Source organism: Chenopodium album, chromosome 8 (assembly GCF_948465745.1).
Source record: "Chenopodium album chromosome 8, dcCheAlbu1.1, whole genome shotgun sequence".
NCBI classification, from domain to species: Eukaryota; Viridiplantae; Streptophyta; class Magnoliopsida; order Caryophyllales; family Amaranthaceae; genus Chenopodium; species Chenopodium album.
The window spans coordinates 432,328-496,363 of NC_137841.1; the positions used below are offsets into that span (position 1 = coordinate 432,328).

The 64,036-nt window shown below is 33.9% G+C and overlaps 6 protein-coding genes across 6 annotated transcripts; 1 reads left to right on the forward strand and 5 right to left on the reverse strand.

Moving 5' to 3' along the window:
- The first annotated feature begins 8,408 nt into the window (after positions 1-8,408).
- LOC145555560 (B3 domain-containing protein REM10-like) lies at positions 8,409-10,432 on the forward strand. Its single transcript, XM_081617297.1, has 5 exons — positions 8,409-8,518; positions 8,698-8,989; positions 9,252-9,394; positions 9,534-9,771; positions 10,156-10,432. The coding sequence occupies exons 1-5, from the start codon at positions 8,456-8,458 to the stop codon at positions 10,194-10,196; spliced, it is 777 nt and encodes a 258-aa protein (XP_081473423.1). The 5' UTR covers positions 8,409-8,455; the 3' UTR covers positions 10,197-10,432.
- A 101-nt stretch (positions 10,433-10,533) lies between these two features.
- LOC145555559 (pentatricopeptide repeat-containing protein At5g08305-like) lies at positions 10,534-12,813 on the reverse strand. Its single transcript, XM_081617296.1, has one exon. It carries the CDS (start codon positions 12,750-12,752, stop codon positions 11,148-11,150), a length of 1,605 nt encoding a protein of 534 aa, XP_081473422.1. The 5' UTR covers positions 12,753-12,813; the 3' UTR covers positions 10,534-11,147.
- Positions 12,814-13,226: 413 nt separating this feature from the next.
- LOC145641493 (ubiquitin carboxyl-terminal hydrolase 18-like) lies at positions 13,227-25,786 on the reverse strand. Its single transcript, XM_081692308.1, has 11 exons — positions 25,069-25,786; positions 23,225-23,372; positions 23,024-23,112; positions 22,625-22,710; positions 22,388-22,550; positions 21,905-22,028; positions 21,309-21,466; positions 17,505-17,589; positions 17,183-17,395; positions 16,752-16,813; positions 13,227-14,632 (listed from the first exon to the last, which is right to left on the reverse strand). The coding sequence occupies exons 1-11, from the start codon at positions 25,374-25,376 to the stop codon at positions 13,759-13,761; spliced, it is 2,310 nt and encodes a 769-aa protein (XP_081548434.1). The 5' UTR covers positions 25,377-25,786; the 3' UTR covers positions 13,227-13,758.
- Positions 25,787-27,773: 1,987 nt separating this feature from the next.
- LOC145642524 (mitochondrial import inner membrane translocase subunit TIM17-3-like) lies at positions 27,774-28,247 on the reverse strand. The gene has a single exon (XM_081693729.1). It carries the CDS (start codon positions 28,245-28,247, stop codon positions 27,774-27,776), a length of 474 nt encoding a protein of 157 aa, XP_081549855.1.
- Positions 28,248-32,525: 4,278 nt separating this feature from the next.
- On the reverse strand, positions 32,526-33,080 carry LOC145642525 (mitochondrial import inner membrane translocase subunit TIM17-1-like). Its single transcript, XM_081693730.1, has one exon. The coding sequence runs from the start codon at positions 33,078-33,080 to the stop codon at positions 32,526-32,528; it is 555 nt and encodes a 184-aa protein (XP_081549856.1).
- An 8,571-nt stretch (positions 33,081-41,651) lies between these two features.
- Positions 41,652-42,158, reverse strand: LOC145642526 (uncharacterized). The gene has a single exon (XM_081693732.1). The coding sequence runs from the start codon at positions 42,156-42,158 to the stop codon at positions 41,652-41,654; it is 507 nt and encodes a 168-aa protein (XP_081549858.1).
- Between the last annotated feature and the right edge of the window lie 21,878 nt (positions 42,159-64,036).

The following is a 64,036-nucleotide window of genomic DNA, read 5'->3' on the forward strand; positions in this document are numbered from 1 at the left end:
AATTACATGAACTTGGCTGTGTTTTCTGTTATTTTCAGCAGCCATCGAGTCTTGAATTGGTGAGTTACAACGTTGAAGGCTTGAAGCAGTTCAGTGCTTACTGCTTAGCATTCAATATCCGAATTGGCACAAGACCATACTAATTTAATTGACAATACTACCAAGAGTTGGATTAATATCCTAAGTTTTATGTAGCTAGCACTAATAGCAACACCTTCAATAACATGTAAACTACATCCTACATAGAGCCAAAGGCCCAAAAAAAAAAAAAAAAAAAAAAACCAAGTGTAAGAATATAAAAAAACAATCAAATAACATGAAAAAGTAATCTAGCACCAAGTTCCCCCTCTGTGTTTTAATAAGTGTTATAATTTGACCAAACACGCATGACGAAATACTAATTTGACCATTAATTTATCTAAATACTAGTGAGTAGCTGTTACTAACGTAGACGTGCAATAGCCAATAGGTAATTTTTTAAAAAGGTTTTTCAAAATTGAAATTGTCATTATTAAACCACAAAAATTGAGTTATTCTTAGAGTTTATTTTTTTTTTGAACCTTGTGGTTTGCACACGTTGCACATATATAATTTTCTTTACATTTTAATAACATAGTTGCTATTTGTCTTAGATGGTTAAACAGCCAATTTAGTTATAAGAGGTTGAGGGTTCAATTCTCCTTAACCATATGGAGCAATATTGGTTTCTAGAGTGATGTGGCGTATTGACTAATATTATTTGAGTGATGATGTGACATCTTGAAATGCTAGAAAGATGACATGATGAAATATAAAAAGGGATTACGTGGCACATCGACGTTATTAGAAACGCCTTATGGTTTAGAATACCTATTTTGTTTTTTTTTTTTTTTTTTTTTTTTATATATATATATATATATATTTTAGTTTTAGTGCTGAAATATTTTCATGGTATATTCTAGTGAAGAACCTTAACCCATCACAAAAAAAAAAAAAAAAAAATTAAAAAACTTCCTTCGTTTTTAAATACATGCTCCATTTCTCTATGCGCAGAGTTTTAAAAGATATTGGGTAAAGTAATAGGGGACGTGAGCTGGGTTTAGACTGTCGTGAGACAGATTAGTTTTACCCTACGGATGACAGTCTTACAATGGTAATTCAACCTAGTACGAGAGGAACCGTTGACTCACAAAATAAGTTATCACGCTTGGTTGGCACATCGACGTTATTAGAAACGCCTTATGGTTTAGAATACCTAGTTTTGTTTTTTTGTGTTTTTTTTTTTATATATATATTTTAGTTTTAGTGCTGAAATATTTTCATGGTATATTCTAGTGAAGAACCTTAACCCATCACAAAAAAAAAAAAAAAAAAAAAAAAAAATACTTCCTTCGTTTTTAAATACATGCTCCATTTCTCTATGCGCAGAGTTTTAAAAGATATTGGGTAAAGTAATAGGGGACGTGAGCTGGGTTTAGACTGTCGTGAGACAGATTAGTTTTACCCTACGGATGACAGTCTCACAATGGTAATTCAACCTAGTACGAGAGGAACCGTTGACTCACAAAATAAGTTATCACGCTTGGTTAAAAAGCTAGTGGCGCGAAGCTTCCGTGTGCTGGATTATGACCGAACACCTCTAAGTCGAATTCGGACAAGAAGCGACGCATGCGCTTGTCGCCTGATTGTCGTCCTATAATAGGGGCTTCGGTCCCCAAGGGCACGTGTCGACGTGTCGTAGGCAAAGCTTAAGCGGCGGATCGGATGCGTCGTGAGAGCCGTCTAGAAGTACAATTCCTATCGAGCGGCGGGTTGAATCCTTTGCAGATGACTTAAATATGCGACAGAGTATTGTAAGTGGCATAGTGGCCTTATTGCCACGGTCCATTAAGATTTATCCCTATGTCGCTTCGATTCCCCCCTCCCCACCCTATTCCCTAAATACATTTATATTTTAAAAAACGAGGTTAACAGTGCTTCTTCTATGCTAAAATTGCTAAGTACGAGATTAAGACAAATCACAAAGCCTAAATGTTGGGATGTTAGATGGTGCTGGGGGTGTGTGGCATGTGCACAAGACATGTGCACTTAAGGACAAGGCATACAAACAAATATTTTTGTCATTAGAGGGTACGTGGACTTTGCCTAAAACATGATGATTAAGGATGAATAAGATGGTTCCGAACACTATATATGAATCCCACCGCCCTTTAGGAACCCATGGAAGTACATGGATGCATAATTTTGTCGAGTGAAAAAATGATATACGGAAGCCAAATTTGAAGGCTATAATACACGAAAAAGGAGCAATTTAGTAGCTGTATGGACCCGGTGTAAGAAATTCACGGAATTTTAAGGGATGCATCCTGAAGTCATATGATGTTGTTTGGACCCATACACAACCATAAGTTGCCTACATTAAGTCCCTGTGGAAGCCTATAGCAAATACAAGAGGCGTGTACGAAAACTAGTAAATTAGATGCTTAAAGACAAACTGGATGGTACCACCCAACGAATTGGACTCCCGGAGAGTATTAGGGTTTATAGGAAGCTTCTCGGCAATTTTTGTTTCTAGGCCAAAAAAAGTCAAAAATTGGGAAAATTGAAGGCTATAATACACGTTTTTTTGGCCAATTTCGGAGGTTTCAGGACCCGGTATCGAAAAGTCTCGAGATAAAAGGGGATACATCCATGGTCATATAATGTCGTTTGGAACCATATATGATCATTATATGTTTCCATAAATGTCCGTGATAAACTCTAGTTTATGAAATCGGTGCAAATTATAAACGGGTAAATTGACAGTTTGAAGGTATATTGGATGGTTTTACCCACCCAAATAGACTCCCGGGATGTATTAGGGTCCATGGGAAGCATCTCGATAATTTTTGTTTTCAGGTCAATAAAAGTGAAAATTTGTCCAAAATTGAAGGCTATAATACACGATTTCAGGTCATTTTTTTACATTTTTTCAAAAACTAAACTGAATACGCGGGTTACTCCCGGGGTCATATAAGGTGGTTTGAAACCATAACACAGCTATAAAGATGTTTATAAAGTACCAAGAATGAGTTATGTTTTATTTTTAAATTTTGGAATAGAATGATGTCACAAAAGTATATTGAAGTGATATTACTTGACAATAATGATGTCATTAATATAATGGTGTCATAAAAGTATATTGAAGTTATGTGACTTGTCAATAATGAAGTCATATGAAACTAATGATCGAAGTGATAATACTTGACAATAATAATGTCATATGAATATATAATTATGGAAGTGATATTACTTGACAATAATGATGTCATATGAATATAATGATGTCTTAAAAGTATATATTGAAGTAATGTGACTTAACATTAATGGCGTCATATGAATCTAATGATGGCATGCATATAAGTATAATGATGTCATATTATAAAATTATATTTATAATGATGTGATGTCATAATAGGATAGGACTTGACAATAGTAATCTCATAAGAGTATATAATAATCTCATACAAGGAAAATATTGGTGTCATGTAGCCATAATATTGGTGTGATGTTGCTTCACACTATGGCTTGGAATTGGAAAAGAACACATATATATGATGTAAATATGAATAACCATATTACTATTCACATGTGTGTTGATTGATGTGTCAATTGATAGACGTACTTGTAAACCATAAAAATTCAAACAATTCTCGTAGATCTCTTGATTCCTCTCTCCAAATGGTTAGAGTTTTGATATTTGTTTGTAGTACGGGGTCTTGTCGGCTTAATCCATGTTATGTACCTACAGTATTTGGTAGTAGGGAGGAGATGGGGTTTTTATGACTTGTTTCATCTGAGCCTCCTTAAACCTGAAACGACGACCGGAAAGAGATAGGGTATTTGCGACTTGTTCCATCCGAGCCCCTTTGAACCCTATAAACGACTCTTTTTATATAGAGTGTCGTAAAGTAAAAGATAATAATCCATGAGATTCTGAAGATAAATATCTTATATTTTTTTTATATTATCTCCTTATTTACATATATCTGACACCTAATAATTAACCAAATTTCGGTGTCAAAAATACTATGGAGAGTAATTATACTTTTATGGAATCATCATAGTACTATTCATGTTTGTAATCTAAGTGTCACATCACATCTCATATTCCATTATCAATTAACACAAACTGGTAAATTGGATGCTTAAAGGCAAATTGGATGGTACCACCCACCCAATTGGACTCCCGGAGGGTATTAGGGTTTATGGGAAGCTTCTCGGCAATTTTGGTTTCTGGGTCAAAAAAAAGTCAAAAATTGGGAAAATTGAAGGCTATAATACACGTTTTTTTGGCCAATTTCGGAGGTTTCAGGACCCGGTGTCGAAAAGTCTCGAGATAAAAGGGGATACATCCTTGGGTCATATAATGTCGTTTGGAACCATGTATGATCATTATATGTTTCCATAAATGTCCGTGATAGCCTCTAGTTTATTAAATCGGTGCAAATTGTAAACGGGTAAATTGACAGTTTGAAGGTATATTGGATGGTTTTACCCACCCAAATGGACTCCCGGGATGTATTAGGGTCCATGGGAAGCATCTCGGCAATTTTTGTTTTCGGGTCAATAAATATGAAAATTTGTCCAAAATTGAAGGCTATAATACACGATTTCGGGTCATTTTTGACATTTTTTCAAAAACCGAACTGAATACGTGGGGTTACTCCCAGGGTCATATAAGGTGGTTTGAAACCATAACACTGTTATAAAGATGTCTATAAAGTACCAAGAATGAGTTATGTTTTATTTTTAAATTTTGGAATAGAATGATGTCACAAAAGTATATTGAAGTGATATTACTTTACAATAATGATGTCGTTAATATAATGATGTCATAAGAGTATATTGAAGTGATGTGACTTGTCAATAATGAAGTAATATGAATCTAATGATCGAAGTGATAATACTTGACAATAATAATGTCATATGAATATATAATGATGGAAGTGATATTACTTGACAATAATGATGTCATAAAAGTATATTGAATTAATGTGACTTAACAGTAATGGTGTCATATAAATCTAATGATGGCATGCATATAAGTATAATGATGTCATATTATATATTAATAATTATAATGATGTGATGTCATAATAGGATAAGACTTGACAATAGTAATGTCATAAGAGTATAATAATCTCATACAAGGAAAATATAGGTGTCATGTAGCCATAATATTGGTGTGATGTGGCTTCACACTATGGCTTGGAATTGGAAAAGAACACATGCATTATATGATGTAATTATGGATAACCATAATACTATTAACATGTGTGTTGATTGATGTGTCGATTGATAGAAGTACTATGGATAGTATTTATACTTTTATGGAATCATCATAGTACTATACATGTTTGTAATCTAAGTGTCACATCTCATATTCCATCATCAATTAAGACAAACTGGTAAATTGGATGCTTAAAGGCAAAATGGATGGTTTCACCTACCCAATTTGACTCTCGGAGGGCATTTGGGTCCATGGTAAACGTCTCGATAATTTTTATTTCCGGGCAAAAAAAAGTCAAAAAAATCTCAAAATTGAAGTCTATTATCCACGCTTTTTGAGCAATTTTGGAGGTTTTGGGAACCGGTGTCGAAAAGTCTCGAGATACTAATGGATATATTCCAAAGTCATATAATTTCGTTTGGAACCGTATATGATCATTATATGATGTCATAAATGTCTGTGGTTGGGTTTAGTTAATGAAATCAGTGTAAGTTGTAAACCGATAAATTGACCGTTCAAATGCATAATGGATGGGGTTACCCATCCAAGTAGATTCTCAGGGTGTATTAGGGTCCATGGTAAGCGTCTTGGCAATTTTTGTTTCCGGATAAAAAAAAAGTCAAAAAAAATGTCCAAAATTGAAGGCTATACACGAATGTTGGTCAATTTTTGACATTTAAAAGTAAAAAAAAAAAAACCAATTGAATGCGTGGGATGACTCTTAGGGTCATATAAAGTGGTTTGAAACCATAAGATACCTATAAAGATGTTTATAAAGTACAAAGAATAAGTTTTGACTATGTTTTAAAAACAAAACCAAGTGCAAGAATACTAAGTATTTAATAATCATATTTGAGCTCAACAAACTATATATGCTTAATTACAGCAAATTCCTATAGATATATTGTCCTCTTAAAGTCTCTTTCTGTTTTATTTTGACAGGTACTTAAAGTCTCTTTCTTTTACTTTCAAATGTAAATGGGATGGGTACACATAGGGATGTCAATGGGACGGGGCGGGGCAGATGTTGGCCTTCCCATCCCCATCCCCACCTAATATTTTCATCCCCATCCCCATCCCCATCCCCGCGGCGGGTCCAATTTTCATCCCCATCCCCGCCCCACCGGGTACAACTCCAAAACCATCCCCGCCCCACCCCCTACTTGGATATCCATCCCCACCTAATCCCCACCAAAGACCCGCCTAATCCCCACCCAAGATCCACCTAATATCCGTTTCTCAAATACACAATCTTACATAATTAATACGAATTATAAAATAAAACATTCTATACACATTTTTGTGTTATAATATAAGTGTCATACAAAGTATTATAATTAATATTGTATTCCATGTAATTATTTTATAAATAGAATAAAAGTATGTAATTTTGCTTTAAAAGATATATAGATGTGGCCCATGTGGGTATGAGGTGGGGATGGGGCGGGTACGAAGTGGGGCGGGGCGGGGATAGGGCGGGTACAACTTAAAATCCACCCCGCCCCATCACCCATGGCAGGTATGGTTTTTATCCCCATCCCCGCCCCACCACCCGCCAAACCGAGACCCATCCCCGCCCCATTGGGGCGGGGAAGGGGCGGGTCTCCTACTTGACCCGCCCCACTGACATCCCTAGGTACACAAAAAATATGTAAGATAATACATGAACATGATATACAACACAATTTTGAGGGAAAGGTAAGACTCATTTTATACATCTTAAATTCATATCAAAAGGATTATTAGATGGTTTTGGGATCCAAAAAGGCCTCTTTGGGAATTTCGTTATGATCCGAAGCCTACTTTAATGAGCCTAGAGCATTTAGCCATTTAGTTCATTTTTCATAGAAATTTCTTGAAATTGACCTGAAAGTGTGGATCATATTTTTATATTTTTTTTAACCGAATTTCAGCTTTTTCAAGAATGGAAAGGAAAGAGGCTGGGGAGCTTCCCATGGACTCCGATAGACCTCAGGATTGCATTGTCAGGAACAATATGTTGTAGCTCCCGATAAGATTCTGTCATAGTTGCGAATCTTAACCAAGCTCGTAGGGTTAGTTCATGGGGTTTATAAATCCATTGGAAGGTCTATTATGGCTCCAACACAATTTTTATGAATTTGAGATAAGGCCCACACATCACTTTATTTTTGGCAAAATTTTCTCAAAAGCATGGATTATAATCTTTAGTTGTAGGCATTTTTTTTACTTTTCCAAGCATAGAAAGAAAAGAGGTTGAGAAGCTTCCAATGAACCCATGAGACGTGGGGAGGGAGGGGGGCATTCTGCTATCAAGAACATTTATTTGCATCTCTCGACTGCTAATGCGACAATATAATCTTGTAGTCGCAAGATTGAACCAAACTCGTACTCTGAGCTTTATAGACCAACTGAAAGGCATATTATGGTCTCAAGCCAAGTTTTATGACCCCGGGGATACACCACACACTCATTTTAGTTTGAACAAATTTTACGAAAATAATCCAAAAGCGTGAATTATAGCATATAATATATTTCTTCGTTTAACTCAAAATATTCCTGAGTATTATTCATTAAATGGATATGTTACTTAATAATTAGAATCATGTTAGTAATTAAGATCATCCTAACATACCTATGATACTTGATCCAGACAGTTTATTTCCCTATTCAATATGCTTGTATGCAAAAGGTCTATCCTCTTAAGTTGTTTCAATTGTGAATGGATCAGAAATTCTTATAAATCAAATGAGCAAAAAATTATAACAGCAAGGTGCAATCAAGGGTATTTCTTGCTCATTTTGATAATTATTGCTCAATTATACATCAAATGAGCAAAAAGTTATAATTGAGTGCACCTTCCAACCCAAGTGTAACTGATAATTTTCATGGATGATTTTAGACATATCAATCCAAGTCTGAGTCTTACAGGATGTGATCTAGTCATGGAGACTGGAAGGTGTTGTTGTCATCATAGTTTGAGGCAATCAACAGTTGAGTAAGCCATGTGTTGTGTTTTTGGCTAGCCTTGTTTTCGGCATCAATACTGCTACAGGAATAGTTACTTCAGTTGTCAGATACAGACATACAGTTACATTTTCAAAAACATTGTTTGTATTTCTATTTTTTTTTATTTTATTTTTAAAGGAATCCAAATATTAAAAACTGTAATGAAGAAGTAAAGCTTATTGTTTCCAAAATTCCAGATTCAAGAAATTCCAAGACATGGAAAATTCAACACATGCTCGATTCATGCAGCCCCTCACTGCCGGTTTCCTTAATTCCTTTGTCAGTGTTTCTTCCTCTACATTTTATACTCCCTTCGATCTTTTTGAATATTACATGTTGTCGATGCATATGTTTGACCATTAAATTCCATATTTATAAAAAACATTATGAAAGAAGTAGATAAAATTTTTGATATATCCATTTTCCAGCACTGATAGTTGTACTTGTTTATCAAGCAGTCAATTCCAGTATCATTTCTGAGGCACTTGGAGGAGGAATTGCAGGGTGAGCCACTCAAGAGTGTGGTGCTAATGACTGATTCACAACGTCATTGGGATGTTAAAATCGAAGGCGGTCGCTATTTCAAAGATGGATGGCAAGAATTCTGTCTCTACAATCAACTAGGAATGGGTGATTTTTTGGTGTTTATACATCAAAGCCAACTCCTCTTCCAAGTCGAGGTCTTTGATCCCACTACTGCTTGTCAGCGCCTATACTCCCCTACCTTCCACCGCCACCATAATTGCAAAGGTTACTACTTCTTCCATCTCATATATATCTTCTTGTTTGATTTAAAAAAAAAAAAAAAAAAAAGTTTGATGTGATCAATACATTGATGATATCCGTAACCGGATTGTGGGACAAAGGAGTAGTTTTTACCAATTATAAAACATAGGGTTACTAAAGTTTATTAGCCGACCTCAAAATATTTTGGGACCAAGGCTTTATTGTCGTTGTTACTTTAAATTGTTTTTTTTTTTTTATTTTTTTTTTTTATTATTAATGTATTTAGGTTTGGAAAAGAGGAAGGTATTGAAGAACAAGTCTACTTCAAAAAGAAAACCATTAGATTTTGTTGTTGGCCTTGCTGCTGCTGGAGAAACTTCACGTTGTCATGTGACTCTCACTTCCTACTGCTTTAAAATGAAATTTATTGTAAGTGAACCTCGTATTTTAAATTCCTAGGCTCTGTTCTCAATTAAATTCACGAATACTTGTAATGAAGAAAGCATTACAAAAATTATATCAGAAACTGTTTTATTACCTGACAATTTTGTGATGAATTCTTATGCAGTATCTTCCAATGAGCTTTTCAAGAACAAATGGTTTTGAAAACAGAAATTATAACATGACACTGGTAGATGTAGATGGTATGTCTTGGAAAGTGAGGCTGAGTTTCAATAGAAATAGACGTCAATGCTACATTAGAAGAGGATGGAGTTATTTTCAGGCTGCAAACAATCTTAATCCTGGAGATATACTTAGCTTTCAGCTCCTTAAAATTGGGAAAAGGCCTATGTTGAAATGCTATGGTAAGTGATCTTCGTCTTCCCCTTGAAACATCTGCTAATACATCTTAATCATTTCGTACTTCTTATAAGCATGAAAGAACTAAGACTTAAGTACCAGAAGCTATGTATTTTATTGGAATAAAATCATAGGATGATCAGCTCAAGTTTGAATTCATCATCTTATTTGATCCTGGGAACCACCATCAGAATTTGACAATTAAACTAGCTGGCATGCATTCAAAGTAAATAACTCATAATATGGAGATAAACATAAGGATATTCAATCCTTTTGTTTACCTCCCAAATGATTGAGAACTAGTGCTTGATTATAAAGGGTGACAAATGCAGAATATTGAATATGCAATTACATTATATAAAGTAATTCAATTGATGATTTTTGAGCAGGAATTCAGAAGCAGAATAATAGCACAATTGATGAAGAATAATGTTTAGGTCCATATTGCTGGCTCCAGCCTCCGGAGTCAACATTGATGTACATTAATTCTCAGAGAATCACTGGTCTGGAAGATCAAAGAACTGCGATATTAGGAAAAATGAATAAGGCAAGGGCGGTAGTACCTACGAATAATGCTTTTAGGAGACTAATGGTTCTCTGTCAAACAAAGTAAACTGAAGTACGTAAGCTTAACTAGATAGGTCTTTGCAAAAGTGTACACTCCTACTCTGTTTGTACTAGAGATTGCATTCAAATTTGAAATCTTGAACACAAGGATTGATATTCATGCATTGGTTTGGCCACTATTATGAAAAAAACAAACAAAATGACAGAAATTGATATTAAGATTTTATTCAACAAGAAAAGCACAAGTTTCTTACAGGTGACCACTTTATCAAAGAAAGATTATGTAAGATAGAAAATCAAGCAGATTATCTAGCAACATTAACAGTTATCTGGTGTGAAATAGAGAAGAGTCACCTTATTCATGTTTTTCCTGCTAGAACCAACGGAAATCAAAGCTCTTACCAGTATGATAAAAATTAGGAATGCACCTTCGATTCAGCACTCATGAGAAAAGCATCCAATTAGCTACTGACAGTTGATTGTACTAGAAAACTGCAACCTTTTCTTTTATCCTCAATCTGACATCCATATTGTCTGTTCAAAAGCACAAGTCGATGTCTAAAGCTTTTACCGACCCAAGGTGGCGAAGAAGAAACAGAAACATGTCCTGCTCAACAGCCTAAGGCTCCACTCAACCGTGACCCTCAAAATCTTTCCCCGTGTCGGCCGTGTGAAGTATTTTTATGCAGCTCCTCCAGAATGGCTGGATGCAGGGAATATGAAGCTCATAAGGAGATTATAGCTTAAACCATTGGAAACCATCTAAACACCATACTGCCTTCATTCTTTCATCTAAACCCAGGTCTTCAGCAACCTAGTATAACATGTTCCCTCCATCACAATCTGAAACCTTCTTCATTTGCCTAAAAATAAAATTTACCATCATAATGATTTCTGCCGACTTTGGATGCCATCTATCATGTGCCTTAAACATCTCAAGGGCCCCTGAAATTTCCACATAACTGAAGCCTGGAAACTTCTTCACCCCTGTGATGTCCATAGTTTGCCTCATCATCTTTGCCTCATCCCAACGTTTTATCGCAGCATACACATTAGACAAGCCCACATATCTGCCATCATGGTGAGGGTCAACTTCAACAAGCTTCTTCCCTAGTTGTTCTGCAAGGTCTAACCTTCCGTGGCTCATACAACCACTAAGGAGCGCACCCAATGTGGCAGGGGTTGGTTCCAAAGGCATTTTGTTCATAAATTCATAAGCCTCTACCACCTGACCTGCCCTTGCCAAAACATCTATCATACAAGCATAATGCTCGGACTTGGGTTTCATGCCACTTCTCTCGAGAGAATCAAGAAACTCCCAAGCTTCCTTCACCAATCCTCCATGAGCACACGCAGATAAGAGACACAAGTAAGTTATTTCATTAGGCACAACTTGTACCATTAACATTTCTGCAAATAAATCTAATGACTCCTGCACATAGCCATGGCTTGCAAGCCCTCCAACGATAGCATTCCATAGCAAAACATCAGTCTTATACTTTGGTATCCCTCTAAACAAAACCAAGGCCTCCTCTATTGCTCCACATTTGGCATACATATCCACAAGAGAAGTTAACAACACAAGATTTAAAGGCAATTCATTCTCGATTATGTAACGATGCATCGATCTACCCTGCTCGAGGGCACCTAAATGAGAACATGCACCCAAAACACTCACCATAGTCACCTCATTAGCCTTAATATCCCCCTCTACTTTCATCCTCTCAAAGACCTTCATAGCTTCTCCATACTCACCCCCTTTAACATACCCATCAATAAGAGAACTCCACGACACGATATCCTTAACAGGAGCAAACTCAAACACTTCTTTCGCCCTTTCCAAATCCCCACACTTGGCATACCCATCCAACATTGAATTCCATGTTACAGTCGTCCTTTGAGGCATTTCGTCAAACACCTTACGTGCATACAAAATCTCTCCACATGAAGCATACATATGAATGAGAGAATTCTGAATAAAAACATCCAATTCATACCCACTCTTGAACACAACACAATGCAAAGACACCCCATGTTCAATCGAACAGAGGCGTGCCGAGGCCTTAGCTAAAGAAGGGAAAGTGAAGTAATCAGGAACAACCCCAAATCGCTGCATTTCAACAAAAACATTGATGGAATTATAGGGAGTTGGGGTGTTACAGAAAAGCCTGATAACTCTGTTCCAATGCACAACAGAGTTGCTGGGGTTGTGCAGCAGTAATCGGTGAGTGTAATCAGCATTGCCAGAATCTGCAACGAAAGAGAAGAGTTTGGAGGCAAAAGGGTGGCGCTTTGAAAGTCCAGAAGAAATCAATAAAGCATGGATTTGGCTGAGTAATGGAAATGAAATGGTGGGGTGATCGAGTAAAGTGATCAAAGTTTGATGTAAGCTGCCATTGTTAATGCACTTCGCCAACATCTAAGGATACAATACAAAACAAGCTAGCAGACTAAAGTGAGTGAGGGTAGACTGGTATAGGTAAGTCAGATCTCTAAAGAACGGCACATTGATGAATCCTTTTCGGATGTAAAATCTTATAAACTAGTTATTGGCTCGAGTGATATATGAATAATACTCCGATATTATGTATTTTTGTTGTTTAAGCAGAAATAGATACAAATCTTATGCAACTACAACTTCTCCAGTTAGATAAATTTGTTAAATCATATGTAGAATACATGGAAATTTAAGCTGCCTTGAAAGAATACATGGAACAAATTATTACAACTAAAAAAATCCAAAATTTGTCACTCGTATTATAACCTTGTAGAGTTATAGATACTCCCATCTTTCCTATAAGAAAAAAAAATATACAATTGCAAAATCAATTAATAAATTTAGATCCAGAAGTTATGGCCAAAACAAGTTTATATCAAAATAATAAGCCTATGGTTGCCTAATCAAAAAGAAATTCATAGCATATTCAAGTGGTCAACGTACTTGTCCAAATGCCAAGTAACCAACACATTCAAGAATTTGGAAGGTTAGCATCCAAGATTCCTTCTAATACTGAAATCCAGGACTTTGCCCTAAATCAGTTTCTAAACGAGGATTATCAACTAAATAATGATTCCTAAAACTTGGGGGGAAACCAATGGGGAAAAAAAAAAGTTATCTCTGAACTATTTCTTGCCTCAACTCTTATACTAAATCTAATTTTATGATAATCTTAGTAATCGAACAATTTGTTAATTAATCACGCAATGGAGGCTCCTCCGCTGTTGCTGCTCGGATTTATCCTCTGCAACAGGAAAAAATAGATAATTACAGGCCTAACTTGCTCCAAGTAAAACTTTCCAAACTGCCTTCCTGCAACAGTCATACATCCTATAACAGAGGTATGCAGAAGTTCCAATATACTGATAGGCTTCTGAATGACCTAGCCATGCACGCAAAAAGGCATTTCTTTATCTAGTAGCAGGACCTAACAAGAATTAACAGGACTTTCATCAGTTGTAATGTCGTGGATGTTACCATTAGAACGGTTATCAGGCTCATTAAGCTCCACACTGTCCAAATCCATGTCATCTGGAGATACCTCACTTTCTTCCTTGTCAAGAAGGCCAAGATAGCCCATCTCACTATCCATCCTCTCGTCAACTCTATGGTGAGGATATCCTGCAACAGATCCATTACTGTAGCAGTTCATCTCACAAGGGACAGTTGGGTCAGAGGTGACGGGAACAAAATTTTCAGAAATGCCAGCTACATGAGAATTGTTTTCATCCTCAAACCTATGCTCTTCAGGTTTTCCAGTGGAACCCGAGAAATCAGCTGGAAAACAAACAGCTTCTACATCAGACACTGAGGCAGCAGCTACAGCTAAAGCTGCTAAGCCCTCACGTGAGGCCTCACTCAATAAATTCCCACCCATAGCAGATGATCCAGGGATATCTGAAACTTCACCAGGTAATTCTGCACTTGAACACGACGGAGAGCTGGAAACCGTTTGGGCAGCAACAGCTGTGAGTGTACTCAAAGAACAATTTCCATTCTCCGACACTTCAACTGAAACTGGTAGATCTGACACAGAACTGACAGTCTGAAAGTCCTCCAAGTCGCTGTCAATCGGTTTCAATTGTTCTGCTGGAGTATGAGTGTGGTCCAACTGTCTGTTCACATCAGAATCTAGATGATTGGCCGAACTGCAATTGGAATTGGACACTTCCAAAGAATTTAAAGAATCAGCCTGTCGGGTTGAGCTACTATTCTCTGCCTCAGTGGACAACTTCCTCCCATCCTGCTGCTGATTTATTGCAGGTTCGGATGTCTTCAAACATTTTGGTCGAGCAGAAATCCTGTCCCATGAGGAGCAATTTCAGAAATACAGTTTCCATGCACTAAGCTGATAATAAACAGAAAACTATGCAACCCAATTCCAGAAGCACACAGGAACAAGATACTCGGAAGTCTTTAACAAATGAATAAATCAAAAATAGATTAATTAATCAGACGACAGGCAGCACAAAACAAGCCATTACTAGTACCTACTTTCAAATTAAATGCCAAACAAAATTCACATGGTATTATGAGATAGGACAGCTCCAGCAATATGTGCTCATCTGATTACTGGTAATATAATAAGTTTACGATGTATCAATTTTTTAATAATTATGAAAGAAAATAATAAGATAGAACATACTTCGTATTACATTAGCAAGTGACAACTTCAAAGATGTCATGTTCCCATTAGCCCAATAAGTGACCATAAGATAGAAAGGGGATGAATTTAGGTGTCAAAGAATACTGACAAACTAAGGCTTCACTTAGTAGTAATACAATCACTTCTCAACACCCCCCACCACCAGCTCACCATGGACAAAGTATTCTACTTTGCCAAATAACATCAGTATTAGAAGCTACACTGATGCTCCATCAACGATACAGAGTTTGGTTATATTTGCGCATTTGGGTTCAGCCAAGGGCCTTCTAGCACAATAACCACTATATTTAATGGGTACCTAACTTCCTTCACAAGCATTTGTGTCTACATATCTCTCTATATAGCAATTACAGGATATTGACTGCCAATTTTTAACAAAGACCAGGCTCCACAATCGTGTAGTACATATTAGAGAAATTAAAATAAAAGTAAATACATATACCATTACATAAAAAATGGACATATGACCATCAAACAAATCATTTTTCATATCATTCCATAACCTGAACATTATAAAGTACAAGAATGGCATGGAAATAATCTAGATTCTAAAATACGTTTAAGAAAGGAAGTACAATAACAATTATGTTTATAAGTCACCCACACAAACATGTCTATCTAGAAATAACTAAAAGTGAGGAAACAGATAAAATAAATATTGACTATTTCTTGATCAAATTACAAGGATTCTTTTCACATTTGGCAAATTTCCAAGCCTCGGTGGGACAGGAGTTTCAATTTATTTCATTAACTTGTTACATTCTTATCAGAATCAAATCAGACCAACTATATTCGAATCAAATCAGACCAACTATATTCGAATCAAATCGAACAATGACTTTAAACATGCATTTACTTATTACTAAATATCTTTAATTATGATTTTTTTTTTTAAATATAGAAATTACATATTTGGAATGTACAAATTGAGATAAATCCAACAATTTACCACTACAATTTATATATTAGTGCAAAAATACAGTCGAAGCTTAGTTAGACCAGTACATTGGACCAAAACAATCGAGGAATTCAGACCAAATACACCAGGCCTTAATAGATCACACCTAAACCCTTATTTTAGGTGAAGAGAACAAGTTCTTACTATTTCATCACATATAGTCAATTTCCTGTCAATTTCCTGTCAATCCCAGAAATCATTGCATACCCTCAAGAGTGAATCTTATAATTAAAAGCAAGACTAAAATAGAAACATAGTGCAAGAGATTGAGGGGCATTGGCGGTAGAGTCAGTGCCTGAAAAAAAATAAGGTGTCCATTGGCCAATTTTGGCCCCTATACAACCACAAGCATATGGTTCACTGATTTTAGTTTTAAACTCAGGGTGGTTGACAAGCTGGATTACATCATGTCAGCCATCAGTGCCAGGCTAGGTCAGCAAGGTAGAAGCAAATCAAATAGGGATGACATGTAAGGATGGAATAAGTCAACCTATCATACTTTACCCTTTCTAGCTAATCATATTTTTATTTAGTAGCTTAGATTCATTTGCTCAAATACAATTTCAGGCCAAGAGTAAAGGCCCAAGCGGCCTTAAATAATATCAAGCAGCACTGATAGGCTACTGAAATTGTTATACTGGACTGGACGGCACTAATTTCTTACTGTAGAATTCTGGATATCAAAGAATTCTAGCATTTTAAATCCAGTGACATCAACCTTCCTCCCCATTTGTATACTTGAGAGAAATAGTATGATTGACACCCTCAAACAAAAGCATGGAGGAGAAATGTATACCTTCTGTATAAAAGCATATAAGCTCCCTGTGAAAGAACTTCATCTAATTCGACCCTCGCCACCTGGAAATTAAGGATCATTAAGCGTTTTTTTAAGGAGAAATCAGACAAAAGAACAATCTATACATAGACACATCACAAATGCATTTGGTCACCCAAAATGCACAAACATCACAAGGTAAAGTCAAAACATAGAAACACAAATGAGCAAACATAAAGAAAGAGAAAAGATGCTCAATCTTGCAAAACTGAGTAGATATGTTCCAAAAAAACATGGATATCTTTTTCAAAAACAAAGATTAAAAAAAATCGTCTGAAATCAACATAATTTGTTACTGATTGGGACTCAACAAGGGCAAAATGGTTCAGGGAAAAGCTTCATAATTACAAAAGGCTAATCAACAAGAAACATAGTTGGATGTGCAGTGTTACCTTGCAGTCATCAATTCTGTACCAGTCTCCCTGAAAACCTTTTGTGTAACAGATATAGTGGCCAAAAAAAGATGCATTTAACATGTCCACGTGGACCACAACTGCATACAGCTTGTATTTATCCGTGCCATCTCTTCCCTCACTCATATATGGGCTAAGATCCAGACTTTCAGGGAAAATAATTTTCTTATTAATTTTACCAAATCTCCCACTCTGCAACAGAAACAATAAGCTATATGATCCTATATTTGAAGATAGCCAGGATAACCGTCAGGAAGATAAAAGATATTCAAGTCTACCAGCAACAAAAATTAAATATTACCTGGAATCTCTTTAAAGCAATTGTAAGTACGTTTGGAGCTTGATGGATAGTTAAACGCTTCCATGCCCTGACATAATCATTACATCTGCAAACAGAACAAAAATAATAATTTTTTACAGATGTCAATAAGGATCCAATGGTCTATTTCTAAAGGAGGCAAATATATTCACAATTGTAGCCATTTCAAACTTGAAAATAAGCAATTTCACAAATTAATGAGGTACCACTTATTTAGCAACAGAAGTGGTAAATAAGCTATTCAAAAAACATGCATCCAAGTAAAGCAACTCAGTGTTCCACATCTCTAACAAGTCATCAAGATATAAAAAGGGATACTTCTGTCGACAAAATAAAGTTCAATTTGACCAACTGTAATATTCAAGGTAAATCTCCAACCACTCACATTAATACCTATCATTAGAAAGTATAGATTACTTCTATAATGGTACTTTTTAAAATAAACCAACAATAGTAAATCACCATATTCACTTCACCTTATTCGATAATATTTACTTAAAATAATTTCAGTTCATAAAAATAAGTCAGGTTCAGTCAAATTAAGCTAAGTTGAGTAAAAATAAATAACTTTAAAGAACAAATATAGAAGAGTAGCAAGTACAACAAGTTTAATAGAAATAATTTAAGTTAGGCAAAATTAATTTAATTTCAATTAAGATAATTTCAGGTTCAGCTAATATATATTCAGTTCAGCAAAATAAGGTGAAGAGACAAGGCCTAAGAATTCATAGAATTAAATCTTTAATCAAAATAGGAGTACAGTTTGTAACTTGTCAAGTTGTCATACATTTTCTTATGATGGAGACACATGATTGAACATTATAAAGGGCTTTCTTGTAGGCATTTCAAAAACTCAAGGGACAAGGGTTCCACGAATCTAAACAACAAATGCTTTAGGTCGACCAAACTTGAGACAAGGTGTAAACTAAGTCATTTTCCAACACTCAAAATTTCCATAATCTTTAATCATGTGCGCATATCAAAGGACAAGTTGGAACTCGCAATTGAAATCTTAGAATCTTACTATTTTATGATTAATGTATGACCATACAATTCAATTTACGCTTCTATTCGATTTACATAATTTTTCTTAACTAGTGAAAACCTTACAAATTAAAACATGCCTACAATTTTACTAATAAACATATATCGTCACTAATAGGTTGCTTAGTGGGTACACAACTATTTTCTATCAAATTATGTTTATACCTTATAATATAAACGCATTCAATGAAATTTCAATACGATGTCTTGAACATCTATGTTCGTAGAATCGTACAACGATTCTAAAAGCTCCTTTCAATTCAAAGTAGAATCTCGATTTTAATAACTTTGGGACCAAGTTAAATCATGATTTGCATTTGCAATCATGATAATGGTCATGCATTATAGAACCATACTACATTGCACTAATCGCAGTGTCGCATCCTAGGTTGCACAGAAACGGATACGGGGACGAAAAACGGCAAAATAAAAATTCCAAAAAACGGGTACGGCAAAAAAATTAAAATTCAGAAAAATGTTTATAAATTTAAAAAAATAATAAAAAATAAAATAAAAAAACCATACAATTTTAATTTTTTTTTTTGAGGAAATCCATGCAATGTTTATAAAAAGACAAATACTCCTAAATTCTACTGAGTACAAATCAGAGTAATAGAAAAGTAAGATTAAAAAATTATAAAAAAATAAAAAGAGAGTGAAAAAAGTTACAGAATAACAGCTAATTACCTTTTTTTTTTCTTACAATTACAGCTACTTTACCTTTTACCAATTGAAATGTTAGATAATTAAATAATTTAGTTTTTTTTTAAAAAAAAACCATCTTCTTTCTCTCCTCTCTCGAAAGGTTCAGTAATGGCTGCCTAAAGATCGCTGGCCGCTAGTGTCGCCCGCAGGTGGTCGCCTCCAAGGAATCGAGGTTTGCAATGTTGTAGGTGACTTCTTCAATTTTTAGGGTTTTTGAGAAATCAAAATCAGAAAAGTAAGGGCTTGTTTGGCATTAGTTTTGGTTTTCAGTTTTCAGTTTTTTTTTAAAACCAAAAACCAAAAACAGGAAACAAGAAAAAGGTATTTCCGCTTTTCAGTTATCAGTTTTCAAAATTATCATAATTTTAATAAGTTTATATAATTTTTTATTCATTATGGGATACATATCATATACTTTTAGAAAACAAAAAATCAAAAAACAGAAAACCACAGCAATGCCAAACGAACCCTAAAATTGGGGTTTTTTTAAAAAAAAGTGGGTTGGGCTTCTATTAGGGACGTCGGAAAAGGACATGATCTGTCCCCGAAACGTTTCCGAAGGTGCTCCCTGCCGTCCCCAAATTTCCTTCTCGTACCACTTTTCAAGGGTACGCCTTGGGGACGTATATGGGCCGTACCCGTACCGTACCAGAGGTTGGCGTACCCGTGCATCATTGGTCGCATCAAGGATCACAGTTGACATGTCATACTTTTTCATCAGCTTGTATCAACACTTTATTAAAGCCTCCTCTTGGTTTATACCCGCTAATGTGATTAAGTACTTCATGATTCAGTAAATTTTGGTTGTGAAGCTTAAAAACTAAAGGTACTTCAAGTAATTGTGTATCTGCCGATATTTAAAGCCGTGGTTAGAAAGATGATGGAATCATATCAACATCATCCTGGCCCAATCAAAAGACTACCCCAGTTTAACATGTCTTTCTTCATGGCCCATTCCAATTTTTTAAATAGGCACAAAGCCTTTAATGACTTAATCTAACTAGCTTCATCTGATAACTCTAACTAGGTCCATCTAACAAATCTAACTAGGCTGACAATCTGCTAAAATAATGTTAAGAGCCAACATGGCCCAACAAGACAACAAACAGCCAAATGTCAACATTCTGGAATGCAAGGGTAGTGGTTCCAACAACACGGTGAAGGTCTGAAGTATGCCAATTTTAATTTAGATTTTTTTCAAAAATATTTCATACTGGCAGTTGGATGGGCCATCTGTCCAAATTTGTTGATTCTCAGAGACTTAGGCCTTGGAATGCAGATCAGAAAGCAAAACATATCCCACCAAAGTAATTGCACAGGACTACAGGAGAGGCCAATCTGATTATCAGACCATAACTGTGGAACATACATTCAAGTAAATTCAGAACCAGCAAACCAGAAAATATCATGCTATCAAAATAATTCTATTCAAAAAACCAAATCAACATCTGATCTATGTATGAAGTAAAAAAATTCATCACAATCATTAAAAATTAGACTATGTGACCTATGAAACCAAAGTAAAACCCAATCTAATGGATTTTATCATATTGGTTACTACATAGAACAGTTAGATATAGTCAGATTATCAAATTAAATCAAGATTATTCCAGAGGCTAGGAACATTTAAGAGAGATCAAGGTAACTTTGTAAATAAAAATTGAAAATAAATAAGACAAAGACAGTGCATTTGAGAAGCAGCAACACATAAACATATGAGAAATCACATACTAAACTAAGCAATACATCTCAAATATATAAATAGAAAAGAAAAAGAAGATTTTCAAGGCTCTTCACATTAATTATTACTTTAATAAGAGAAAAAAAATCAAGGCTTTAAGTAACTACGTGATGGAGATACACCGCCTACAAATAAGTTTTTTTGAATGTGGTCCTGATGCATAAGTCAATTATGGAGGGCTAAATTTCAAAAGTTATTTTACAATCGGATGTGATACATAAAGCATCTAAATGTTACGAAATTCTATCTGCCAAAGTGAAATGCAAAGAAACCATAGACAAGAAGAAAACGCATACCCATCACATTTATACAAGTTCTCTCCATGAAGCCACTCTTTTGCAGTAAATTGATCAAGACACTCCTGCAAAGATGTAGCATCTCCTTGAATTTCAACTGTCAGATCCATCATATTCTCATACTGATTAGACACTTGATTGCACGTGGTACATATAACCTGTAAAATAAGATAGACATGTTGAAAAAAGAAAGACATACAACAGTAAGTCATATACCTCACATGAATGTACACACCACAAGGATTTTAGTACAAAGTATTTATTGAAAAGGACATTCAAAATGAAAATATGTCAGAAAGTTCAGTGAAATGAGATCCCTTGAGTCTGATTCACACTGTCAGTTAGAAAAAGGACAGATCACAATCAAACCAACATATCATTAAAACATACTTGTAATATGCTAGTGCAGAGACAAGTGGAAAGGCGAGAAGAAGCAGATCTTGCTCAAGCATACACTGATCATCTAGGTCCGTAAAAGTGACAAAGTCTATAACACAAAATTAGGAAAAAAAAAAATCTTGTTTGATTCTACATAAAATAACTAATTTGGCATATAATCAGTAGACAAAAAGATAGAAATTGCAAGTCACACTAACCTGGGATCGAAGCTGACCACCAAATATATGTTGTATAAGGGTAGTCTCTTGGGACTTGGGATCAATGACTTTCTCTCCACCATGTTCATCAAGGCAGACAGATTGCATTGTATCAATGGCAAACCTACCAATCCACATAAAAATCATCAATTACCTACAGGCAATATGTATGTGCCACAGAATACATGCACATGATGTCAATACAAATAGATATAGGTCAAGGTTCATACAATCTCAGGGCCAAACTGCACTAGGACTCCACTCAACAACAGATCATTAACCATTAGAAAAAAAGATACGGCAGAATGCACTAAGAGACTCCAAAATTGAAACAAGAGCAAAAACTAAGAGATTCTAAACCAACCAAATCTGACCCCTTAAATACTCAGTTAAAATATCTGACAAAACATATTTAGCTTTGTCCAGGAAACAAATAAGGTTTGGAAGCACCACGAGTATATAGTACATAATTAACAAGTTTACCTCATGAACTCATGAGCATCCTCTTGTTTTCCATGACCAAGATTACCACCAATGCTAGGTAATCGCGATAGAATATTAATTGGTGAAAAAGGTTGCTGACTCCTACTAGCTTTTGTCATGTGCATTTCAAGTTCACAGAGGAAGCACCACTCATTCCTCCGACCTAAAGAAACAAGTATATAAGGATCACTAAATCATACAGAACAGACAAAATTAGTTCAAGAGGTCATCACTTACAATTTCTCCGATGGCCTTTTTCAAGCAGATATGCTACAAGTGGTCGGGTGTGTGCAAGGCATTGTAGAACCACATTTGCAAAACAGCTGCAAAAACAGACACAAAAATAAGAATCAGCATAAAAGGCAGGGAATTTTATGGATAACAATGCTGTAAAATTATTCAGGAAGAAGTGTTATAAGAGAATTGACCTTTAATTAAACAGTTAAACTATATTTCTCTTAACTCAAGCATTGTTAGACTCAAGCAGATTTTGTGATAGGAAACGAACAATGTAATAACCACCTAAACATTTAGTCTTAGGGACAGATGGAAGTGAAATGGAGCAATGATTAGTTCAGGAAAAGGGCGTGGGGGGTACGGATGAACCATACTAAAATAACTACACAGATAACAAACCTGTTTCCACAGTTCAAAAGCCCACAAGGTGGAAAGATTGACTTGTCCCAGTCATAAAGTTTGACAAATTCATCATATGGAAAGAGAACCTGGAAAAATAGAATTCAAGAAATTGGAATCTAGGAACTGGAGCAACCGATGTAGAGATCACTGAAAAGTCGCAACAAGAAAACAACAGTGTAAGAAATATTGCCAACTGACCTTGTCCACAACCTTCTGTGTCTTGACAGATCCACTTGAAGGGACCAAAGCAATAGACATATTGCGCTTTCCACCTGTTTGCTGTGATGACTTCGAACATTTTTTCCTGTGCTCTGATAGCCAGTGTTGTTTTTGGCACATCGCGGAGCTTGAAAGGAACAAAAGACAAAAACGAAATTCAAGAAAATAAATCTCCAAAATTTCAAGGGGCAAGGAGCTCCAACACAGTCAAGTGAGTCAACTATTGAGATACAAATTCTAAAATAGAAGTAGGCGAGGAATTTATAAACTGCGAGTCTGCGATGACATTGGTTTTTCACCATAGAGAGAGAGTGGGTCATGGAAAGGTGCAATAATTGACAACAAGATATTAACAACAGATATCAGTGACAACAAAAGAGTTTTGTTAAACAAGAGTCAACAATAAAGTGAAAATTCAAAAAGAAAGAAACTTTTCTCCTAAACAATCAAAATTCAAACATCCTCAACTACACATGATTAGTTTCAGCAGTATCTATCCACAATAATATCCTTGTGAGGCACAGCCATTCATAATTCACCAATCATCATAACGTTCTCATTGTATGCTCCCTTGCTTGACTAAACTAAGTAGGCATCCACCACAAACATTTATCCAGTTTCTTATATAGTGCGTACTAAATACAATAAGGAAAAAGGTCACTTCCTATGAATTAAACAACAAGCAGGCCAAGCATCAACTCCACTACCTCTTCGTCTATGAACTCATTTCAACACTCACTCTCTTAGTCGTTTCATGGAACCACCTAGTAAAAAGTCCAAAGTTGCTGCATCACAGATCGGTCACATTCACTCCCTGTTAGCAGACGAAAATTCTATTACACAGCAAGTTTCTTGACACTTCCCTCAAATTTCTCCACAGCCAAACCATTCAAATTTCTTCTAAGTAGAAATCAATGCTTTTATGCAGAATTCCTGACCTAGATCACACCTGATCAGCTTTTTGACATAATGGAAGGCAAGAAGTATCAACTGAACGAAGAAAACATTCCTTAGCTCGGAAATCAAAGAGAAACCTAGAAATGTTTCCACTTTCTTGCACTTGTTTAAATTATCCCACTTCATCCTGAATAAAGAACCCTTCCCATTGTTATTCTCACTGCTTATAGTACCTCAATCGATAGAAATGTTTCAAGTTCTTGCACTTGTTTAAATTATCCCACTTCATCTTGAATAAAGAACCCTTCCCGTTGTTTTTCTCACTGCTTATAGACTTATAGTACCTCAATCGATATAACAGTATCGATTCAATAACCTCGCATTCATTTTATTCCAAGTCATGAAAAGGCACATACTCAATTGAATAACTAACAGAATTCTCCTCATAATCATATCAAATTGCTCAATGCTTACCCAAAAATCCCCCATCACAATTCTTGTTGCTCCTCAAGATATTACTGAATAACTAATCTTTAGATATACTACTCACATCACAATTAAATAATTCCTAGCCCAAATAAGGAATTCAATTACTTTAACCATCTTTACTAAAACCATGTAAAATATATAATTAATACTTTAACATGCAAAAATACTCATCATAATGTCTCCACTATTAAAAAATTATAAAAATTACAGCTCAATTATCAAAATGCCAAACAAAAACCCAATAATGATCCATTACAACCAAACTCAGAATTTCCCAACCTCCCCAATAATTCACTTCTCCAAAAATTTAATAAAAATAATTGTAATCACAATTATTATAATTCAACGAACAATGCAACAACATTAAAATGAAATTAAAAATAATCAAATAAAACATAATGTATTCCAAAATTTCAAGAAATTAATGAAAAACATACCAATATCTAACAAGCTTACAACCGGTGCAAACCTTAGAAGCAGGCTTGCCACAAGAAGCACAAGAATTGACGACGGAAGCATCCATATCAGGAAACGACACCGTTGAAGAATTAGAATTAGAATTGAAATTAGAATCGACAACAAAATACTTAGATGCTGTAGAACGAAGCAAGCAGAGAAACCCTAATGCAAGAAAGAAGACAGTGATGAAAAACTGAAGCACCCAATTCCAATTCCAAAATGGGTTCGGGTTCGGATTCGGGTTCGGATCCAAAGACAGTGTCTGGGTGAAAGAGGAGACATGCATCTATTTTTATACCCTTCTTCCTTCTACAAATTCATCGAACTTTCCTTTTTTAATTTTGATTTTGTTTCCAAACTTCGGAAAATTAGGGTTTCTAAATTGGGGTAATTTAGCTCAAGCTTTTTTTTTGGTTCTAGTGGATTCTCTGAGTTTTATTTTCTCTCTCCTCTTCTCTGCTGTTTGTTGATGGGATGAATTTTATTTTATTTTATTTTTTAAAAAAAGAAAATGGTGGGACTCCGTTCAAAAAGAAAAAAAAATAAAAATAAAAAAATAAACAGGAAAATGGTGGGAGTGATAATAGCCGTCCGATTAGAGTGTTAATGATGTGGGGAAGATGTTTAAAGGCGGTGTGATTAGATTCTTTATTAGGAAAGGGAAAAGGGAGAAAGGGGTAAGTTAGGTTATGGTTATGGTTAATTGGTTATGATTAATGAATGGACTTGTTTGTACTTGAAAATGAGTGACCATTTGTGGGGGTTTAGGAATATTCTTTCCCATTATTCTTTTCCATTTTTGGCCTCCCTTAATTTTTGGATTACTATATCAGGAATGTAGATTTTGGTCGGGTTAATCTCTCTTAATTTTTACTCTGTGGTCTATTGATAGATAAGAGCAACTCTATTGGTTGTAGCTAGAGACTTACTTGTAATTTCAACAATTGCCTAGTTATTAGCTTGACCATTGGAGATAAAAAAAATACATTGCACCAATAAAATTAAAATGTTCATGCACCAATAAGCTCTTTTCATGTAATTTCTATCCAAAGACTACGGGTCTGTTTATATTTACTGAACTATTGGAGTTGAATGAATTGAACTAAACTGATTGGAGTTGAACTGTACTGAAGTGAACTGAATAGAGTTGAAATGAATATTTTATGAGAGAAGGAAATTAGGAGCTGAACTGAACTAATTGAAGCTGAACTGAAATTAAGGTGAAGTGATAATAAGCCCTACAACTCCCTCCATCCCTGAATTATATGCTTATATATATCTATTATGGGAGTAATAAATGAAAGAAATAGACATATAATTGGAACAAATTGTAGGTAAAATGATTGTGGTATGGCAAGTCTAATTCTATTGTTTTTTGTTACTCAATATACACATAACGAGTATATTGTGAAAATAACAATATGTTAAATGCATCCAGTATTTACAAACAAAAGGTTTTATTAAAGCTCTTGTTAAAAAAAATAAAGGTGTTTTTTTTTTAGTGTAAAAAAAACACCCTTTTTTTTTTACAAGAGCTTAAATATATAAAATAGTTTTAATGCTATATAAAAATGTAATTAGAAGCTTAAAATGAAATAAATCAACATAAACTATAAAATTTATAAATATTTCAACAATTATATAAATAACTTGGTAATCATCACTGGAATTGGTTCCGATGATTTCAAGTCTGGTTCCAAAATACGAAGTATTAGGTACTGATGGCTCGATGGATTCCAATTTCAATGCCTGATCCTATTCCGTATGTTAGATCGCGAGTGAACTCATGATTGTTCTAAAACTTCCATAAAAAAAGCTCTTTCTAGCTAATAACTTCACTCAAAGCCTTTGTTTTTTCCTTTCATTTATTTCCATCTCCCTCAACCTTATTCTCATACACACAATGAGCTTAATTTTTTTTTTAACATTTCAATAGACTATCATCAAATTGACTTACTAATGTAAGTTTCCCTGGGCAATGAAAAATAACGATTTACATCATTTTCATGCTATATAAATTACAAGTACATTAAGCTGAAGTGAAATTAAGGTGAAGTGAAATAACAAAAATAACTATCATGAGCCGTTCACACTGAACTGAATTTAAGCTGAAGTGATTTTTTTTTTTTTTTTTCTCATTTGACTTATCACGATCTCTAAGATACACGTTAAAATGAATATATCTTTATTTCAGTACATGAAAAAAATTATATAAACTTACCATATAATCTTTTATAGATTAACGAGAATTTAAGGTCAAAGTTTTCAAAATTTGACCCATATACTAGCAATGGGCAAAAAAAAAATGGGGATGGAGTTACGTATATCCCTTCTTCCGCTACTGTTGCAAACTAAAAATAGATACTCATACACAAAGATAATGTTTGAACCAAAATAAATAATTAAATATTAGAATGTAGAATATAAAGAAACAAAAAAAAAATCTAAAATCATCATAGTAGTTCGTATTATAATGCATTCACTGTATATAAAAAAAAATAACAATTATGTTAAAGTGTGTAAGACTAAAATTAAAGAAAATCCTTCAAACTAGTACTAATTAAAGGCAATATATTAAGGCATGCAACATATAATGAGCATGCATGTCCTTGCTTGCTAGTCCGTAGACTTCTTGACCTAAAAAATAAAAAACCACCAGGATTCAAGTTCTCAATTCTCATCGCTATCTACTTCTTTTCCTGACCAATGAGTAGTCCTTAATATAATAGTTTTTTAATGCAATCTTAAAGCCTAGATCAACGGTATAGATGCCACCCCAAGTGAGGGCAGCGAGCGAGGCAGAACGAACACCACGAGGTGCCCACATGATAGCTCCAGCAGTGGCGACTGAGATTGCTTTATCGGTCCAAACAGTCTTCTGACCACGGTATTTATAAAAAAGATAAGACGGAATGTCAATTGCCAAACAAAAACAAGCAAAGAATCCCCCGGTGCGGACGCTGTTAACGCGCATTGCATTGATTCCGCCACCGAATGACTGCGATCGGGCCAAACCCTTGAAAAAATGGCACAAACTCCCGCCTAAGGTGCCGAACAAGAAACCTGAGCCAACACTTCCAGTAAAGAATTGATAGTCATACTCATGTCTTTCGACCATAAACTCCAAGTAGCTCGGAAGTATTCTATAGTCTTCCATATTTTTTAACCTAACCTGTCACAACACACTGCAAGTTTCAATTATGCTTAATTAAGAAAAACAAATCATATCATAATAATATAGTCTTCCATACCTTTTTAACCTAACCTGTCACAACACACTGTACTGCAAGTTTCAATTATGCATCATGTTGCTTCATTGAGAAAAACAAATCATATCATAATAAAATTAACTATGGTTTATTTATTAATTAGAAAACTACCATTGTTCTTGTAACACGATACAAAATTTGGGCAGGAGGAATTGAACAAGAGGTTTAACATGTGAGTTAGTTATCAAATCAGGCTCATAATTTTCTTTTCATAATCTTAGTATTTTGAACCAACGAACAGTTGAGATTTTCGAACCTGGCCTACACTTAATAAACTAAATTAGATCGATTCAAAGATGAGCCCTTGATGATTACTACTCCGTAAAAGAAACCAACAGCTTACCAAGAAAAAAATACCTTATGGAGAACGTCAAGTGCGATGTTGAGTTCGCTTCAACGAAGAACTGAGAGAGAGAGGGAGCAAGAGATAGGACTATAGGAGGAGACACTAATTTCATCTGTTTTTTTTTTCATTACTTACTATTAACCTAGCAATTCAATGGGTTGGAGACCCATTAATGAAAGCCCTAACCTGCCCCATGGGTCAGATTCGTCCAATAAATAAATAAGTCAAGTGCCCGGGTCAATTATATGATCATCACTTCACTAATAAATAAAGTTGAGTCATGTAGTTAGACCACAAATAATGTATATCATATAATAAGATAGATAAAAAGTTAATTAAGATTTTTTTTGATAGAGTTTTATTATCAATAATCAATATGCTTATTATAACGTGTTATGTATATAAAAATAACTATAATTTTAGATAAATATTTTATAACTTAAATTTTTATCTTTTAAAATGAAAAAAATACATCTAGATAAAATATTGACATTTATATTGTGTATCCAATTAACAATAAAATTTTACTCATATCAACACCCACATGATATGTTATATATTTATATTTAACCTAAGTATTATTATCTAATTAAAAATAGAATACTAGTCATACACAAATACACTATTTAATCATAATTATAGAAAAGGTCAACATCATTATTTTTTACAAAACCTTCAATAGTACGTCTGTAGTATGTTTTATATACCATATACATAACAAATGACTCAATTAGGCTGATAATATAATCTTATGAAAAACTTGGTGCTCTACTTAATTTCAACCTCCGTGTACACTACAAATGACTCAATTCAACCTCAGTATACACTACAAATGACTCAAGGGAGTTTTTCAAGAGTTTTGGGGAGAACCAAGTAAGAAATAAATGTTATCAATAGTTATTAATTATTATGTGCACCATGGTACACCTAGAAATAGGTGCACCACGAACATTTAAGAAATAAAATTTGAACACTTTACAAAAAAATGAACATTTATTATAAAAATATGAACATGACACAAAAATTGAATAAATTTGTAATTTTATATGTTCATATTTTATACAGAAATGTTCATTATTTTATATGAGGATATGTTCAATTTATATTACAAAACTATTGAATTATTACGAGTTAGACAAATCATTTCAAAAAAATTGATGTTTATTATATAGTATTATATTTAATATAATACATGTTCAAAATTTGCGATTGTTCAGATTTTTTAACTAAATGTTCAAAATTGCGATTGCTCAGAATTTTTTACTAAATGTTCAAAAGTATAGTTGGTGCCTTGCGATTGATTTTTTTTTTTTAATTGTTCAAAATTTGAGATATTCAAATTTTTACAAATTTTTGTATGTGGCTGGCCACATGGTGCGGCAAGGGTTACTTGTAGGGTGTTACTGGTTTTGTCAGGGGCTACTTGTAGGTATTACTTGTATTCTGGGGTTACTTGTATGGGTGTTACCGGTTTTGGTCAGGGTTACTTATAGGGTGTTACTGGTTTTGTCAGGGGTTACTTGTAGGTGTTACTTGTATTCTGGGGTTACTTGTATGGGCGTTACTGATTTTGGTCGGGGTTATTTGTAGGGTGTTACTGGTTTTGTCAGGTGTTACTTGTATTCTAGGGTTACTTGTATGAGTGTTACTGGTTTTGGTCGGGGTTACTTGTAGGGTGTTACTGGTTTTGTCAGGTGTTACTAGTATTCTAGGGTTACTTGTATGGCTGTTATTGGTTTTGATCAGGGGTTACTTGTAGGGTGTTACTACCTGGTATGAGATTTTGGTGTGGAGTTACTCAGAATACAAGTAACACATACAAGTAACCCCACGATACAAGTATCCAATACAAGTAACCTCATAATACAAGTAATATCATACAAGTAACCCATACAAGTAACCCCAGAATACAAGTAACCCTAAAATACAAGTAACCGTGCCGCACTGAAAAACCTCTATCAAATTTTTTAATAAATGTTCAAATTTTCGGTTGTTCATAATTTTTCACTAAATGTTCAAAAGTATAAGCGTGATACATTGTGATTGCTCAAATTTTTTTTACTAAATGTTTAAAATTTTCAATGTTAAGATTTTATTACTAAATGTTCAAATTTTGCAATTGTTCAGATTTTTTTTACTAAATGTTCAAAAGTATAGGCATAGATGTGGCACCGTGGTGCACATAAAAATTTCTGTCGATTCAATTCAATTTAAATCAAAATTTTTGGGCCTATGTTTTTGGGCCTAATTTCTGGGGCTGAAAATATGGCAAATTAGCAAGTAAATATTTAACTAGTGTTGAACTCTTGAAACTCTTGAATTCAATTGGTCAATTGGTCATTAACTTTTTTTTGAAACCAATTAGTCATTAACTTCTTGGTCATGTAATTTCCTCTTTTATATCAGTCTAGTTCAGTTCCATTTATTTATTTTAAAAGAGCAGACACATAAACTCCCTAAGCTAAGCTAACTAGTTAAGTATATAAATTTCCTATGGTTAGTTATTTTCTAAACGAGTGGATTAGGGGTTGGTGGGACAATGCAGTTGTGTACTTGTGTTCCCATTTAAAACTAAAATACGATCAAGTACTCTCAAAGGAGACACAAGTAGTGCGTCAAAATCTCAAACACTTTCATTCCTCAAAGCATGGTTGAAGTATCTCTCTCTCCTTTACGTCTTGAGTCTTGACTCTTCAGTCTTCATTTCTTTGTTATATCGACAAACATCATGCAAGTAGATATGGGATAGATTGATAATGAATTGGTAGGTACGGAGTATGTTGTATGTGTAAATAAATTAACCAATTCGATTCAATATGATTTGAAAAATCCGATTTAAATTTTGACTTTAATGGACATCATAATTTAGCATGACTCAACATTAAATTATTGCCGACTCAATCTCACCGAAGTCCCGAATCTACACCTCTTTGTGCAATGGGTATATTAATGCAATAATGCATATCTTGCTTGCCAACGCATTACTATCATCCCTCCATTGCTAAAGCTTGCTCTCTATCTAAGAAATTTATAGCTGCGGAGTATATATGGTTAATAACCTCATATTATTAGGATGTTTGTGGAAATTTGTCATGACACATGACATACTGTCAATTAATGTTAGGGCCCGTTCTTTTCAGCTTATTTTCAGTTCAGCTACAATAAGATGAGTTCTTATCTAAAATTCCTTCTCTTATAAAATATTCAATTCAGTTCTAATAAGTACAGTACAGTTCAGTCAATCAGAACAGACGCTTAGATTATAGATGGTATAATACAAATTTTAAACTTTTAAATAAAACGGATGTTCAGTAAAATGTGCAAAAGTTACACTAAAACGCACAAAAGTTATCCTGGCATATGTAAAAGTTATTTATGCTTCATTGATAAATTTGACAAAAGTGACATTAAATTGACAAAAGTGACACTAAATCTAACAAAAGTGTACCCGATGTATAGTAAATTACTGAAAACCGAGTGTATACAAAAGTTAAATTTTAGATTACGAGGTGTTGTACAATGGTGTATTGCATCATTGCATGTGATAAATTGATAATCAAGTGTATCTGTTATCCAAATTAAGCTAAGGAAATTAGTATAATAATTAGTATAATAAATTAGACACTCGTACAGTCGTACGGTTAATATCAAGTATAATAAGTAGGTACTTGTACAAGTGTTTATTGTTATTATAGTATTTTAATATACTCGCTATAAACAAAAAAATAACTAAAAGTATGACCCGGACACAATTATATGCGTAGTAATACTTTGTACTAATTAATAAACATGCAACAAGTAATGATTTATATCACCATGGCTAGTCCTTAGACCTATTCATTGAAGCTAAGGAATCCCATGTACTCCCCATGACTTGGATAGGAAGCGAGCGTTGGTTTCTCTCCTCATTATACGTAGGCTGGACATTTTTAAGCGCAATCTTAATGCCTTGATTAAGAGTATAGATGCCACCAAACGTGAGGGCAGCGAGTGAGGCAGAACGAATACCACGAGGTGCCCACATGATAGCTCCACCAGCGGCGAGTGAGATTGCTTTATCCGTCCAAACAGTCTTTTGACCACGATATTGATGTAAGGCGTAAGCTGGAATGTCAGTTGCTAAGTAAAGACAAGCCAAAAAACCTCCTGTGCGTAGGCTGTTAAAGCGCATTGCATTGATTCCGACACCAAGTTTAGTTCTAATTGAGTGTGCTTTATTACCCTTGTGGGTGAAACCCTTGAAGAAGTGGCGGAAACTCCCGCCCAAAGTGCCAAGCAAAAACCCTTCGCCGACACTTTCAGTAAAGTATTCAAAGTTATACTTTGGATTTACTCCTACAAACTCCATGTAGTTCGGAAGTTCACTTTCATCCATAGCTTTTTAATAACCTATCATACAAATTTCAATAGCGGTATAAATTATGCATATTACAGATATTGAAGATGTCACTTGAGAAAAACATACTACGTATCAATGTATCACAATCCAACCACTAAGTTGAAAATATCATTAAAGCTAGGATAATTTTTAAGGCACTAATTGAAAGAATGGGTTAAGATATACTTGTATAATGTCATAGACATAGCTGAATTCTAATACATGAGATTTCTGAGCCTAATTAAAAGAATCAATCAACATCTAAGCCAGAGCTTTTAACAACAGCTCGATCGTCTATATTGGTTAGAGAACAACTACGAACTGTTCTTGTAACACGATACAAATTTGCGCCGCAAGGCTGGAGGAAGAAGAGGTCTAACATTAATTATCAACCAAATTTGATTCAATCATCAAACAAATTTTAGGGATATGTGATTTAGGGTTATGATCTTTTATAATCTAAGTATTTAGAATCAATAGTTTAGATTTTCGAACCCTAAACTTTTAAAATTAAATTAGATCAAAGATGAATCTTAGATTGTGAAATTGATATGATGATTACAAAAAGAAACAGCAACTTACCTCAGAATCTGTTTCAATGGGAAATATAAGTATTAGAAGGGCTCGATGGACAACGTCAAGTGCGATGTGAGTGCGCTTCAATGGAGAACGCAGAGAGAGGGCTCCTTGTTGACAGAGCAATCAACAATGGGTTTATCAATAAAGTGACAATTAGTTATTTAATGGACACACAAGCTTTATATATATAGAGAGAGTGTTTTATTTCCAATAAAATTAAGATAGATTTTTAAGGCTTGTTTGACATTATTTTTGACCTTCAGTTTTTTGTTTTTTTGAAAACTAAAAACAAAAAACAGGAAACAAGAAAAATGTGTTTCCACTTTTCAGTTGTCAGTTTTCAAAATTACTATGATTTTAATAAGTCTAAATAATTTTTGACTCATTATGTGACATATATAATATACTTTTTAAAAACAAAAAAACAGAAAACCACAGCGATGCCAAACAAACCCTAAGATAAAACTTTTTTTTTTTTTTTTTTTTTTTTTTTTTGAAAACAAATACATTAGGAACTTCAATTAATCAAGGGACAAAGAGTCCATAAGACGAAACTTCATGGGGAACATGATTCTCCCACAATTCTTCATACCCAAAGGGAACTACCTTAGCTAAATTATGAGCGACACAATTACCATCTCGTCTCACGTGAGACCATTTAACAGACATAAAGTTCGAGCACAAAGCAAGAATATCTCCTAGGACTGTATCCATCTCCATAGCTGCCGAGGACTTCGAGAGCTTCTCAATTATCACTTTGCAATCAGATTCCAGAATTAACTCTTGAAAGCCATACCTTCTACCAAGCTTGAGAGCAAATAGCAATGCCTTAGCTTCTGAAATTTCAGGGGACCAGAAGGCGCGACACCTTCTTGTGGCAGCAACAAAAACCCTCCCCTCATGATCACGAATCATTGCCCCAAGACCCACACATCCTTCATTTGCAAGACAAGCGTCATCATTTATTTTTACAATGTTTGCAGGAGGTGCACACCATTTGCTTGGACTGGGAGCAGGACGGAGGCCAGCAGACCCATAAATCCAAGCTACGTACTTACCTTGCTCCTCGACATATCTACCAACTCGTTCAACGATAACAACATTGGGAGTTGATTTATTCTGGAACACCACTTTATTATAAAATACATCAGTTACCAGAATAAAAAGATAAGGGGAAAGAGGATCCCCCTGTCTAAGGCCCCTAGTCGGGGACACTGAGCCACATACTCCTCCATTGATCACAAAAGAGTATGAAACTGATGATACACAATCCATCACCAAATTTACCCAACGACCATCAAAACCCATAGTCAATAGAAGCTTCCTCAGAAAACCCCATTCTACTCTGTCATATGCCTTGCTCATGTCAAGCTTCATAGCAATCATCCCTTATTTGCCTTTGCTCCTATTTTTCATAGTATGAAAAATCTCCAAGGCAATAAGAGCATTATCAATAATAAGACGGCCTGGAACAAACTCACTCTGATTCTCATAAATAATATCAGGGAGGATATTTTTTTAGTCTCATCACAATAGATTTTGACACCAATTTATAGAGCACATTACACAAAGCAATAGGGCGATATTCAGCAGTAATAGTAGGGGAGGCAACTTTTGGGATAAGAACAATGTTAGTATTATTAATAGGCTTCGGGGATGAAAAACCATGTAAAATATTACTTACAAAAGAGGCTACCTCGTCACCAATAATGTGCCAAAACCGTTGATAAAAAATTGCATGCATACCATCAGGACCTGGAGCTTTACAGGGGTGCATCTGTTTTAGAGCCTTTAAAATTTCCTCTTTAGTGAAAGGATGCAAAAGCTCTGAATTGATAGTAGGAGTAATACACGGCCTCATATTTTCAAGAGTACTCTGAATGTCTTCTTCGGAAGGAGAGGAAGATGTGAATAAACCCCCAAAATGTTTGGAGATAATTTCTTCTATTTTTTCCCCATTCGAGTGCCAAGTCTCCTGGTCATCATAAATACCCCCGATGAAATTTTTCTTTTTCCTCGGAGAGGCTTTATGATGAAAGTATTTTGTATTTTTGTCACCATCCCGAACTTCCGACACTCTACTCCGAATATACCAATAAGCTTCCAATTTCTCTTTCAACTCATCCAATTTTTTCTCAAGCTTCAGACATTCCCTAATGCTCTCTACCGACGACCCTTGGAGTTGGGCCGTGTGTAGAGATTTCTCGGCATCCTCTATCTTCTTCTCAAGCTGGTGAAATTTAGTTTTACTCCACTTCCCTAACCCCTTAGCAACTGCCGCAATTCTATCAAAAGTTGTACCCCTAATCGAACCTTCCCATGCCTCCCTCACAGCATATTCACACGTCTCGTCTAGAAGCCATCCGGTCTTGAAACAAAAGCTCTTCTTTTTCTTCCTTTTTTTCCTCTTCCCCTCATTATGTATAAGCAAGAGAGCAGTGTGATCGAATTTGTAGCGCACCAGATGTTCAACTATAGCATTTGGAAACAAATTGAGCCAAGAACGAGACCCAAGGAAACGGTCTAGACGCTCTCAGACTCGGGTTTCCATGTTATTTCCCCTTTCCCAAGTGTACCAACTTCCAACATAACCAAGATCGCGAAGCTCGCAGTCATCAACCATATCTCTGAATTTTTCTACTTCCCTTCTTTTTCTGTCCGCACCACCCTCAATTTCACCATAAGACAGGATTTCGTTGAAATCCCCACCAAAAATGATAGGGTGGGGAGATTCAACGCAAAGCTGTCGCATCAGGAGCCATGTTTTATGTTTTTCGTCTTCTTTTGGCCACCCATAAATCCCAACAAACCTCCAAGTTCCATCCGAATCAGTAATATCCCCACAAATGTGATTTTGTGAGAAAGATACCAAAGCAAAATTCACCACACTCTTCTAATAAAGGCACAAACCACCAGCCTTCCCATTGCTAGCCACACCAAATGCATTCTCGAAACCCAAACGGTCTTTTAGCTTCTCTACTTCAATTTTGTTTATCATGGTTTCCGACACAAAAATCATGCCGAGGGTAAATTTATTACTCCATTTGCGGAGCTGTCGAACTGTCAGGGAATTACCCAATCCCCGGCAGTTCCAAACAAGTGCAATCATTGAGAAAGGCGGGGTTGGTTTAAACTAACCTCCGTCGCTAAATCAATATCCATTTGACAGGGTAAAGTCGTATCCCCTAATAAAAAATAATACCTAAATCCTCTAACTAAAGTAGATAGGGAAGTAGGGTCGATCTCCACAGGAAAACAAGTCTTTTTACTCCTAATTAATTAATATAATCTAAATTATCTAAGTAACCAATATTTATATTCGAATAAGTGACTAAACTACTAAGATTGAGAATAGAGAGAAAATAATATATGAAAGGATCTAGGGCATAGGTTCACCAATAATTAATACTCCAGGGTAAAACATAGTAATCAATCATTAACATTGCATTAGAGTTGTTCATGGACGGGTCAACCCGTTAAACCTGCCCAACCCGGCCCGCAAAATAAACGGGCTTGGACAACCATTTTGAAAAAAAATTGAAATTTGGGGCGGGCTAGGCCCGGCCCGTTAATATAAATGGGCGGACACGGATAAGACAATATGTACAGTGGGCAAGCCCGTCCGGCCCGTTTATTTCAAAAAGTAATAGCTTAATTAATGATTTTTTAGCTAGTTGATTATGTAGTATATTTTAGAAAATAAATACAAAGAGACTATATTGGACTCTAACCTATTATTAGCTACAACTATTTATTTCAATTTTATATTTAATCATTATACTTGTATTAAATAAGTTCATTCTTTCTTTTTTTTCACTAACATATGTCACAAGTTAAATATGTTTATTTCTAGTATCATTAGTGATCAAGAAATTTTTAAGATAATAATATTAACATATGTAAATGATAAAAAAAAAATAATTAATGTTAGATATATGTAAAACAAATATTTTAGGCCCGTGAGCCCGCGGGCAAGCCCGACCTGTTAATAGAGTGGGCTTGGACAATTTATCAAGCCCGCATAAAAGGGCTCAGGTTAGTTACAATTAGCCCGTTGGACAAAAAATGAAGTATAGGCCCGGCCCATTTCCCGTCCAAGCCCGCAAACGATCACCTCTACATTGCATAAATAACACGATTAACAGGCTCTCGCAATTTATTAATCACCATAGATATAACAGACTTTCGCAATTTACTAGATCTAAGTTCTTATTGAAAATAGCCTTTAATATCAAATTAACATCTGCTCGATTCATCAATTTAATATTGCTATACTTTTACAAGCCGTAATTGTAAAGCGTTAAAACAATTCAATAAGAAATTATCATGCAATACCAATAATCAATAATAGTCAATCAATGCATCAATTAACCAAATTGTAAAAGGCTTTCGCTACGTATTACAATCACAGAATTAATCTACCGGTATTAAATCTCATCTCTCGAATCTCGACTTAACCATTTATAAATTAATCTGCCTATTGAAACTAGACCTAAACATTAATTCTCATCTGTCGAATCTCGAATCAATGTTGTCAAACTCATGCATAAAAGATAGGCCTAATCTAGTCACAGAGCATTAAATCAATCAATAGGAAATCAATCTAGCATTGATAATTAACAACAACAAATTACCCCTTCATATTATTTATGGATCCCCTTAAACCCTAGAAATAAAACTACTCACACATATTAAAAACTAAACTAATCAAAGCAATAAAATAAATCATGATAAAAGGAATAAAGTAAATAACTAAGATTAAGAGAAGAGAAATCGTTACCAAACTAATCTGTATTAATGGAAATAATCAAGAACAAAAGTTGAAAGAAGAGTTAAGAGAGAGAAAAATACTAAGTAGAGAGAGAAAGTCTAATAAAGAAGATCCCCTAAAAATTCCGTACAAAATCGTATTTAAACGTTTTCTAAAACAAGAATTAAAACTAAACTTAATCAGGTCTTCTAAAAACGCGCCCCCGATCGGGCGAAGGGCCGCTGATAAGTCTATTTTATATATTTTTTTATTCCCCGTCCCACGGTCATATTTGTGCTTATTTGAGCTCTACGGAGCTATTTTTATTACTAATATACGTTTTCTAGTGTTTTTGTAGAGTTGGTATTATTTTGTAGGAATTTGCAAAATTATGATAATTTCCGAGCTAATTGAACCACTACGAAGATATTAGAATCGGAGCGTATTTTATGACCGTATATTTAAAGCCCAAGACCGAGTTAAAGAAATTTAGTTCGGTGATTAAGGGCTCGAAATATGAAGAGGTCCAAGATTTTACAAGATTATACAAGTTATTATTACGGACCAAGCAAGTGAAGAAAAAGGGGCTAATAAACTCTAAAAGCTCAAGTTGAAACCTGTTGGGCGTGATAAACGGATGGGCCCAATCGGGCAACAACTGGCTGGGTTAGATGAGGCACGTTTAAGCTGATGGGCTCGAATTCCTTGGGCCTTACTCCAGCTTTCCTTAAGTCGGCTTCTGCTTTAGTGGCCTTGAGATTCACGCAGCTTTTGGGTTATTTTTCCTTATAAAAAGGATAGAGTATTAGGGGGGAGTTATGGAAGATTTCTAAGATATGTTGTCAGACTTTTTAGGTAGAAATCTTAGGATTTGCTTTATGCTTAGTTATCTTTTGAGTCTTAGTGGGAAAGTCTTCCTTATTATTATAAAAGGGAGATAGTAGTAGTACGTGAGGTTGGGCAAGTTTTTCTTAGTTTTAGTTTTTAGATTATTTTAGTTTCTTTTAGTTTTTCTTTCCATCTCTACTCTCTATTAATTTTATTTATTTTGTTTTCTTGTTATTTTAATACTATTATTCTCTTTCTCTTAATTCTTGCTCTTCATCATGATTTATTTTATTACTTTGATTAGTTTAGTTTTTAATATGTGTGAGTAGTTTAATTTCTAGGGTTTATGGGGATCTAATAAATAATATGAAGGGATAATTTGTTGTTGTTAATTATCAATGCTAGATTAATTTCCTATTGATTGATTTAATGCTCTGTGACTAGATTAGGCCTATCTTTTATGCATGAGTTTGACAATATTGATTCAAGAATCGAGAGATGAGAATTAATGTTTAGGTCTAGTTTCAATAGGCAAGTTAATTTATAAATGGTTAAGTCAAGATTCGAGAGATGAGATTTAATACCGGTAAATTAATTGTGTGATTGTAATACGTAGCGAGAGCCCTTTACAATCTGGTTTATTGATGCATTGATGATTGACTATTATTGATTATTGGTATTGCATGATAATTTCTTATTGGATTGTTTTAATGTTTTACAATTGCGGCTTATAAAAGTATAGCAATATTAAATTGATGAATCGAGCAGATGTTAATTTGATATTAAAGACTATTTTCAATAAGGACTTAGATCTAGTAAATTGCGAGAGCCTGTTAGATCTATGTTGATTAATAAATTGCGAGAGCCTGTTAATCATGTTATTTATGCAATGTCAATGATTGATTACTATGTTTTACTCTGGAGTATTATTTATTGGTGAACTTATGCCCTAGATCCTTTCATATATTGTTTTCTTCCTATTCTCAACCTTAGTAGTTAGTTTCTTGCTTAATTATAAATATTGGTTACTTAAATAATTTAGATTATAATAATTAATTAGGAGTAAAAAGACTTGTTTCCCTGTGGAGATCGACCCTACTTCCCTATCTACCTTAGTTAGTGATTTAGGTAATTATTTTTGATTAAGGAATACGACTTTACCCTGTCAGCCGCCCGATTGGGCGCGCCTTTCTCTTCACGTTCTTCCCAAGTAGCATCGCCCGATCGTGCTAGAAGCTCACACAATCGGGCGCGCCTCAGCACGCTCATCCTACTAGTCTTGCCGCGCCCGATCGTGCTAGAGGTAGCCCGATCGGGCGGTTGCTTCTCCTTGAGCTTGGACTTCGATTGGGCTTGATTTCTCGGTCCAATCCGGATTTCCTCCTCGGGCCTTGAGTACTTGGTTCAAATGCCTCGAGATCCCAATTACCGAGCCCTTAATCACCGACTCTCACCTATCCTGGGCTCCAAAAGTGGTCGTGCTTCTCCAATGCTCGTGATTGCTCTAAAATATCTCGGGAGAATACTCCAAAAGCATAAATCCCTGCAAAAGTCAACCAAATCTACGAAAACACTAGAAAACACCTAGTAATAAAAGTGGCTCTAAAGAGCCAAAAACCCTACTAATTATGACCAAGGGACGGGGGTAAAATACTATATAAAATAGACACATCACCATTCCCACACCTCCATCAACAGAGTCACATACTTCCTGCTTATTTCGTTTTCCAGTAGGGCCAGCATCATTCATTAAAAGGTCATTATCATCAAGATGTCTTTTTACGGGAAAGATGGGGGGTAGTACTAGTTTTAACAATATTCAAGTGACGTCCTTTTTTCTTCATAATTTGGGGAATATCAGACTTGGTACATCCCACATTGAAAGTGCTTATCTCAAGGGTTGGTAATTGAGTAGCAGAGTGCATAGGCAAAATAGCATGGTTTACCTTTATTGAGTTATCAGGCTGCTCATTAATTTCTGGAGAAGATTCTGCAATCACACAACCGGAATTTAGAGAGGTAATTTCCAGCGTGTTTCCTGCCTGTGCGCTCACATTCTTAGCAATTGAATCCCCTTCTCTACATACTTCTTCCTCCAAGTGGTCATCACCAGCTTGTTTTGTGACAAAGACTAATCTCTTTGCAGCCAAGAGATTTCCCATCTCCTCCTTTTCCTTCGAGATACCCTTCCTTGGAGTAGCCTTTAAAGCCGTACTCCACCCAAGTTTCTCATGTTTATCCTCCTCTGCAACGGTGAGACAGTCACGTTTCGAGTGGCCCATAACGCCGCAAGCAAAGCAAAAGAAAGGGAGGCGTTCATAGGTAAAATCAACTTGGAGTTCCATACCCCTACGGTCTTTTATCTTCTGGTACCTTCGAAGAGGACGAGTTACATCGAGCATAATTTTAAATCACCTAAATCGACCCACACCTAGCGAGTCTTCCTCCAACTCCAGAATATCCCCCAAACCCTCCACTAATTTCTTGACGTGAGCATCTGATCTGTAATTATTGAAGGGAAGGTTCTTTATTCGCACCCAGAATGGTGATTTAGTAAGCTGTACTTCCTCAGGTTGTTCATTGCCATCAATCTCTTTCAACATTATTAGCATATTATCAAAGTACCATGGCCTCCCCTTAAGCACCTTCACCATGTCCTTCCAATGGAAAAACTGAAATGCATATAAATTAGGGCCAAGAACCCTAATCGCCACGCCACTGCTAGGAGCCCAAACACTTGTGATCGTTTTTTTGAAAGCATCAACATTGTAAGGCCTGCGAGTCAAGAGTTTTCCAATAAGCATTAGTTCTAAATTCTTCTTCTCATCGTTAGGGTTAACCTCTCCCAAATCAATGGGTGAGTTTTCTTCCTCCTGAATTCGGAGATTAGAGCACATCGAAACAATTTCATCTGCCATAGCAGTGAAATTCGAGATCGGAATAGCAGATTTAGGAAGCCGGACTCTGGCAGAAATCTATCCACGGATAGGGAGAGCACTTTTTTTCGAGCGAGAGAACCCTTTCTTTCGAGGGAGTTTTGGATCTTTAAAGGGGTGTTTAGTTGTTTACTGTTTAGCTCATAAACTTTTAGTTTATGATTTTATTATTTTCAATCAAATACAAATCAATCATCAATAACATTATACTAAAGCCCCGTTTTCTTCACTTTATTTTTGCTGAAATGAAATTATTTTTACTAAAACAAAATTATATTTGTTGAACTTAAATTATTTTTACTGAACTTAAATTAATTTACTAAACTAAAATTATTTTTGCTAAACGAAAATTATTTTTACTGATTTTCTATTATAATTCTTCTTTATGAAAACTTAATTTTACAGAATTGAACTTATTTTTACTGAAATAAAATTATTTTTATTGAACATAACTTAAGTGTATTGAACTGAACTTATTTTTACTGAACTAAAATTATTTTTACCTAATATTATTTTTTTAAGGGGAAGAGAACAGGGTCTAAAGGCGAACCTTTTCCTCAAAATAACTTACTAAAAAAACCTTATTTTATGTTTGTATCTAAATTTCGACCTTTGATTTGTACAAAAACTAAAATAAACTTCTTTAAACATCACATTGTCCATTATAACTTTAATTATTTTCTTTCACATATACTCGTATATATCATACTTTTTTTTTTGAAACAATATATTTCATACTTTTTTTTTATAGAATACATTTCATACTTTTTTTTTATGGAATACATTTCGTACTTTTTAATACTGAGTTATACTTTTTTTTTATTGTCACTGTAATTATTTGAAAACCGTGCATTGTGTCTAGTATGTTATATATATAGCATGTACAAGAGTCCATGCCCACCTCTAGCCTTGTGCACGTTCAAATTTCATGGATAACATCTATTAACTCTCTATTATTAATTAATTAATCAATCAATCAATCAATAACATAATACTAAAACAGACAACAAGAATGACACGTGTCAATTACTGGTGTAGTTTTTTCCCTTCAAAAAATGCTTCTTTTTTTTTGCTAAAATCTTCTTTGAGAAGTTTGGTATAATGTAACTATCATAATATTATTTCAAATATTTTATACGTATCTTTATAGTAAATACTCCCTCCGTCCCCCATTGATAGTCACTTATGCCATTTTTGACGACTCAAAATGTTAGTCACATTTGCTTTTTTCAAGTATCATTAATATTATTATTATTATTATTATTATTATTATTATTATTATTATTATTATTATTATTATTATTATTATTATTATTATTATTATTATTATTATTATTATTATTATTATTATTATTATTATTATTATTATTATTATTATTATTACCAAAATTCTCTAACATTTGCAAAAATATTTGTGTTTTTTACCAAAATTCTCTAACATTTGCAAAAATATTTGTGCAAATTTAACTTTTTCATGTAAATTTTACTTTCCCATGTACTTTAATTATTTTCTCTCTCTATTTTTTTGCATCCCCAATGTAAATTAACTTTTTCAATATACTTTCTTTATTTCTCTTTAATTCCCGTGATTTAAGCAAAAATGACTATCAATGGGGGGCGGAGGGAGTATATTCCTTTGAGTTATTACTCCGTTTTTCATAAATATTACTCTCTAATAAAAATCATTAATACATCATAATTTCTTTCATTCAATTGATTAAAATATAATTTAAACAGATGAATCTATTAAATAATAGATTTGTACTACACAAATTGTTATTAAATGGGAATTTTGATTTTTTTTCTTTTTTTAATATTTTAATTGATTTCTCGCCTAATTCTAATATGAATAGTCTAATAAAAATACAAGGGGAGTTTAATTAGCAACATAGCATAACATTATTAACACTTTATCTATACATGTATCATTTAAGATAATTTGATTAAATTCTTGTATTTGTATCTCCAATACTTTCATATAATATAATAATTTAGGGAAAAATTGACTGAATATTAAAACGGGGCTATCATTCCTTCCCATTAAGTGTAATAATACACAATTTTAAATCAGCCCGCCTTGTGTGCGCGCGGCCGACCACACCATGTGGTTACTTAAGGTAATAATCCCCCTATAACATTGATTAAGTAACCCTTGTAATACCGATCGAGTAATCCCTATAACGCTAACCGAGTAACTCTATAACAATGATGAAATAACCCCTTTAACACTAACTAAGTAACCCCCTTTACACTAACGAAGTAACCTCTATACTGGTTAGCAAGGCCACACGGTGTGGCCAACCACATATAAGACTTTGGCCCTATTTGGGAGAAAGCTGAAGCTGATTGAGTTAGTTGATTTTGACTAGCTGGTTTTATTAACTGATTTGACTAACTTATTGTATTAACTTATTATATAAAAGTGTTTGGTAAATAGCTGATAGGTTAAAGGTGATTGAGTATGTGAAATGACCAATAAGCTAATTGTGGGGTAGGTAGTTTAGATAGGATTTTAAATTAAATGAGGTTATAAGTGTCATTTCACAATAATTAATGAATAAGCTAATTGAAAAAACTCCTAAAATGAGCTTTTTCAAAAAGAGCTTATTTAGTGGAATAAGCTCTTTCAATAAGCTTACTACCAAACACTTGTATTAGCTTGTTTGACTAGTCAATCAGCTAAAATTAGTCAAATAAGCTAATATACCCCCAATAAGCTTACTACCAAACAAGGCATTTGTGATTTTAAATACTTATTTGATTAATAAAAAGTAAATTTATACTTATTTATCATTGAATTTTTAAAATACTCATATGGTCTAACATGGTTTTAATATACTCATTTGTTTAACTAACTCTTTCGTTATATTTCATGTTTCATTTCATTAATATGCAAAATAAGAAGGTAATAATATGTTATATATGCATTTTATCTATGCTATTTTTTAATACAATTTTTTTTTCTTTTATTTATTAAATATAGTGAAATAACCGTGCATGGCACGAGACCTAATCTAGTTACTTATACTAAAAGCGAATAACTAATAACCGTGCATGGCACGGGACATCAATATTGTTGTGCCTCCACTCTATGTATAAGCTCATTAGATAATGCAATATTTTATACAAAGTATATTTCTTCTAACCATCAATTTAGTATATTTTCAATAACACAATAAATATTATGATGTAGCATTAATTTATAATCATTTAAAAGAAAAAAAAGGATATTGTGTATCACCATTATACTGTGCAACGTGCAAGTACTAATCTAGTTTTTTTTTTTTTTTTTTTTTTTTTTTTTTTTTTTTTTTTATTTATTTATTAATATATTACTACTAGTTTAGTTCCCGTGCGATGTATGGTTTTAAACAAACACATTGTGAGTTTTGTTTATAATACGGAGAAAGAAAGTTTTCTACTCTGTAAATTTTTTATATACATGTAAATAATTTACAGATTAAAAAACCATTCTACCTTATACAAGTAAGGCAATGTTCTATTGATCTTCTGGGCACAGCAGAGTAGATTTCAGCAGAGCAGAGCAGATTGAAGAGAGCAAAGCAGATTTCATTATTATTATTATAATTATTATTATTACTATTATTAATACTATTACTATTACTATTACTATTACTATTACTATTACTTTATTATTATTATTATTATTATTATTATTATTATTATTATTATTATTATTATTATTATTATTATTATTATTATTATTATTATTATTATTATTATTATTATTATTATAAACAAAAGTCATACAACCTACAATAAATTAGTGGGAAGCCGAGATACAATCTGACCCCCACTCCTCTAGCTATAGCAAAACCTACCCTAGTAAAGATATGAGTTGCAGCACGCGCCCCAATGTCTTGAGTCACTCCTCTAGCTATAGCAAAACCTACCCTAATAAAGATATGAATTGCAGCATGTGCCCCAATGTCTTGAGGTTTCGAGAACTTCTGGATCCGCTTCAACAATGCAATAACGTCATCATTATTATTATTATTACTACTGATGCTGCTGCTGCTGCTACTACTACTACTACTACTACCCTATTTGTGTCTCCCCAAAACCAAACCCAGTGATGAATACCTTTCGCGTCGAACCATAATCGAATGAAGTGAAAGTGTGAAAAGTCTAGTGATGCGGTAGTTTTTATTAAAAATCTTTCTTTCTGTTTTCGAAAACCAATTCTATTTTATAAAAACGTCTAATCCAGTTTAATTTGGTTCATGATAAGGGTCCAATAATGGTATAGTTTGATGGGTCTCAAAAAGACCTTTCCAACGATATATTATAAGTCCAATTCCGATGAATAATGAGGAAGTTATGGCCAAAATACTAAACTAGGCCCAAACCGGATTTTATCTACGGCCCAATGATCATGAGGAGGGTCCAAAGGTTTAATCCTATTCCTAAACTAATTAAGATTGATTAGAATCTTCTATAATTTTCTAAAAGATCTTAATTATCCTTTTTTGAAAAGATAAGATCATAGAGTTTGAATTTGAATAAAACTTTTTTTTTTTTTTAAAGTCCTAATTTTATTCAGATTTAAAGATGCCCAAAGGCAGTCATATATTATTTTTGTGCCTCAAATATTTTTTATCCAAATTTCATATGGTTGGATAGATCTTGAAATTATCTTTCCAATGATATATTATAATATTAATTCCGAGCTATAACGAAAAAGATATGAAAGAAATACGAAACTCTATCCAAAACTGACACCCTTCCACTATTTCGGCCATATCTTTTTATCTACAAAAGATTTTAATCTTATTCTAATTGGATTTGAAAGTAGACTTCGAGAGATTTCCAACGACATATTATATGCTTTATTTGGACTTCTGGATCAAAAGATATGATAAAAATAAAATCCGCAAAAAACTGTCTTTGTCGCAAAACGACAAGCCTTGTCGCATGGCGACATGTTGAATTTCTGGTGACATCGTGGAGTTTTATTCCTTTTCAAATTCTGACTATTTTTCAATCGATTTCCAGACTGTTTTCCTATAAATAGGGTCCTGGACCTCCGTTTTTATTCATCTACAATCTACAACTCACAATCACCTAATTCTCTCTCTCTTCTCTCTTGAGAAATACATGCTTTCTTTCTCTCTTTCTTTCTAAACTAGCTTTTACAAACACAATACCACACTCACAATATCTAGAATCACCTAGCCAAGTTCGAAGTTGCCTTCGCCCTAGACATGAAAGGTTGATAATTTCTTAGGGTTTGGTCCCAAATCCAATCTAAACTTTTTAACTGTTTCTTTCAAATTATTTAATTTAATTCTTTGATCTAATATTTTCACTGAAATTTACTAACTCGTGTATTTTGTTATTAGTAAGAGGTACGAGGCATCAAAGTATGTAATTTTATTGCTTTGTTCTTGTAGAAAGCATGTTTATTACTTATTAATTCCTAGTATCATGTTAGGATGTTATTATTGCTTTCTAGAATCATGTTTAGGGTGCCTTTTCCTTCTAATAGCATGTTAATTAGTACCATGTTAGGTTTAAAGCTTTGATCTTTATTGTTTAGTGACATGCTAGGATTTGTTATTAATCTTGTTAGTATCATGCCTAGGATCTTGCTATTATTATTAAGCTTTATTATGCCTTATTATGATTATTAACATGATTTTGATTATTAATATGGTGATTATTATGTTGCTTGGTTATATATTTATTGTTAATGCTTGATCACGCCTTTTATGCATGTTTAAAGGGAATTTGTACTTGAAATCACGCTTAATAAGATAATTAATAATTTGGTTTAGGCTAATATGATTTTCATTCAAGTGATCGCCGATAATAGATTTATTTGTGCATTAATATTCAACAAACATAGATTAAACAGGTTTAGGGTTAACCTAATGTTGCATGTTAGTCAGAAAGCGCACATGAATACGAATAGAATAAAGTAGAGGCCTATTTTATAGGGCGGGTCCTCTCTTTTGTAGAATGGATTCATACCCTCATCCCCGAACCCTATTTGGTTCAAGACCTTTTGGAGTTGACGATCTCATGGATCATTAAGGGGTGTAACCTTCACCTCGTGAACGGTTTACAAGTTCCTAAAACTTGTTGGCGACTCTTTTGCTCTCTTTTCTTTCCCTTTGGATGCCACCATACTTTAGTGTATGATCATAGTGGGGTTCAAGCTTGGGGTTAGTGCTTGAAATATTCCCTACAATTACAGTAATATTTATTGTTGTTGTTGTTATTATTATTATTATTATTATTATTATTATTATTATTATTATTATTATTATTATTATTATTATTATTATTATTATTATTATTATTATTATTATTATTATTATTATTATTATTATTATTATTATTATTATTATTATTATTATTATTATTATTATTATTATTATTATTATTATTATTATTATTATTATTATTATTATTATTATTATTATTATTATTATTATTATTATTATTATTATTATTATTATTATTATTATTATTATTATTATTATTATTATTATTATTATTATTATTATTATTATTATTATTATTATTATTATTATTATTATTATTATTATTATTATTATTATTATTATTATTATTATTATTATTATTATTATTATTATTATTATTATTATTATTATTATTATTATTCGGTAGTTTTAGATTTTAACACCTGATAAAAACCCGAAAATGGTTTTTAACACCTCCATAAAAAAAAATGATTCTAACACCAACAAATTTGACGAAAATTTGATTTTACCACCACTTAACAGTTTCCGTCCATGAATCTGTTAAGTGGGGTCTACACTGCCATGTGTCTCTTTTTGTTTGGTAAAAAAAATAAAAAAAAATAAAAAAAGCTTTAAAATCCTACAGCCACCCAACAACCACCACCACATCCCCACCCCACACGCGTAGCTTCAATCGGCCGGCACCAAACCCACCCTCCTCTCCAGCCCCGACCACCAGAACCCACCCCCGACCACCGGAGCCTATACCCCTCTCATTCCGCTCCCGTAAACCATCCTAACCGAAACCCTAAGTTCTAAAACGACCAGTTATGGCCGAAATCGGCCGGTTTTGGGGTTAAGTGGCCTAAACCGGCCGATTTCGACCATTAGTGGCCGAAATTGTGGTCGTTTTTTTTGGGGAAGGGGGGTTGCGATTTGGGGCTGGTCGCGGTTATGGTGGGTTCCAATAAGGCTGGTCGGCGATTTGAAGCTAGCCACAGTTAGGTGCGTTCCGGTGAGGCTGGGTTAGGCTGGTGGAGGAGGTGCGGGTTGATACAAACCAGAGCATGATCATAGCTAAAATTGACACTGTTGCATTGGATGAAGCTGAGAAAGAAGAAGGAAATGAGCTAGCAAAGGAACTGACAGCAAGCTTAGAGTTTGTTAGAGAGGGAATCATATAGTTCTCGGTATTTGGGAGGGAATCTTTCTATGAACACCTCAAACTTCAAACCAACCACTTTGTTCAACCAAAACTCTAGAAAGCACAAACTTGCATGTTGTGGATGGCAAGACTCAGTTTCTTCAAAAAACCTTTCCCAAACCAAAATAGGATGAAATCAAGAAACTGTCTGTAGAGGAAGAGGTGGAGAATTGGCTGGAGGAACAGGAGAGTGAGAGAGAGAAAGAAAAGAAGGAGAAAATTGAGGAATTAGAAAAGAAAGGGAGTGCTCCAAGTGAAGGGAAAAGAAAAAGTGTCAGGTTGGCTTTTAAGCCAAAGAGAAAGAGTGAATAGGTAGAATCTGTTCCATATGTGTATCTAAGTGAGGAGAAGTTAGGTGCTCAGGGGGAATAGGGCGTTCAGGGGGAACAAGACACCATGGAACAACATTCAGTTGAAAAGTCCTTTCCCACAAGTACTGGATTTGCTGCTTTTAGTTCCCTCAGCTCCACTCTGGAACTGAAAGCTCTCAAGGAATCAGTAAAACAGATGACTGATGTCCAACCTCTTCTAATTCAAAGACTCGAGGCTTTTGAGAAGACAATGGCTGATTTGGTGAAAACCTCCAAGGAACTCACTTTATCCTTCCAGCAAAGCACTTCTGCTATCTCTCAAGGTCAAGCTGATTTGTTGAAGAAACTTGAAGAGATGGTCCTTAAAGCAGTTTCAGATGACAATGCAGCTGAGCACCTAAAGCCTAATCTTATTTTCTTTCTGCCTATCCTATGAAACTATTTCTTTTGAACTTGGTTTGTATTAAATTTGGTTTTTTATTTTGCTTCTTTTGGCCTGTAAACAATTAAACAGGGTATTTTGCTTTTGTTTTTGATGTTCTGGAGGAACATCAGTTTGTTGATATGGATGTTGCTTGCTGGCTTTGTAACTATTTGCATACTATTTCTGCCTATATGTGCTTTATTCTATGCTTTGGACACAAACCATTACAATGGTGCTGTGTTTATATATATATATATATATGTGTGTGTGTGTGTGTGTGTGTGTGTGTGTGCGCGCGCGCGCGCATTAATTTTGATGAAAGCCAAAAGGGGGAAAAGAAAGGCAAACTCGATTGTTGACAAGTTCTCCATCCATCTTCATGTTGAGGTATATCATCAGTCTCAGTTCCTTGTTTTGTAGATATTTCTAGTTCGTTTTTTTTAAAACACTTTGGCTCTCTCTCTCTCTCTCTCTCTTTTTTTTTTTTTTTTTTTTTTTTTTTTCCTGATTGCCACTTCTTTATTTTACTGAGTTTGCTTAGGTTTGTCATTCATAAAAAAGGGGGAATATTGTTAACCTTAAGTTTTGATGATGACTCAAAGAACCTAAGCAAACCCATATTAGTTTAACTTTCGCTTTTAGCTTTGATTAATGACAGGTTTGTGCTATGAAATTCTTGAGAAAGAAGGGAGCATAGAACAAGATCAAAGCCAGCTATGGGAGGATAAAGAAGTCAATCACAAGTCGTGTTCCTTCGGTGAGGAACTGAAGCTCCAGAGTTGAAACTTCGAAGGCAAGTTCCTTAAGCAAGGAACTGAAGCTTCAGAGACGAAGCTTCTCAGAGTGTCAAGGAGTCTAATGTATTTTATTTTTACTTTAGGCTACTTGTAATTATGTTAAGTACAATAATTATTGATAGGATTTAAGTGGATTTAATTTTATTTGATAAAGATTTTATTTTCCATATTTAACTGATTTAATTTTGAAAATATCTTTTAAGTTAAAATATCTTTTGTAAAAAGATTTTCTGTTTTAATTTTATCTTATTCTTTGGAAAATCTGTTTTGGAAAATAATCTCTTAAGCGTGCGTTTTACTTGTCAAAATAAGTTGAGATAATTTAGGAAGCAGTAAAACCACTTCCTAGTATTTCGATTTACTTGCTACCCAAGATCCCACTCCTTACACTTCCTAGTTTTAAGGGAGTTGTGGGTGGCTGAGTGGGGATTAAGGCAACGATTATTTCAACTTCCTCATTTTCCTATAAATAGCTTCGATTTTCTGTTGAGAAATATACACTTGAGCATTACAGTCTTTTAGCTTTCAAAAGAGTCATAATCCACTTAAGTCCTTGAGTGTCTTTGTACTTAGCAATTTAGAGCTTAATCTTGAATTGTATTGGGATAGAGTTTGGGGAAACTCTAAGAGTGTTTATTGCTTTGAGTGAAGCAAGGAGAAAGAGAGAGTTAGAGAGATCGACTGATTGAGGGATTAGTTGAAGGGAGCTTAAGTTCGTTGAGGAACTTGAGTTTAGAGTCTTAATTTGTAATAGGTTGTTTGCCCTATTATTATTAAGAGTTGAGTTTAAAATCCCTTGTGGTCGTGGTTTTTCTTCTTGATTAGGGCCAAGAAGTTTTCCACGTAAAATATCTCTTTGCACTTTTAGTTTTTGTTTGAGTTCCTTTATAAATTCCGCAAAAATTACCCTAGTTCCTCTACAATACAATTCACCCCCCTCTTGTATTGTTCATTCGAGTCAACACTCACTCTCTTATTGATCTTAGTTTTAATACCTACTTTTATTATCATTGTCATTGTTGTAATAATTTCTTTGAATTATTCTTATACTCCCTCCGTCCCAAATTACTCTTAACGATTTGACATTTTGCACTATTCACACATCTCACTTTGACCATCTTTTTTAGCTATTATATGAAAGTCAATGTAGTTATGTAAGATGTTGTTGGGTCAATTTTAATGTATAATTTCCTAATATAAACTTTTTATAACTTATATAATTATTTACTAAAAGAAGTTATAGGTCGGGTCATTTTCGGGTCGGGTCAACTTCGGGTCTCGGGTCAACTTTGGGTCGGGTTGTTTCGGGTCTCGGGTCAACTTTGGGTCGGGTCATCTCGGGTCGGGTCGTTTCGGGTTGGGTTATTTCGGTTTTCGGGTCAAGGTCGGGTTAGTTCCACTTCGGGTCGGGTATGGTTAATTCGGGTTTTGGGTCAATTTCGGGTCACTGGTTTCGGGTCAATTTCGGATCATGGGTCGGGTTATTCGGGTTGGGCCATCGGGTCTGAGTCAGGATTGCCAGGTCTATATATCATAGGATCATATATTGTTTTTCGGAACCGTACATGACCACTGGTTGTCAGGCCGGTCAACCCTATTCCAATTTATATGTTTCAAGTCCAAATCAGTCAAGACTCAAGGCCCAATTACAGCATACGCAATCACACTTTTAACAATTATAGGAAGTTAGTTATTTAACTAACCAAAAAAGTGTAACGAACTCTTGCTGATTCACCACTATATAAACCGATTTCTTGATTACTTACTTGACAATCATTTTTACTCTGCTTAATCTTGTTAACCTCTCTCTGTTTCCTCTGTTTTTCGACTTACTACCATGGCAGAACCTTCACAACAAAACCCAGAAAAAATCTTTAACTTCAAGATAACCCCATTAAAGAAGTTTAGACTAGCAATTGATGCACTTTGTGAACGTGATTTCAATCCTATTGGATTTGGAGTGATTGAAGTAGATGAAGATGGAGTTGAGTTTACGGCTCGAAACGTCGATACGAATGATGCTGGTTATCTCGTCCTCAATTCTACTGCGTTGCAGGATTTCCTATATACCAGTAAATGTAAAGACAGATTAATGAGGGTTAATTTCAGAAAAATTTCCCAGATTATCACTGTTGCAGAAAGTTCTAATGATGACTCGATTACCATCTTTCATATTGAGGGTTCTAATAAACTCACCTTCAGTTTTGGTAAGTTCTTTATATTCAAGATTTCTTATACGAAGTATTAGTTAATGTAGTACAACTTTTATGAATGAATTTACTAATTTTTTTGTAGGTTGTTTAATAATTTCTTAAGCGTTTAGCGTTCTTTTTCTCTGTTTAATCCTGTATGGTTGTTATTTGCATTCTGTAGTTGTATGTCTTTTTTGATGCAACGCTTTTCGATACAAATTCCGCTTAGTATAACTTAGTTTTCATGGATGTTATTGAATTCTGTGACGATGATGTTGAAGTTTAACATTGAGTTCTTAATCAGTTTTACAAAAAATATTTCAGGAAATATCTTTATTTACATTTTACTTGTTGATAATCTTTTTTTCTTAACTTAATCTTTTACCATCTCTCTGTTTTCGACTTAAAGCCGTTGCTGCTGCTTTTTGGAAACGAGATTTCAAACTTGTTGCATGTGGAGTGACTGAACTGATTAAAAATAGAGCAGATTTTACGGCTCTAAACGTCGATCCTCAAGATGCTGGCTATCTCTGCCTCAATTCACAATCCAGCCCAATAGGTGTATTACCATCTATTTTAAGACAAGTATATGGAAGGATACAGAAGTCTAGCAATTTTTGGCAGTCAGTTCCGGATTTTCTGAAATTATTACGGGATTTTCTGTTCCCAGCTTTTGAAGAAACTCCCGGCAGAAATCTTCAGATTTACTATCACTCCGTTAACCAAATTCAGGCTAGCCATTAACACACTATCCGATAGAGAGTTTAATGCATCAGGAAATGGAGTGATACAAGTGAGTACAAGTGAAGTCAAGTTCACAGTTTCGAACATGAATAGCAAAGTTACTGGTTTTATTTGCCTAGATTCTACAGCATTGATGGATTTCCAGTGTAGTAGTAAGAGCAAACACAAACGCTTAATTGTTAGTTTCAGAGCAATTTCCAAGCTTCTTGCAGAAAGGAGCAATGTTAACTCAGTTACAATCTTTCATATTGAAGGGTCCACTGATCTTACCTTAATTTTTGGTATGATCTTTATACTTGTATTCTAATTCTGCTTTTTGTTAATGTAGTGCATGAATTATATTATTTTCTTGTGTTCTTTCTCTATGTCTAATCCTGTGTTGTTGTACATTGCATTCTGTACTTGCATGCTGTTATAATAAATAGAAAAATTGGTTATTAAAGAGTGTGAGGTTATATGAATATGTATAGATTAATAAAGCAAGAATTATATGATCATGTTAGAGAATCATATTAGAAATTATTCAGATTGTATATATCCTAGTAATCTAGGGTTAATTCTTATTATTCTATTTTAAAATTTAATTTCAGGAAATGATCCTGTAAAAGAGCACAAGGTGGAATTATTTCAACAAAACAAGGTTGATATGCTGCAAATATTCACTGAGAGACCTGAAATCATATTAGGTTAATGTTAAACTCTTTATCCTTTCTTTTTTTAATACATAAAGTTATAAGTCTAATCATATTTATCAACTTATATCTTGTTTTTCTTATGTAACCAGTTTCAGTTACCATCACAGAGAATAGTTTGAGGGTCTCTATTGGAGTTCCTCCGGAATCTTGGCAATTTGAGGTATAAATTATGTGTAAAACAGACCAACTGATTGAACATGGAAGTGGTATGATCCAATAATTAACAGGTTATGTTATGCACTTTGCAGATGGCTTCGGGACAGAATCACCAGGCACAATTCATATGGCCTCATTTGCAGATGCTGAGGGCTGCTTTACCTACAGCACCAGAATTGGCAATGAGTTTTTTTTGTGATGAAGAAGTGAAGATGGTTATGAAGATATTCAGCCTCCAAGAGCTTGGTGATTTAAAGATCATCAGCCCTAACTTTGTGCAGAAACGTATTTAGTTTTGTTAAGTACTTCAAAATTACAGTACACTATTTTTTTTTTTTGAGGGAATGTGTGAATTACACTAGGTAATGTGTGAATTTTAGTTAGCTTACTGAAAATGTGGAAATTACATGTAATTAGCATTATTGCTTACTAAACCATTTGCAGAACATTGTTAAAACATCTTATGTGGCAGTCTTACTACCATGATTCAGTTATGTACTTATATGTTTGATTATTAGCTCATTAGCATGCTGAGGTTCAAAATTTGCAATATGTATGTTGCCATAAATACATACAGGAACTAATAATATTCAGATGCACAAATCAGTAATCGCATCGATCTTTCACAGGACAAGGAATTTTGTAAAACTAAAGGTCTGGTTTACTCCAACTTATAAAGAAAAAAATTAGTTTGAATAAGTTCAATATAAATTAATGATTTTAAAAAAAAAAATATTTAGTAAAATTAATTTTAGTTCAGTATAAATAATTTCAATACAACAAGTTAAGGTGAAATGAAACAAGATCTTATATGATGTACGGAGTATGTGATTAATACTTGTACAATATATAGCCCTTTGGTAGGAGATCGATGCTTTATGCCTAAAGCATTGGGTGTCATGCTGGTGCCCTACTTCGCCATATAGTCTGCCACCATATTCACTTGCTTCCTTGTAAGGTGTTCAAATCCAACTCTTTCATGACTTGCATGACCAAGTTTTGAACTAAATAATAGTTCAAGTATTAGCATTTGGGGCAAAAAAATTTATCACAAAGTTCTTGATTCATTACAAAAAAATAAAAATATTTATGCACTGGTATTATTCAATAGAACAGTAGTTAAGTTATTGAGTTGCATCATGACAAATTTTTGTTCATAACTGTTAATTGAGATGAACACTACAAGAGGGGGGGTGAATTGTAGTTAAGTTCCTATATACTAATTTTGCAAATATAAAACATAACAGAATAGGAACTTGCAAAGCACACACGATTTTATGAGGAAACCTTCTAGTGCCCAACTAGAAGTAAAACCTCGACCCTACCTTAGGGATTTCAACCACAAATATCTCCACTATAATAGGGCAAACACCAAGTTACAACCTATTATAATTAAACTTCTACTCACAAGTTCCAGAATGAACTTGCTACAGAACAACACCTTGTTCTACCCAGTTTGAGTCCCACACTCAAACTCACTCATACTCCCAAAGTACAAATCTTCTCCCTTCTCACTAGAAGCTCTCTCACTGTATGCAATAATACAAATACTCACTCACCCAAATAACCCCAACCAAGTACAAATACAAACACCTAGTATATGATAGGCAAGCTATGCATGAAACCCGAAACTAATATGACAATGTGAAAAGCTTGGCAAACTTACACTATTGTAGCTCTGTAAATTCTTCACGCATAAAACTCACAAAAACCTAAACTCCTATTTTTCTCTACTATTTATACAAGTACTACTTGTATAGAAAGTAGGTTTTCATAAAGATAAATAAGTAAAACTTACCTTATCTTAAAAACACGGTTTTTTAAATAAATCTTTTTGAAGAAAATCTTTTCAGAAAATAAGATAGAAATATTTAGTTAAAAAGCATAATATCTTTTTAACAAACTGTTTTGAAAAGATAAATATCTAAAGAAAATCTTTTTTTTTACTTCTATCTTTTATTTTTTCTGATTTTAATTTATTTGCCAAACTAATTGTCACACTTCTAATAGATTTCATGCATATCCTACTTAACATATTTAACAATGAATCTAGAAGATAAAATCTTAACTAAAACATTGCTGCACTGCACTCTTGTTCTGGTAGGATTACTTGAACTCCACGTTTACTAAGTTCCTCCAAAGACCTTAGTCAACAATCTTCAAGTTCCTGTAAAGGAACATTCCTGTGAGGGAACTCAGTTCCTGTTAGGGAACTCTTCTTTTATATTGAATAACTTTCTAGATAAAGAACTTCCTTCAAGTCTTCTTAGCTTTAGTTACTTCTTCCATCTCCAAGATCAATTTCACTTAGGCTGCACAAACACTTGAAAGATCTTTATGAGACGAGTTTGCTTTAACTCAAGTTCCTCATCATCAAAACCTTTAACTATCAACAATAACAGTCACAAACGTGTCTACAATATAAGATAAAGTAAATTGAGGCCAACTTTGGAGTGTTGCACTTAGGTCACTCAAATGGATGGAGGTACATTACCACTCGAATATGGAATTAGAGTTAGATGTGAATTTTCTCACCATCTGCTATAAATTAAGAGTATATACATAAGCAAAATTAAAACAAATGTTCTACTACTATAATAAAACAAGATGTCATGTTTTCGGAACAGTCAACAATCTAACAACATTGCTATCATTAGATCTTGACAGATTTAAGGCATGCTCTAAGTTAGAGATGCGGGTCACTAGTACCCAATCTTTATCTTCATCTTGATACTTTATTTTGAATGTGTTAACCTCGAGTTCTAGTTGATTCGCAACTTCTTCTTTGAGCTGTTCAATACTGTAACTCAAAGAGAAATCAAATCTAACTATATCATCTTTATAAGTGGCCTTCACTGTAAAGTTGCTTGAACTACTTTCATTTTGTTGCAAAGCATCTGACAATGTACACTCGTTTGCACCATCCAAATGCTCGTGGGCGCATTGATGATGATCTATATCTCCTAGAGTTTCCATTAAGTTCTCTCTGATGGTTTCCACTGTGTCCGAGGTCAAGTTGCTAACTGTGCCGGGGTTGGATAATACATGATTTGGCAACGTAAGCTGGTGTGCTCCCATTATACACTCCCCAACAGTAATATTCGCCAAATTTTGCTGTGATGAATCACTTCCACATGGTTCTTTATCATTGAACTTCCTCTTCTTTGCATTCTGATGTTGCTTCCCTTTTTTGCTTGATTCAATCTTCGCTTCATTGTAGACCTTGAGACTCCAAATTGTGGACAAGTACGATGAATCATATAATAAGTTAGATCAAGGACAAAATAGAAGACACAAGTACATAATGAGAAGTACTACGCATGTAGTAGTATTTACAATAATGTTACACTAATGGAAGGTGTTGAAGGCATCAAATTAAAGCACATACGTGAGCTAAAACTCTACTGATTACCAAAGAAAATGAAGCAGTTTTCTAGGAAATCATCAGGATGTACATCTCACGTTATTAACAAGTCTATTACAAACAAAAAGAAATGCAAACATACTTCCAATTTTATTAGCAGCTTCTTCCAGTGTCATGTTTTTGGACCAGAATGGTTGTAGTAGTGTCTCCAAAGTAATTTCTTTTCCTTTCTTACCCTTGACGTTATTGCTTTGAGGGATCTGATTCTGCTCGTTTTCTGAATCATGATGACTGTTATCACCATTTCCTTGTTCAATTTCTGTAGTCATAATGTCATTTTGATCAGTATGTGAAGCAGGGATACTCTCACCTTCTGGCTGTTTGCGCAGAGATATCAAATTAGAACCAACTCTGCCAGACCTCATACTGAGACTTTCTGCTAAGTTATAAGAGAAGGACCTTTCGCCCTTCCCTCGTTCTCTTTATACTAGTATACGGTTGTGAAACTAAGAAAATAACTAACCATCAAGGTTCTCTGCAGCATCAACCAACAAGTCTCATGTTTGTAGCAGGCCATAGTTCTAGAGTTGCTTCTGGAGTAAGTTCTCTCCCTTGTCTAATAGCATCAGCATCATAACTTTGACAAGTATTGTTGTTATGTCTAAATTCTAAAGCATAATCATTGTTCCAGGCACCAATAAAACTACTTCCACCACGCGAGGATATGTGCTGAAAAATTGGAGCAATCTCATGTGCATTTTCAAAAGTCATGGTGCCAAGTTGTCCATCATTTATAGCATGTTGATTGTTCACACCGAAAGAATAAGCTCCAGGAAGGTTTGTCATAAATCTGCCATTTCCCAAAGGATTGAACTGATGTTGTGAACATAAAGCAGTATGCTGTAAGTTGTCATCAATTAATTACCTCCAGGATCAACACCTAGTTTTGTTTCTTCAATTCGTCTTTGCTTTCATCCAAGGTATTTATTGATTTCCCAGGATCTGCCTTTTATATTATACGAGTATTTGTTATGCCTAAAGCAGGTTGAAATGGAGAGGTGTTGTAGGCTGTATGGATTCTTCAAATTTTGAAAAGATTCATCAGAGCAGCTACAGACAACAACGTCCAAGTATTTAAGGTTGATTAGGCCAGTAGGAAGGAGGCGGGGGCAACAATCTATAAGCTTGAGGTGCAACACTTTGAAATTAATAGGCAGGTGTGTAAGGGAAATACATTTGTTCATTTCTAAAGTTTTCAAGTTGCATAGATTTGTGATGCTAATACTCGTAGGAAAGGGACTTAATGTTATCGCAACAACCAAGCTTCATTGTAGACCTCGATACTGCAAATTGTGATCGAGTATATAATTTAAGAAAGACCATAACTACAATCGACAAATATTAATACTTCACTCATATAAAGAAGCTCAACCAGTTTTATAAGAACTCATTTATTCACTTCTCCAAAAATGCTAAATATTTTACTAGCTTATTATCAATGTTAATCATGGTTTGCTGAAACAATTCATGAAATTAAAAGCAAATAAAATTGTTCTAGGAAAAATTCTCTATTTAAAGTTTCAAAGTTATTAAGGCCCTTTCTCAAATAAAATAGTTCTAGAAAACATACAATGTACTATGCTTCTACTTGTTGCTATACTAAATTACCAAGTACAAGTGTACCACTGCTCTTTCATAAGTTGGCTGCTAATATTAGTATAAAATCATCAACTTGTAGTTGTTACTTGCAAAATGTCAACTAAGGCCTAGGTTACATAGCTTTACTTTACAATTCAAATCTATATATCCTTAACTTTGTCCTTTACCATCATTATTAAAACTAATTATAGACTATCATTATTATTAAAACTAAGAATAAAAAATGTTAAAACTCCATGTTCTTGAACAATATACAGCAGTATATTACTGTTATTTCTTAATGGACCAATGCAAGCTTTGTGCGATGTAAAAATTACAATAAATCCCTACTTTATAAAAAGTAGAATATTGCTCTTATGAATAGTGTTGTGACAATTATAACTCAAAAATGTGTATTTACGCATTTGCCCCCATTTAATATAACAAGATTTTTTTAATATTGTATATCTTCTCTCTGTTATTACGTACTTTTTCATCTTCCCATTCAATCGGTTGAATTATTGGTTTCAAGTTTCAACCACAAAGTCACTGGCAATCTTCAAAGGTATTTTTCAATTTTAATTTCAATTGTTTTATAAGGTTTTGATTGATTTTAGATTTTAAGGTATTATCTTTTTTAAATTTTAGGGTCTGGGTAATCAACTATTTTTCCTAAATTTGATTGGATTTTGAAAGAAAAAAATATAGTAGATAATTAAAGTGAATGGAGAACCAGAAACACTATAAGCGAGGGAAATATACCAACTTCCAAGCATTACCCCATGGAAGCCCCTCATGTCTCTTTCTATTCTTTCAATATGATTATTTCATGAATATTTGTCAGTGACTTTGTGGTTTGTCCAGTTAAGCGCTACCACAAATCCGATCAAAAGGTACTTTAATTTTTTCCCTATACGATTTTTTAGGAATTTTATTATTGGTTTTGATTTTGGGGATTGTAGAATTTTATAAAGGTCGCTTTCAACATTGCTATTAGATTCGTTGTTATGAGATTCAAAAGACATCTAAATTTCAATTATAATTTTGGGATTAAGAGCGTAAAATGAGAGTCCACAACTTTAAAAGATGCAATTTTTCAAGGTACATGTTTTTTAAAGGGAGTAGAATGCCTTTGTGCTTAGGCTCTGGATGTATATTCTATATTTGAAGGAAAGGAGGTGTGATAGTTCTCTTATCAATCCTAACCTACCTTAAAGGTTTATTGTTACTTGTTAGAAGAGAAGATACATACCACTTTTCTAGTGAGATTCTGATATGATGCATCCTAATAATTCTATATGCTCTGCATCAATGAGTATCAGCTTAATGATTTACTGTATTTCTTTGTATTGTTGAGTTGAATTAAGCTGAGCTCAAGCTTGCCTGCATTGGATAACTCAGCTCTTCTTACATTGGGTTTAATTACAGAGCATTAAAAAATAAAAAATAAAGCCCCTAGACCAATATACAAAGAGAGGAAAAAAAAAAGCTACTCCGTATTTTATTATTTTGGATTTCTACATTGGGTTAGTTCAAGCTACCAAAACTTTATATTAGATGATCATATTAGCCTTAACAACAATACTAAGTATAAATGTACGTTGCATTGGACTTGAGCAAAATCCAAACTCAAAACTAAAATTTAACACATAAGAGTCCTAACTACTCATAGGGTACCCAAGAACAAATTGATGCAAAATTTCATTATTCCTCTGTTTGTTTCTCTTTGTTTTTCAGCTTGTAATATGTATCAAAATTTTATTCTATAGAATCATCTAGACTCTATAAGAAAATCATGTAAATGCTATTTTTTACTCTTTAAAATACATAAGAAAAGGTTAAGGATATATGTTTTTGAACTTAATAGTCGATTATTACTCTTTCTAAAGGTTTATTGTATTAATTCTTACCAGTTTCAAGGTATTTAAAGATTGTATAAGACATTTTACGTGAACTATGTACAGGCTAAAATCTTTTGTACAAAGACAAGCCTTGATAACTTCTCCGCATTGGCTAGCCATGTCGCGCGCATCGCGCGCGTTGGCCACCCTAGTGAAATGACAAAAGTAAGAAAAAATAATTATTTAATAAATTAATTAATTACCAAACCCACTCCCCTAATCCCAGTAATGTAACTAGATTAAGGTCCCTGACCATGTGTCATTAAGACATTAATTGAATAATTAATAATTGTAATAAAAAAATAATAATAAAGCCAAATTTGTTGATGAACTCCATGTTGGTTTTCTGCGCTAATACAACCAAATAAAAAGAAAAATGTCTGTAAATTTTAATTAAAAAAAACATTCACATGATTAGCAACCGTCCTAACAATTAGAGTGCACATGAAGAAGCCGACCCTTTTGGGTGGATGTGATTCTTCTTCTTTCTATAATTTTAAGCTTAGCTTAGTTAAATTTAATTAAATTAACCTCCCAACCTTTATGCATGCATCTTATTAGCCTACACTATTTTATTACATTTAATTTAAACCAATCAATCACTTTAACCTAAGTTCCTACGCCATAAAAATAAATCACATTTTTTTTTTTTTTAATTTTTTAGATTATTGTTCCCTATTTTAACGTTGTAATTATAAAACCTTCTTGACTAAGCTACATCTAAGTTAATGTGTATGTTATAATATTCGCCTCTCTACACTGTCCTACAGTATATAACCTCAAACGTAGACATTGGCCTGGCCATTAGGTATTATGCATGTAGGCCAATAATATCAATTGTATTTGCAATAATTATTAATATGATCTTTATATAGCGAACAATGCTTTAATGGAAAATCTCATGTCAATGTCTATGAACATACTTTGATTTATCTACACGACCTATTCATCTCTTTGTATGATTTTGCTTTCTAAATCTTCATTATCACTTATAGTTTGAGATTTGATTGATTGAATCAATATAATGAAGATTTCTTTGAGATGAAATTATGATTTTAGGTACCGTCACAAGATTTTCCTAGTAAAATTACAATTATATATTGTAATAATTAAACTCATTTATCAGCTTTGCTACCAAATGAGTCATTAAGCTTTGCTCACTACCTACCATGCAAGCAAATGAGTCATTAAGCTTTACTCATGACCCACTATCATCCCTAGCTTGTAAAAAGTTTATCATTTGAATTGTAATAAATTCCTAATACCTTTTGATAAATGATTAAAATTTAAAATTACACTTTAATATTTTATAGCGGCCATCTTGTATGTAACAAAGTCTATAAAAGTCCTGTAAAAAAAATAAAAAATAAAAATTCTATAAAGATCATAGTATCATACCATACCGAGTACTATAACTTTTTACGCCAAGAATTAGTACCTTTGAAAATTAAAAACAATGTAACACCACAATTATACTCTTAACCTCCAAATATTAAATTGAATTATTATTAAGTCGTTTCTTAAGTACTTTAGATTGAATGCTCATCAGCCAATTAAAATACTGTAAATTGAAAGTTGAAATTCGAGTGGTCCCTTACTTTACGTTTTATAAAGGCTTGTTAATGAATAAAATAATAGTTAGTCAAAGTGTATGCTCATCACTAGCTAAAAATATTATAAGATGGAGATGGAGTTGTATATATTATTACCCTTGCAAATAGTAGTCTCTTTAATCGTTTTTGTTCTTTAATTTTGACTTTTTAAATCACAAATTGATTGTAAATGAGAATAATAAATAGGGTTAGGGTGTGTTCAATTCACCTGATTTTTACTTATTTGAACTAGTCTGAACTTATTGGATCTATTTAAACTCTTATTTGAATTTATTAACCCTTATTAGAACTTATTTTAGCTATAAATTAAACTTGGGTAGCTCTGATTAACCCTTATCACAACATATCTGAACATAATTCCTAAACTTATACTTATCTGAATTTAAGGGTGCGTTCTATTCACCTGATTTTTACTTATCTGAACTTATCTGATCTTATATGAACTCATGTGAACTTATTAACCCTTATTAGAACTTATTTTAGTTATAAATTGAACTTGATAACCCTAATTAACCCTTCTCACAACTTATCTGAACTTATCTTATCTGAACTTATTAATCCTTATCTAAACTTATTAACCCAGAAATAAGT

What these genes read in the sequence shown, in the direction of transcription:
- LOC145555560 (XM_081617297.1), top strand. Translation starts at nt 8,456, where the DNA reads ATGGAAAATTCAACACATGCTCGATTCATGCAGCCCCTCACTGCCGGT. An exon ending in CCGGTTTCCTTAATTCCTTT is followed by an intron (nt 8,519 to 8,697) that starts GTCAGTGTTTCT and finishes TTTATCAAGCAG; the next exon opens with TCAATTCCAGTATCATTTCT. An exon ending in GCCTATGTTGAAATGCTATG is followed by an intron (nt 9,772 to 10,155) that starts GTAAGTGATCTT and finishes ATTTTTGAGCAG; the next exon opens with GAATTCAGAAGCAGAATAAT.
- LOC145555559 (XM_081617296.1), bottom strand. Translation starts at nt 12,752, where the DNA reads ATGTTGGCGAAGTGCATTAACAATGGCAGCTTACATCAAACTTTGATC.
- LOC145641493 (XM_081692308.1), bottom strand. Translation starts at nt 25,376, where the DNA reads ATGCATGTCTCCTCTTTCACCCAGACACTGTCTTTGGATCCGAACCCG. An exon ending in CACAGAAGGTTGTGGACAAG is followed by an intron (nt 23,113 to 23,224) that starts GTCAGTTGGCAA and finishes CTATTTTTCCAG; the next exon opens with GTTCTCTTTCCATATGATGA. An exon ending in GTGGTCAGCTTCGATCCCAG is followed by an intron (nt 21,467 to 21,904) that starts GTTAGTGTGACT and finishes CTTATTTTACAG; the next exon opens with GTTATATGTACCACGTGCAA.
- LOC145642524 (XM_081693729.1), bottom strand. Translation starts at nt 28,247, where the DNA reads ATGGAAGACTATAGAATACTTCCGAGCTACTTGGAGTTTATGGTCGAA.
- LOC145642525 (XM_081693730.1), bottom strand. Translation starts at nt 33,080, where the DNA reads ATGGATGAAAGTGAACTTCCGAACTACATGGAGTTTGTAGGAGTAAAT.
- LOC145642526 (XM_081693732.1), bottom strand. Translation starts at nt 42,158, where the DNA reads ATGGCAGATGAAATTGTTTCGATGTGCTCTAATCTCCGAATTCAGGAG.